General features: G+C 46.3%; 2 protein-coding genes across 2 annotated transcripts; one reads left to right on the top strand and one right to left on the bottom strand.

Moving 5' to 3' along the window:
* The first annotated feature begins 26,349 nt into the window (after window positions 1–26,349).
* On the top strand, window positions 26,350–59,750 carry LOC311112546 (B-cell CLL/lymphoma 9 protein-like). Its single transcript, XM_084155682.1, has 11 exons — window positions 26,350–26,658; window positions 29,119–29,323; window positions 38,656–38,733; window positions 44,905–45,329; window positions 47,416–47,729; window positions 50,115–50,225; window positions 50,918–51,080; window positions 53,122–53,215; window positions 53,531–55,829; window positions 56,734–56,985; window positions 57,256–59,750. The coding sequence occupies exons 4-11, from the start codon at window positions 45,010–45,012 to the stop codon at window positions 58,386–58,388; spliced, it is 4,686 nt and encodes a 1,561-aa protein (XP_084011808.1). The 5' UTR covers window positions 26,350–26,658; window positions 29,119–29,323; window positions 38,656–38,733; window positions 44,905–45,009; the 3' UTR covers window positions 58,389–59,750.
* A 7,817-nt stretch (window positions 59,751–67,567) lies between these two features.
* On the bottom strand, window positions 67,568–70,561 carry LOC311112432 (gap junction alpha-5 protein-like). The gene is made up of 2 exons (XM_084155562.1): window positions 70,489–70,561; window positions 67,568–68,939 (listed from the first exon to the last, which is right to left on the bottom strand). Exon 2 carries the CDS (start codon window positions 68,906–68,908, stop codon window positions 67,700–67,702), a length of 1,209 nt encoding a protein of 402 aa, XP_084011688.1. The 5' UTR covers window positions 68,909–68,939; window positions 70,489–70,561; the 3' UTR covers window positions 67,568–67,699.
* Window positions 70,562–72,089: the final 1,528 nt, after the last annotated feature.

The raw sequence follows: 72,089 nt of genomic DNA, 5'->3' as shown, positions 1-72,089 counted from the left end.
ATAAGGTCTGGGAGCAGCTTGCCTGGAGCATGAAGTCACAGCAGGCTGCCAGGCTTCTGATTACAGCTGGGAAACTGAGTAGGATGACAGAAATAATGCACTGCCTGGAGAGACATCTCAGCCAGAGTACAGAATCAGAACACACACCCACTCAGACACACTCTCTCTCCCCATGTTTCTCCCCTGTCTCTCTCTGTATTTCTATCTCTGTATTATTATTATTATTATTATTATTATTATATATCTAGTTTTTTAGGGGGGAGATGCTGTTTTAGTCCACAAAACATGTCGCCCTGTCACCTAAAGAGGAACCTGATGAACAACATGGGGGGAAACAAGCCACCTTCATGCTTTTTGTGTCCTACCAGACCCGCCGTGAGAAGGTTCTAGATAGTGTATCCCTCTGTCCTTTGACTCTTGCTGAATTTAGATGTCCGGTTTATCAGGTTCCAGGCTCCCATGACTGTTATGATTCCTTATTTACAAGTTAATTACAATTTGCTTTTTGCTTTAGTGCCATCTGTACCTGATAGAGCAGATCTACAGTAGTCTCATGTGCGGAAGTAAGTTGTCTGGCGAGAGAGACATATTGGGAGGGAGATTAGAGCAGACCCAGAAGTTCTGACTGAACACACATTTGAGCGCCCCAAGACAGTCCATTTATTTTGTGCTGTTATAATTTATGCTAGCAGTTCCCCCTCATAGCAAATACCTGGCAAAAGGGAGGCGAAGCTGCTGCTGCTGCTGACAGAGTAGTAAATAACTGAACAGCTTGTTTTGAATAATATATTTTTGAAACAGTAAAATGTACACATTTACCACACTTTTATGAGCATTTAGAACATAATCCATGAATTATATCATATATATTATTGTTTAAATAGATATATAAAAAATTTCAAGCGTTTTATTTTACCAATCAAGGGGGCGCCACCCCTAACGCCCTAATGGGTGGGCCGCCGCTGTGTGTGTGTGTGTGTGTGTGCATGTAACCAAGCATGCATCCCACTGGGCAAAAACTGGTTGAATCAACTTTGTTTCCACGTCATTTCAACCAAAAAATGCAATTTGATGACGTTGAATCAAAGTGGAACATTTGATTGGATTTGTAAAAACTGATCAACGTAAGAGAATTTGGTCTTTTTTTTCACCCTTTTGACATACATTTTTGGTTGATTTCACGTTGAATTCATGTTAATTGACAACTCAACCAAATGTAAATCAAAACTAGATGTTGTACTGACATCTGTGCCCAGAGGGATGTGTGTGTTTTTGCATGTGCATGTGTGCATGTGTGTGTGCATACTTGGGTCTGTGTGTCTGCGCGAGAGAGAGAGAAAGAGAGAGTGAGAGATGTCACCGTGCTCTGGCGCTCTGAGTCTTCAGAGGAAGTGAGGTGGAAGCAGGTAATTAAGGGTAGACCAGGAACAGCGATGCACAGGGACCTTCGGTCACTGCAATTTATTCATCTGACTACCACTCTCCCTCGTCATCCTCTCTCCTCTCACTCCTCTCCTCTTCCTGTCCTCCACCCACTCAATAACACTCCTGTCCTATTGCCATTTCCATACCAACATTGATTTGACTGAACTGGATATTGGTACCAACATCTAGGAAAAAAGGGGTACAATACATGGTATAGTAATAATGTAAAGTAAAGGTAGAATTGAAGTGTAGTATTTAGGGGGCCTGTCTCTTGTTGTGGATGAGCTGACTGGATAGACACACACATTAAAGGGGTGACTGATGAGATGTTGTCACTCTATTAAGCAAGTGTTAATCTGAGTGACAGAAACACAGCACAACACAACACTGCACAGCACAGCACAGCACAGCACAACACTGCACAACACAACACTGCACAACACAGCGCAGCACAGCACAGCACTGCACAACACTGCACAACACAACACTGCACTGCACAACACTGCACTGCACAACACTGCACAACACAACACAGTACAGCACTGCACAACACTGCACAACGCAGCACAACACATCACAGCACTGCACAACACAGCACTGCACAGCACAACACAACACTGCACAGCACAACACAGGGGACAGCAGTGCAATGTATAAGTACATTTAGAAGGAGAGGCACTATTTACAGTTCTCTTGAGAAAGCTATTTCACTTCAATTAGCCGCCGTTGGAATTTATAGCCGAGACTGATGGTATGTAAATGAGAAGGCGCTTGGCAAGGTAGGCGTATTTGGTGTGCTTCTTCTTGCCTGTTTACCATTTCACTCGGCTGGTCATTTCCAGAGGACTGTCTGGCTCAGTGTTCTCTCTCTGCATGGAGGGGAAAATCACATTTAGACTCAAAACCGGAGCGCCACAGATGCTACTTCCCCACCAGTTGTTTTCTTCTCTGTTTTCTCTCTTTTACTTTTTCTCTCTCTCTCTCTCTCTCTCTCTCTCTCTCTCTCTCTCTCTCTCTCCTCTGTATATATCTCTGTTTCTCTCTCTGTCTCTCTCTCTCTCTCTCTCTCTCTCTCTCTCTCTCTCTCTCTCTCTCTACCTCTCTCTCCTGTACATCTCTCTGTTTCTCTCTCTGTCTCTCTTTCTCTCTCTCTCTCCTCTGTGTATCTGTGTTCCTCTCTCTCTCTCTCTCTCTCTCTTTCTCTGTTTCTCTCTGTCTGTCTTTGTCTCTCTCTGTCTCCCTTTCTATGTCTCAGTTCAAATGGCTTTATTTTCTCTCTCTCTCTCTCTCTCTCTCTCTCTCTCTCTCTCTCTCTCTCTCTCTCTCTCTCTCTCTCTCTCTCTCTCTCTCTCTCTCTCTCTCTCTCTCTCTCTCTCTCTCTCTCTGTGTGTCTGTTTGTCTTTCAATTTCAATTTCAATATGAAGGGCTTTATTGACATAGGAAACATATGTGTACATTGCCAAAGCAAGTGAACTAGATTATAAACAAAGTGAAATAAACAATACAATATTAACAGTAAACATTAAACTCACAAAAGTTCCAAAAGAATAAAGACATTTCAAATGTCATATTATGTCTATATACTGCAGTGTTGTAACGATGTGCAAATAGTTAAAATACAAATAAATAAACATAAATATGGGTTATATTTACAATGGTGTTTGTTCTTCACTGTTTGCCCTTTTCTTGTGGCAACAGATCTTGACGCTGTGACTGCACACTGTGGTATTTCACCCAATATATATGGGAGTTTATCAAAATTGGGGTCTGTGTTATCTGAGAGAACTATATGTCTCTAATATGGTCATACATTTGGCAAGAGGTTAGGAAGTGCAGCTCAGTTTCTACCTCATTTTGTGGGCAGTGTGCACATAGCCTGTCTTCTCTTGAGAGCCAGGTCTGCCTACGGTGACTTTTCTCAATAGCAAAGATATGCTCACTGAGTCTGTTCCTTAATTTTGGGTCGGTCACAGTGGTCAGGTATTCTGCCACTGTGTACTTTCTGTATAGGGCCAAACAGCATTCTAGTTTGCTCTGTTTCTTTGTTAATTCTTTCCAATGTGTCAAGTAATTATATTTTTGTTGTCTCATGATTTGGTTGGGTTTAATTGTGTTGCTGTCCTGGGGCTCTGTTGGGTCTGTTTGGGTTTGTGAACAGCGCCCCAGGACCAGCTTGCTTAGGGGACTCTTCTCTAGGTTCATCTCTCTGTAGGTGATGGCTTTGTTATGGAAGGTTTGGGAATCGCTTCCTTTTAGGTGGTTGTAGAATTTAATGGCTCTTTTCTGGATTTTGATAATTAGCAGGTATCGGCCTAATTCAGCTCTGCATGCATTATTTGGTGTTTTACGTTGTACACGGAGGATATTTTTGCAGAATTCTGCATGCAGAGTCTCAATGTCACGGTTTCGGCCGAGGCTGCCTCTCTCCCTTGTTCGGGCAGGCTTCGGCGTTCGTCGTCTCCGGAATTCTAGCTGCCACCGCTATATGTTTCATGTTCGTTTGCTTTTGTCTGTTTGTTTCCACACCTGTTTCTGTTTTGACGTAATTAGTGTCCTATAAGTTTCTCGTTGTGTTTGTCTAGTGTTGTGTGTGATTGTTTCCGTCAGTGTTGTGTTTTGCTCGGTTGAGCGTATTTCTCCACTGTGCTGGAGCTTATTTTGCACCTGTGTGTGCACCGTTACATTTTGTCGCACCTGTTAGTGCGCATTTACCTTTCGCCTTCGTGCGTGTTTTTGCTGTCGGGCTTAGTTGTCCTGTTGCCTGTGTTGGGCCAGTAATACAGCCTTTGGAACATTCAGTCTGCGTCCTGCGTTTCATTCCTACACTACACCTACAACACGCCCTGACAGAATCACACACCTCCAATGGAATCAGCAGGAGCCGAAGCAGCCCAGACGAGACTGGAAGCCCAGGTTCGGGACCAGCAAGAGCAGCTCCTGCAGATGGGGACCGCCCTGCAGGAGGTGATTACCACACTCCGAGGCTGGGGTTCGCCTCCACCGCCGCCCGCCCTGCCAGCACCATCGGCCAGCCCGCCCATTCCAGCGCCGGAACCTCGAGGAGTCCGACTATCTCTCCCGAGGGCCTACGACGGGACCGCGGCTGGGTGTCAGGGATTCCTGCTCCAGGTAGAGCTATACCTGGCCACAGTGCACCCGGCACCTTCAGGGCATGAGAGCGTGTCCGCCCTGATCTCCTGCCTGGCCGGAAAAGCGTTGGAGTGGGCCAACGCGGAGTGGAGGAAGATCGACGCCACGACGATTACGTACACCGAGTTCTCCCGCCGCTTCAGGGCGGTGTTTGACCATCCCCCGGAGGGGAAAGCGGCGGGGGAGCGTCTGGTCTTCCTCCGGCAGGGGAGGAGAAGTGCCCAGGAATTCGCGCTCGAATTCCGTACTCTAGCGGCAGATGCAGGGTGGAATGATCGGGCCCTCATCGATCTATACCGATGTAGCCTACGAGAGGACGTCCGTCGGGAGCTGGCTTGTAGGGACACCAGCCTCACTTTCGACCAGCTGGTTGATATGTCCATCAGGCTGGATACCCTGCTGGCTACCCGCGGACGTCCTGTGGAGGGTCCGTCCATTCCACCCTCCAGCGCCTCCGAGCCGTGTCCTATGGAGCTCGGGGGCGCTGGCGCTAGAGAGAGGAGGAGTCGGCAGGCTAGGGGGTCCATCCACTGCACCAACTGTGGTCGGGGAGGACACACCGCGGCTAGGTGCTGGGGATGGCCTCCTAGGGGAGATGACGACAGGTCCCGCACTGGGGATTCCCTCCAGGTGAGTAGGCGCCCCACTCACCCAGAGCTCACTGTTGCCCATTTTTGTATGCCTGTACGTTTTCCACAGGTAGCACCTCATTCCCAGCATAAGGCGCTGGTAGATTCAGGCGCGGCTGGGAATTTTATTGATAAAAAGTTTTGTTTAGCGTTAGGGATTCCCCTCATTCCTGTTGATGTTCCTTTTCCCGTTCACGCCCTAGATAGTCGTCCGTTGGGTACGGGCTTAATCAGGGAGGTCACGGCGCCACTTAGGATGTGTGCGCAGGGGGATCATCAGGAGATGATTCAGCTGTTCCTGATTGACTCTCCTGCGTATCCGGTGGTGCTGGGCATGCCCTGGTTGAGTACCCATAACCCAGCGATTTCGTGGCAGGAGAGGGCTCTGATGGAGTGGTCTGCTCAGTGTGTGGGTAGATGTTTGGGCGTTTCCGTAGGGGCTACCTCGGTGGAGAGTCCAAACCAGGTGCCCGCATTGCACGTTCCACCTGAGTATGGGGATTTGGCTATTGCGTTTAGTAAGGCGAGGGCGACGCGGTTGCCACCCCATAGGCAGGGGGATTGTGCGATAAACCTCCAGGCAGGAGCTGCGCTCCCACGGAGCCATGTGTATCCTCTGTCTCAGGAGGAGAAGAAAGCTATGGAGATTTACATAGACGAATCGCTGAGACAAGGATACATACGGCCGTCCACTTCCCCCGCGTCCTCGAGTTTCTTTTTCGTGAAGAAAAAGGATGGTGGTTTGCGTCCGTGCATCGATTACCGTGGTCTCAATCAGATTACGGTGAAGTATAGTTATCCACTCCCGCTGATTGCGACCATGACTGAGTCGTTGCATGGGGCGCGTTTCTTCACGAAATTAGATCTCAGGAGCGCGTACAACTTGGTGCGCATCAGGGAGGGTGATGAATGGAAAACAGCCTTTAGTACCACCTCGGGCCATTACGAGTATCTGGTCATGCCATACGGGTTGATGAACGCTCCGTCAGTTTTCCAATCATTTGTGGATGAGATCTTCAGGGACATGCAGGGGCAGGGGGTGGTGGTGTACATTGATGACATTCTCGTGTACTCACCTACCCGTGTCGAGCATGTGGCCCTGGTGCGCAGGGTGTTGCGGAGGCTGGTGGAGCACGACCTGTATGTGAAGGCAGAGAAGTGTCTGTTTTTCCAGGAGTCGGTCTCCTTTTTGGGTTATCAGTTGTCTGCGTCAGGGGTGAAGATGGAGGTAGACCGGGTGTCGGCCGTGCGTAATTGGCAAACACCAACCACTGTGAAGGAGGTGCAGCAGTTTTTGGGGTTTGCAAATTACTACAGGAGGTTTATCCGGGGTTTTGGACAGGTGGCAGCTCCCATCACGTCTCTGTTGAAGGGGGGTCCGGTGCGTCTGCAGTGGTCGGCCGAGGCGGACAGGGCGTTTGGGAGGTTGAAGGACCTGTTTACCTCGGCCCCGGTGCTGGCGCATCCGGATCCCTCTTTGCCGTTCCAAGTAGAGGTGGACGCGTCGGAGGCCGGTTTAGGAGCCGTGCTTTCACAACGGTCTGGGGCGCCACCTAAACTCCGCCCCTGTGCTTTTTATTCTAAGAAGCTCAGTCCGGCGGAGCGGAACTATGACGTAGGGGACAGGGAGCTGTTAGCCGTGGTACAGGCTCTAAAGGTGTGGAGGCACTGGCTTGAGGGGGCTCAACACCCTTTCCTCATTTTGACGGACCACCGTAACCTGGAGTACATCCGGGCGGCGAGGAGGCTGAACCCTCGCCAGGCAAGATGGAGTATGTTCTTGACCAGGTTTACTTTTAAGATCACGTACATCCCTGGGTCACAGAATGGCAAGGCAGATGCGCTGTCTCGGCGGTATGACGCGGAGGAGAGGTCCGTGGAGCCCACTCCCATACTGCCTGAGTCGTGTCTGGTGGCACCGGTAGTGTGGGAGGTCGATGCTGAACTCGAGCGGGCGTTACGCACCGACCCTAGTCCACCACAGTGCCCGGAGGGTCGGAAGTACGTTCCGCTCGAGGTTCGGGATCGATTGATCTATTGGGCTCACACGTCACCCTCCTCTGGACATCCGGGTATCGGCCGGACAGTGCACTGTCTTAGTGCCAAGTACTGGTGGCCCACGTTGGCAAGGGATGTGAGGGTTTATGTTTCCTCCTGCTCGGTGTGCGCCCAGTGTAAGGCGCCTAGACATCTACCTAGGGGTAAGTTGCTACCCCTGCCCGTTCCACAACGGCCATGGTCCCACCTCTCAGTGGACTTTATAACAGACCTTCCCCTCTCCCAAGGGAATACTACCATCCTGGTCGTTGTGGACCGGTTCTCTAAGGCCTGTCGTTTGCTCCCCATGCCGGGTCTTCCTACGGCCCTGCAAACTGCCGAGGCACTGTTTACCCATGTGTTCCGGCACTACGGGGTACCCGAGGACATTGTGGCTGATCGGGGTCCCCAATTCACCTCCAGAGTCTGGAGAGCGTTTATGGAGCTGTTGGGGGTCTCGGTGAGCCTCACCTCGGGTTACCACCCGGAGAGCAATGGGCAGGTGGAACGCGTAAACCAGGATGTGGGTAGGTTTCTCAGAACATACTGCCAGGACCGGCCGGAGGAGTGGTCAAGGTACGTTCCCTGGGCCGAGATGGCCCAGAATTCCCTACGCCATTCCTCCACTAACCTAACTCCATTTCAATGTGTGTTAGGTTACCAGCCGGTTCTGGCACCCTGGCAGCAGAGCCAGATCGAGGCTCCTGCGGTGGATGAGTGGGCGCGGCGCTCGGAGGAGACTTGGAACGCTGCACACGTCCACCTGCAGCGGGCCCTCCGACGTCAGAAGGCGAGCGCTGATCTCCACCGCAGTGAGGCACCGGTGTACGCACCTGGTGATCGAGTCTGGCTCTCTACCAGAAACCTGCCCCTCCGCCTGCCCTGTCGGAAACTGGGTCGGCGGTTTGTAGGGCCATTTAAAGTCCTGAGAAGGTTGAACGAGGTATGTTATAGATTACAGCTACCTGTGGAGTATAAGTGTATTAACCCCTCGTTCCATGTGTCCCTTCTCAGGCCGGTGGTAGCGGGACCACTCCAAGAAGCTGAGATCTTGGAGACTCCTCCGCCCCCGTTGGACATCGAGGGGGCACCGGCGTACTCCGTGAGATCCATCTTGGATTTGAGACGTCGGATGGGGGGTCTCCAGTATCTAGTGGAGTGGGAGGGGTACGGTCCGGAGGAGCGGTGCTGGGTGCCGAGGAGAGACGTGTTGGACCCGTCGCTCCTGACGGAGTTCCATCGGAGGCATCCGACGCGCCCTGCTCCGCGTCCTCCTGGTCGTCCCCGAGGCCGGAGTCGGCGCACGTCTGGAGCCGCGGGTCAAGGGGGGGGTACTGTCACGGTTTCGGCCGAGGCTGCCTCTCTCCCTTGTTCGGGCAGGCTTCGGCGTTCGTCGTCTCCGGAATTCTAGCTGCCACCGCTATATGTTTCATGTTCGTTTGCTTTTGTCTGTTTGTTTCCACACCTGTTTCTGTTTTGACGTAATTAGTGTCCTATACGTTTCTCGTTGTGTTTGTCTAGTGTTGTGTGTGATTGTTTCCGTCAGTGTTGTGTTTTGCTCGGTTGAGCGTATTTCTCCACTGTGCTGGAGCTTATTTTGCACCTGTGTGTGCACCGTTACATTTTGTCGCACCTGTTAGTGCGCATTTACCTTTCGCCTTCGTGCGTGTTTTTGCTGTCGGGCTTAGTTGTCCTGTTGCCTGTGTTGGGCCAGTAATACAGCCTTTGGAACATTCAGTCTGCGTCCTGCGTTTGATTCCTACACTACACCTACAACACGCCCTGACACTCAATTTGTGTTTGTCCCATTTTGTGAATTCTTGGTTGGTGACCAGACCCCAGACCTCACAACCATAAAGGGCAATGGGTTCTATAACTGATTCAAGTATTTTTAGCCAGATCCTAATTGGTATGTCAAATGTTTTGTTCCTTTTGATGGCGTAGAAGGCCCTTCTTGCCTTGTCTCTCAGATCGTTCACAGCTTTGTGGAAGTTACCTGTGGCGCTGATGTTTAGCCCGAGGTATGTTTTGTTTTTGTGTGCTCTAGGGCAACAGTGTCTAGATGGAATTTTTATTTGTGGTCCTGGCAACTGGACCTTTTTTGGAACACCATTATTTTTGTCTTACTCAGATTTTCTCTCAGGGCCCAGGTCTGACAGAATCTGTGCAGAAGATCTAGGTGCTATAGGCCTTCCTTGGTTGGGGACAGAAGCACCATATCATCAGCAAACAGTAGACATTTGACTTCAGGTTCTAGTAGGGTGAGGCCGGGTGCTGCAGACCGTTCTAGTGCCTGTGCCAATTCATCTCTCTGTGTCTCTCTCTCTCTTTCTCCCACCACTGGGTTTGTAATAATTTGGGCTCCTGGATCTAGATAGAGGAGACGCTGCCTGCAGACTGCCTCTAGCTCCCTCCCCCTTCTTTTCTCTGGTGGGAGGGAGAAAGAGGAGGGAGGAGGGGGGTTAGGAATAAAGCCCTGTGGCAGGACAAAGACCTGGTCTGGGGCTCCTTTAAACTGGACTAAAGGGCAGCGTTGAAAGAGGGGTGCCGACCGGCGACTGATGTAAATATATGCTCCTCTCTCGCTCCTCTCGTCCCCCCTGGCCACTCAGCTCAGCTCTCCTCAGCTCTCATTACTCCCAAATTACCGCCACTGAGAGAGATAGAGAGGGGGAGGGAGGGAGATGGGGAGGGGACTAGGAGAAACAGATAAATAGATGAGGGGTGTGTGTGTGAGAGACTTGGTGAGTGAGGGAGAAATTGAAAAAAGTGGGGAGAAAGAGAGAATGGGGTGACCAAGAAACGACTGCAACAAACAGTGAAAGAGAATGGGAGGGAAAAGGAGTGTTGAATGAGAGAGTGAAAAAAGACAGAAAGGGAGTGCAGGAAACAGAGAGAGAGAGAGGGGGGGGAGAGAGAGAAAGAGAGAAAGAAAGAGAGAAAGAAAGAGATCGAGGAAAAAGAGGCTGGTTAGGCCCCCTCCTCACCACGCAAAGAATGCAGGGAGGCTGGTGGAGGAATGTGAAATGGGTCTCAGGGGAGGGGGGCAGGGTATGGATGTAAACAGTGCTGCACCCTGTGTGTGTGTGTTTTCCCTCTGTGTATGTTTATCTGTGTTTGTGTGTGTGTGTTGTGTGCGTACATGTGAGTGTGCAAGCGTGGGTGTGCCTCTGCCTTCATGCATGCGTGTGTGTGTGTATGCTAGAGTGTACGAGTTTGTGTGTGTAGGTGGGGCCTTGTCAGCCACAGTGATCCCTCTCTAATGATAGCTTTAACTAGCTAACAGTCTAAGCTCTCTACTACAGCTCTCTCCTGTATGCTTAGATTCAGATAGGTGTTTCAGTACACTGTAATGTCAGTACTGTAAGGACGCCTCATGAAATTCAAGCACCTCCCCAAGTTGACACTGGTGTGTCATCAACACCATCTCTTCCATTCATTATAGAGAAAGCATTTTGATTTGCCTCAGGATTAGGTGTGAATGAAAGCATTTGGTGGGAATAATGAATTTAGTAGTATTTTTAAAGGATAATATATTTTTTGGCAAAATGGGAATACTTGTCCATGAAGGTGTCCATGAATTGTCCATGAAGGTCATTTGATCCATCGGAAATAAAGCAGACCTCGTAGAATGATTTCAGCTCAGAGTGCCAAACCTAATATGACCAGCCTCATACCAGAATCAGTGTGAACAGGGGCGGCAGGTAGCTTAGTGGTTAAGAGCGTTGTGCCAGTAACCGAAAGGTCGCTGGTTCTAATCCCCGAGCCGACTAGGTGAAAAATATGTCGATGTGCCCTTGAGCAAAGTACTTAACCCTAACTGCTCCTGTAAGTCGCTCTGGATAAGAGCGTCCGCTAAAATGTAAAGATACCAATGCTGCCTTTCTGAAACAGCTCTCTTTTGAAAAATACATTGTACATCTCAATGAATACATGCACACATACAGCACACACACACACAGCCTAGATAACCCAATAGCCTTGACAGTGAGCCTTGAGTCAATGGTGATATGTGTACGTGAGGCGAGGGAGAGAGAGCAGTCATACCTTTAGTTTCTCTCTCAGCCTCCATGGCATTCCTACCGCGGTAGTGGTTTATTTTTAGCCTGCTCTCACAGGACTGCTATGTTATTTTGGGGGAACTGGCAAAACAGTTACTGCAACAGTGTTGGCTCTCCTCCACATAGAGAAGTGTTGCTTTCCTAAAAATATCTGGAATCAGATCGAGGGGAAGGCTGTGGCTGTGGAACCGAAGGTGGCAAAGGCCCAACACCAAGATGGAGGCCGACCTGGAAACAGTCAATCAGTTTGGGTCAATGAGGTTGGCTGGATTGGCTGACTTCCCTTGCAGCCCACAGACATGCAACTGGCTGTTCTTGAGAGGGGAGGATGGGACTATACCATTCCTAGTATTTAGCTACTTGAGCTGTTTTGTTCAGTGAGGACTTAGAGTAAAAAAATATTAAATATTAAGGTATCTAGAGCCTTGTGCTTCGTCAGTTTATGGCAACAGGAAGCTTGCAAGACTTGACCACTGATGCCACCACACACACACACACACACAAATGCACTCACATATGCACACACACACCATGCATGCACACACACACACCTATGTTAACCAGTTACACTGCACTGATAAAGCTCTCCCTGCAAAGGAAGGCCAAATAAAATTAACTTGTTTGCCTCTTGCTGAACAACTGCGCCTGCTCACACCTCACCACCCTGCCGGCTGGCTGGCCCCATAAACAGGGTCAACACGGGACACTCTCACACCAATATCCATTTACAAAGGTCAAATTACCTTTGACCTGCAGGAGCCTGGGTCCGTCTCCTGTCTCCCCCGCCTTGACTCTGTTTATAGAACATTCGCAGAGAAAGAGAGATCCCACTGCCTTCCCTCACTGTCACAACAGACACGGTGGGCACAAGAAGAGGTGCCACCCTGCCAGCATGGCTGTAGTTGACCACGGTGCTGTGTTTGTTGTTGGCATAACCGGGATGTTATAGGAGGACTCTGCTATTGGTGCCAGGGTTGCGGGTTGATCAATACACTTACAATTCAGGAAGTAAATTGAAATTTAAGCAATGCATTTAAATATTCTCACAGAGTAATAGGCCATTTTATATAAAACATTTACTTGCTGAATTGCTTCAATTAAAACATGGAATTGTTGCTTCCCCCCCCGATTGCAGTGTCTTCTCTCTTTGCCTGTCTCTGTGGTCAAGTGTGTGGTTGCTGCTGTTTGTTTTCGGGGCTTGAATGAGGAAGACAAGAGGGTAAAATCCTCCCAAGTCAATAGCTTGCCACATTGCCAAGGTTTTGGAGAAAGATATTTGATTTTTCAATCATGCCTCCAGAAAACAAAGGGGTCCACCCAATGAAATCTCATTGATATTCACAGCCTCCACATGGGAGGAGTTCTGGGCTGGATTGGGTTCAGAAAAATGGTGTGAGTGATTCTCCGAGCCCCTGGTTCTCTGTTATAGGATACCCTTTTCACACTACTGAGCTGAGATTAGCTTTAAGGTATATTTACATTGGAGGGATGACTTTGGAGCAGTCTGACCACACGTCAGAGGCCTTTATTTCCAATTCCCCAGGAGAATCTTGTTGCCCTACCTGCTATCACCTCACCTTTGTGTGTGCTGCAAATGTAAGGCCATTAATAAATTGAATTTATTGGATAAGTAGTAGGACCTAGGCTGGTCCTAGGCTGGTTCTCCAGCCGGAAACAATAATACATACATAGAAAATTATAAAAGATAAAAACACAATAACGCCTGAAGGCTTATTTCCATTGGGGTCCTCTCAGAGAGATGGCAGGTGGGAGTTTACCCTCAATGCAATTACAAACAACAGAATCACCAGTTACAAATCAACAATTGCGTGTATAAATCACCTGTCGGCCATGTTACGCATCCACCATAGTTTCCCGTTGACAAAAGAAAACCTCAGAGCCAGCACTGTAGGGTTCAGGTCGGCTCACTGCATAGCCATACCTCTGGCTACAGAACTGGGCTACAAACTAACACAGAGGATCATATTGGAGCCCTCCATATCTTTTAGTCCTTTATTTTTAGTGTAGTCTTGCAAATAACAAAATGCTGTTGGAAAACCTAGCATTCAGGCTAATCTGATGTGAAAGATCTCATTCCTTATTATACACTGGGTGGGTCGAGCCCTGAATGCCGATTGGCTGAAAGCTGTGGTACCACGGGTATGACAAAAAATGTATTTGTACTGTTCTAATTACGTAGGTAACAAGTTTATAATAGCAATAAGGCACCTTCGGGGTTTGTTGCGTTTTGTCTAAGAACAGCCCTTAGCCGTGGTATATTGGCCATATACCACACCCCCTCAGGCCTTATTGCTTAAACGTAACATGATAAAGCTCACTGATCATATTGATGTATTATTAAAGATAAATGTGTTAGTTATCCACGGAGCAGAGCATTGGTCCACTGGGAAGTTGGTCCGCTGGGCAGTTGATCCGCTGGGCAGTTGATGCCACCAATCACTCTGATTTCCACTCAGCTGTGGATGTAGAATACTAGTCAGACCCTAAGCTCAGGGCAGGGTTGGCTCATCTCAGTATGCATGCAGTTAATAAGTAAGAAAAGGATACTTGTGTCTGACTGAGACCTGTGAATTAGTCATCTGTAACCTGACAGACATGCATCCTTTTTCATTCTTTCATTCTCCTATTTATATACCCTTGTAACTTATAACGTGAAACACAGTGTTATAAGAGAGCCTAAGAATAAACCTGGTAAACTTTTGAACCTTTTATTACAGTACATGGCAGCTAAATTGAATTTTGACCTAATTTTTATATCTGGCAAGTCGTTCAGTCTTGTGATAACGAAGAGTAATTCACTCAAACGTCCACAGTGCTTGCTAGCCAACTGATTTACTTGATTTCCACTCAAACGAGTCTTAACCATGCGCATAACTACCAGCATTGATAGAGAAGCCTGTTCAATGTCAATGATGTAAGTAATGAAAAAGTGGTCTACATGGGCATCCAGTTTATAAAATGAATTAATAAGGAATTTACAGTTGAAACCTTTGGTTCATAATGATACCTACACACACAGACACAGGTGCAGGAACAGCGAAACAGACAGACACACACAAACATTTTGCTCTTCTATCCTCATTGGGACCTAAAATTCATTTCCATTCAAAATCCTATTTTCCCTAACCCTTAATTTTATTTATTTATTTTATTTAACCTACAGTGAGGGAAAAAAGTATTTGATCCCCTGCTGATTTTGTACGCTTGCCCACTGACAAAGAAATGATCAGTCTATAATTTTAATGGTAGGTTTATTTGAACAGTGAGAGACAGAATAACAACAAAAAAATCCAGAAAAAACGCATGTCAATTTTTTAAAAAATTTAATGAGGGAAATAAGTATTTGACCCCCTCTCAATCAGAAAGATTTCTGGCTCCCAGGTGTCTTTTATACAGGTAACGAGCTGAGATTAGGAGCACACTCTTAAAGGGAGTGCTCCTAATCTCAGTTTGTTACCTGTATAAAAGACACCCGTCCACAGAAGCAATCAATCAATCAGATTCCAAACTCTCCACCATGGCCAAGACCAAACAGCTCTCCAAGGATGTCAGGGACAAGATTGTAGACCTACACAAGGCTGGAATGTGCTACAAGACCATCGCCAAGCAGCTTGGTGAGAAGGTGACAACAGTTGGTGCGATTATTCGCAAATGGAAGAAACACAAAATAACTGTCAATCTCCCTTGGCCTGGGGCTCCATGCAAGATCTCACCTCGTGGAGTTGCAATGATCATGAGAATGGTGAGGAATCAGCCCAGAACTACACGGGAGGATCTTGTCAATGATCTCAAGGCAGCTGGGACCATAGTCACCAAGAAAACAATTGGTAACACACTACGCTGTGAAGGACTGAAATCCTGCAGTGCCCGCAAGGTCCCCCTGCTCAAGAAAGCACATATACATGCCCGTCTGAAGTTTGCCAATTAACATCTGAATGATTCAGAGGAGAACTGGGTGTTGTGGTCAGATGAGACCAAAATGGAGCTCTTTGGCATCAACTCAACTCGCCGTGTTTGGTGGAGGAGGAATGCTGCCTATGACCCCAAGAACACCATCCCCACCGTCAAACATGGAGGTGGAAACATTATGCTTTGGGGGTGTTTTTCTGCTAAGGGGACAGGACAACTTCACCGCATCAAAGTGACGATGGACGGGGCCATGTACCGTCAAATCTTGGGTGAGAACCTCCTTCCCTCAGCCAGGGCATTGAAAATGGGTCGTGGATGGGTATTCCAGCATGACAATGACCCAAAACACATGGCCAAGGCAACAAAGGAGTGGCTCAAGAAGAAGCACATTAAGGTCCTGGAGTGGCCTAGCCAGTCTCCAGACCATAATCCCATAGAAAATCTGTGGAGGGAGCTGAAGGTCGAGTTGCCAAACGTCAGCCTCGAAACCTTAATGACTTGGAGAAGATTTGCAAAAAGGAGTGGGACAAAATCCCTCCTGAGATGTGTGCAAACCTGGTGGCCAACTACAAGAAACATCTGACCTCTGTGATTGCCAACCAAGGGTTTTGCCACCAAGTACTAAGTCATGTTTTGCAGAGGGGTCAAATACTTATTTCCCTCATTAAAATGCAAATCAATTTATAACATTTCTGACATGCGTTTTTCTGGATTTTGTTGTTGTTATTCTGTCTCTCAAATAAACCTACCATTAAAATTATAGACTGATCATTTCTTTGTCAGTGGGCAAACGTACAAAATCAGCAGGGGATCAAATACTTTTTTCCCTCACTGTAACTCCTAACCCTAATACTAAACCTAACCCCTAACCCTAATTCTAACCCAATCCCTAAACCTAACCCTAATACTAAACCTAACCACTAACCCCTTACCCTAATTCTAACCCTAACCCTAATAGTAAGCCTAACCCTAAACCTAACCCCTAAGTTTAAAATAGCCTTTGTCCTCATTGGGATGTGGGAAATGTCCCCACAAGGGATAATTTTCCTTGTTTTATTATCCTGTGATTTTAGGACCCCACAAGGATAGAAGAAAGTGAACTGTGCCAATGTATCCTCCAAACACCGGCTTCGAGGGCATTATCCCTTTTTAACAGGTTACCAACATATTCAAATAATGATTTACATATTTTCATTAAAAAAGTTTTTTGGATTAATTTATTCATACTATTTAATCCTTCCACAAGATATAGTCCCCACACAAATCTAGGGTTGCTACCCAAGCCGGCTGGTAGTTCGTTCTATTGGTTCGGTTGCCAGAGACACAACCCAGTCGTTCAGTCTTTTTGTTCTGTATCTATGGACACGACCCAGTTGTTTGTTCTAAATGTTCCATTGCCATACTGGCTAACAACATTCTTATCCCTTGCTTGCTAGTATAGAATAACAGCAAAGTAGCTGCATTTGCATTTGTTTAAGCTGTTTTCTAGTGACATTTATTTGGATACATCCATAACAATGAGATAATGATGCGCGATTTCGCCTGGAACAGAAAATGTGCTCTCTCGTCAGAAAACTTGTTCAGAGGAGTTAGCCAATAACACAGCTAACACAATCACTTCCAACTGAAACTGGAAAGACTAAAAAAAAATTATGCCAGCTGATTCATGATTTCGACTGGCTGAGAAATGCTGCCTGCCCGTCTGTCTCGTCCCAACTCCCAACACGTTCATTACTATGGGACAGTGGAGATCGAATTTGAATATTGAAACAATGTTGCAAATGTCGGGAGACAGACAGCATGGTTTATACAAATCTCTGCTGTTGAAAACTAAATCTTAGTCTAAAAGAAATGTGAGATAATATCTAGATACTTTTTATAGTGGAGATCAAGTTTATAAATTGCCTGGCTGGGCTGATGAGGCAGTGGATTGCCCAGTCAGATGCAACAGAGTAAATAGGCATTTTAACGTCATAGATTTAGCCGGTGCTAACTTGTGGCATAGACACCGACTGGAATGCGGTTTTAACCAATCAGCATTAAGGATTAGACCCTCCCGTTGTACAACTGTTGACAACATCTCCTCTGTCATTGAATGTAGTCCCCTGTAGCTCAGTTGGTAGAGCATGGCGTTTGCAACGCCAGGGTTGTGGGTTCGATTCCCACGGGGGGCCATTATGAAAATGAATGCACTCACTAAAAACTGTAAGTCGCTCTGGTTAAGAGCGTCTGCTAAATGACTAAAATGTAAATGTAAATGTAAATGAGGTGAGGGGATTCATACACTCTCTTTGCACTGACCACACACCCACACACACATATGTGTGCACATGCACACACACACACACCACACACACGTACCAGAGGTACTCAAAGGTGAGTCACAACATTTCATTGCTTACATATGACTTGTTTCCATGGCCACTATTTATCAAGGACATCTATAGAAGGGGCGGCAGGTAGCCTAACGGTTAAGAGCGTTGGGCCAGTAACTGAATCCTCAAGCCGACCAGGTGAGTCTGTCGATGTGCCCTTGAGCAAGGCACTTAACCCTAATTGCTCCTGTAAGTCGCTCTGGATAAGATCGTCTGCTAAATGACTCAAATGTAAATGTAATAGAATATTCTGAAGCTGTTGGTTTCATTGATGGTCTACAGCAGTGAAGACTATGAAAGGCCTTGGATGTTTCCCAAATGGCACCCTAATCCTTATATAGTGCATTACTTTTGACCACAGGCCTATGGGCCCTGGTCAAAAGTACTGCAATACATAGGGAATAGAGTGTCATCTGGGACGCACACCTTGACTCACCAGTGTTCCGGCAGGAGGAGAGAAGAAAGGGCTTTGTATTGTGGTGACAGCAGAGCTCCCAGAGCTAGGGACATTGTAAAACATGCCCACTGGAAAAAAGTGGTGAAAATTAATTAAGGCAAGAGCGCAGTCTCGGCAGAAGTATTTTGTTTTGTTATAAGGTTTGTTCAGAGTCAAAGGATCATATTTCTTCGCAGGGCCGGATATAATCACGGACAATAATAATAAATAATAATATGCCATTTAGCAGACGCTTTTATCCAAAGCGACTTACAGTCATGCGTGCATACATTTTTGTGTATGGGTGGTCCCGGGGATCGAACCCACTACCATGGCGTTACAAGCGCCGTGCTCTACCAGCTGAGCTACAGAGGACAAGAAACCTCACAGACAAATAAGCTCAGAGAAAAAATTATTGGGGAGGGAAAAAACAGTGCGTTACTCACAAATTAATAGGATTCACTTCAATAGGATATCAATATTTAATTAGTTAATTTGCCAGGTTGTTGTTCAACGTATCCACTCTAAACTGAGTGTATGATTTAATTTCTGTATGACAACAATTACATCCGGTTTTCATTGCTGTTTTCAGCTCCCTGATTAGAGGTTATTGAATAAATTATGGGGCACTCAATAGAATGGTTTGCTATCAAATTCCTTGTTGATGACTAGCTCATTGATGTCATTTCACTCGAGAGGTGCATTCATTTAATTGGAGCTTGTTTAGATATCTACCTCCATTGTAGAGGAGAGGAATGAAGAGGAGATGAGAAGGAAGAGGAGCGGGGAGGAGAGAAAAGGGGAGGAGAGGAAATGGGAGGAGAGGAAATGGGAGGAGAGGAAATGGGAGGAGAGAAAATGGGAGGAGGGGAAATGGGAGGAGGGGAAATGGGAGGAGGGGAAATGGGAGGAGAGGAAATGGGAGGAGAGAAAATGGGAGGAGTGGAAATGGGAGGAGAGGAAAGGGGATGGGAGGAAAGGGGAGGAGAGATACAGTGGAGAAAAAATGTATTTAGTCAGCCACCAATTGTGCAAGTTCTCCCACTTAAAAAGATGAGAGAGGCCTGTAATTTTCATCATAGGTACACGTCAACTATGACAGACAAATTGAGAAGAAAAAATTCCAGAAAATCACATTGTAGGATTTTTAATGAATTTATTTGCAAATTATGGTGGAAAATAAGTATTTGGTCACCTACAAACAAGCAAGATTTCTGGCTCTCACAGACCTGTAACTTCTTCTTTAAGAGGCTCCTCTGTCCTCCACTCGTTACCTGTATTAATGGCACCTGTTTTAACTTGTTATCAGTATAAAAGACACCTGTCCACAACCTCAAACAGTCACACTCCAAACTCCACTATGGCCAAGACCAAAGTGCTGTCAAAGGACACCAGAAACAAAATTGTAGACCTGCACCAGGCTGGGAAGACTGAATCTGCAATAGGTAAGCAGCTTGGTTTGAAGAAATCAACTGTGGGAGCAATTATTAGGAAATGGAAGACATACAAGACCACTGATAATCTCCCTCGATCTGGGGCTCCACGCAAGATCTCACCCCGTGGGGTCAAAATGATCACAAGAACGGTGAGCAAAAATCCCAGAACCACACGGGGGGACCTAGTGAATGACCTGCAGAGAGCTGGGACCAAAGTAACAAAGCCGACCATCAGTAACACACTACGCCACCAGGGACTCAAATCCTGCAGTGCAAGATGTGTCCCCCTGCTTAAGCCAGTACATGTCCAGGCCCATCTGAAGTTTGCTAGAGTGCATTTGGATGATCCAGAAGAGGATTGGGAGAATGTCATATGGTCAGATGAAACCAAAATATAACTTTTTGGTAAAAACTCAACTCGTCGTGTTTGGAGGACAAAGAATGCTGAGTTGCATCCAAAGAACACCATACCTACTGTGAAGCATGGGGGTGGAAACATCATGCTTTGGGGCTGTTTTTCTGCAAAGGGACCAGGACGACTGATCCGTGTAAAGGAAAGAATGAATGGGGCCATGTATCGTGAGATTTTGAGTGAAAACCTCCTTCCATCAGCAAGGGCATTGAAGATGAAACGTGGCTGGGTCTTTCAGCATGACAATGATCCCAAACACACTGCCCGGGCAATGAAGGAGTGGCTTCGTAAGAAGCATTTCAAGGTCCTGGAGTGGCCTAGCCAGTCTCCAGATCTCAACCCCATAGAAAATCTTTGGAGGGAGTTGAAAGTCCGTGTTGCCCAGCGACAGCCCCAAAACATCACTGCTCTAGAGGAGATCTGCATGGAGGAATGGGCCAAAATACCAGCAACAGTGTGTGAAAACCTTGTGAAGACTTACAGAAAACGTTTGACCTGTGTCATTGCCAACAAAGGGTATATAACAAAGTATTGAGAAACTTTTGTTATTGACCAAATACTTATTTTCCACCATAATTTGCAAATAAATTCATTAAAAATCCTACAATGTGATTTTCTGGATGTATTTTTCTCATTTTGTCTGTCATAGTTGACGTGTACCTATGATGAAAATTACAGGCCTCTCTCATCTTTTTAAGTGGGAGAACTTGCACAATTGGTGGCTGACTAAATACTTCTCCCCCCCACTGTAACTGGAAAGTGGTGATGAGTTGCAAAAGCAATAAAATTAGTATCTGGAAGACTGCTGTTGGATAAGCCTCCATGAATTTGAAAGGCCTTTTTTTTAATGTTGTGAATGGTTGTTTGTGTCTCACTCACTGAAAAATCTACAGTTGTGCACCACAAGGTCACCTACCTGACTTATAGTATATTAGAACAATAAGTTAACAGTGTCGACCATAGGGTCACTGGTCTGCAAATGCAACCATATTATTGCCGCCATAGTGATGGTCAAGTCATCCCTCACCACTGTTGTTTTCTGGTAGGGCTACCATAAGAAACACACCACTTGTATCTTCCTGGTGATGTCCTGGATGGATACACACGTGGGAGAACTGACATACATGTGCACACTAACAAAGGGTGTGACTGGGACTCGATCCCATTCTATATAGTTGAGCAGCTCTCATAAAAACATACCTCTTTATGGATGAGCAGCACCACTAAATCCCTCTGTTTCTCTATATTGCACTGTTCTAAGCAGCCACATCCAGTATGTTGGTCTCTTTATTAACCCATGGTAATGACATACATTCACTTAGAGTCAGCTTAGACCTGGAACACAAGACAGCAGGATAGAAATAAAGCTCATGCCTCATTGTGAACCAGGATTTGTTTTTGTTTTTCCGTGCTACCAGATGTCACCACTTGCTGGGGTGTTAAACATGAAAAACGTAAAGGGTGCAACTGGTGACCTGGTGGATCCTGATGTTTTTACTCACTGTGTTGCGTAAACATTTAATTATGTGGAGACACAATGGGGCCGTGTTCATTAGGCATTAATCAGAAGAAAACAGACTGAAACAGGGAGGGACTATCTGGACTTGTTCTAATAAGAAACACAAATGTTTTGTTTTCCGTTGCAAAACATTTGCCACGGTGTACCCTACTGAGCATGATCCTGTAACACTGGGGATGTCGGGCACCATATTATATATAAAAGTATGCAAACATTGACAACTGTCTCTGTTTTTGCCCATTTAGTAAATGGTATATGTCTGAAACATGTCTGTCATGTACTCTCTGGGGGTAGAGGAACAGACATTTTATCAGCAGGGGACAATCTTTCATATCACTTCCAAAGAGGAAAAAGGATTGCCTTTTTTTTCTCTCCCCCTTGTTATCTAAGAGACCCAGCACAAGAATCGACTGAGTAAAACGGTAAAAGCAATTGCCATGGAACTTCTAAGGGAATTGTTTCCCCCCAGAACAGAGTATTCACTTATATTGTTGTTGTTTTATCTCTCTCTCACTCTCTCTCTCTTTCTTGCTCTCCCTCCCTCTGTCTCTCTCTCTTTTTCTCTCCCTCTGTTTCTCCCTCTATCTCTCTCTGCTCTTTCTGGGATCTGGGAGTCTGTTGGGTGCATAGTGGTGGTGCTGTGGGTTCATGCAAAGGATTAGATGGCAAACAAACGCTTTTAATCCCTTGAGTCTGCCAGCCCCCCCTCCGCTGCACGCTTAGTATGCAGCAGAACGAACAACAGACAAAAATCTAGTGCTTCCTCTCATCCTTCTAACATTCACTGTCTTTGTCTCCATATCGAATCAAGAAACAGATATCTGCCAATAGGTCTCTCTGATCATTCACTGCTATTTCTAACCAATATAAATAACTATATCTTCTTGTGTAAATAGAACAGATAAACATTTGCCTAGTGTCTATTCTATTGTGTTGATATAAAGAATCTTTATTGCATTTTATCACTCTTGCTCAGCTATTTGAAGGAAGAGTGTTTTAAGAGAGGCAAGCGCTTGTGAAGAATTGCAATTGGTATCTCTGAGATGGCATTCTCTTTCTTTGGTTTTGTGAGTGTGTTGTACCCTACATCTGAGGGGATCCGACTAGTATGGTCAGAGGACACTATAGAGTACAGCCAATAGCATGTCCTCATTAAGGGACACAGGGAAACCCAAATATGAACAAAGATGAAAACTGCTATCCTGAAGTCTGTACTGGCTGCTAGTACAGCCTGGTCTCATAGACTAGATGTAACATAGTAATTGTAAAACTGGGACAATCAAATTAGTATGGTATGTTTTGTTTTGTTTGGTATGGTTACATAGGACAGAAGGTTACTAAAGGCAAAAACAAAAGTAGGGGGGTTGGTCAGGGTGGATGGGTGGGCGTATAACGTGAACGTCTAGCAACCCAAAGGTTGCGCGTTCAAATCTCATCACGGATAACTTTAGCATTTTAGCTAATTAGAAACTTTGCAACTACTCAGTACTTTTTAGCTACTTTGCAACTACCTAGCATGTTAGCTAACCCTTCCCCTAACCCTTTAACCTAATTCCTAATCTTAATGCCTATAGCCTAGCTAACGTTAGCCACCTTGCCACCTAGCTAACATTATCTACTTCAAATTGGAATTCGTAACATATCATACGTTTCACAAATTCATAATATATTGTAAGAATTCCAATTCGTAACATATTGTACAAATTGAAATTCGTAACATAAAATACGAATTGTAATTTGTAACATAAGATACGAAATGGAAGATGGACATCAACAAATGAATACATACCATACGAAACGTAACATATTATACTAATTGGTGTGCCCAAGATTTACTGTTACTATGTTACGTCTACCCATGAGTCCAGGTTGGCTACTACTAGCATCTTAAGATGCCAGAGGTTTAAGTGATCCATCATATGAATCTGTCCAGGTTGATTGTTCATGTCCACAGTCTACTACATTTGATAACGACAGAGACAGACAGACAGATGACAGACATACTTTCACATTCACTTATTGTCATTTAGCACTCTTCCCTAAACCAATATATAACCTATGGGGGAGGGGCAAAGTAGTTGACAGGTAGGCCCATATAAAACAAAACTGTTCAAAGAAGAACAAGTGGATAAGTGCAAGGGTGGTGGAGTAGCCAGGTGCAGTTTGAAGAGATAGGAGGCACTGCCCAACACACCTACACCTTTGATGTTCAAACCTTTGAGCACATCTAAAAAGACGTCAGGCTATAGGAAAGTGTGTGCTTTTTCAATTACTATAGTCTCCTATGCAGGCATGCGGTGCACGGCTCTTTCAACTACAATTCATCTGACAGTCCACATTCAGTATGGCACACAGACTTGACCTAGAATCGGATTAAGAATTTGGGTTAAACAATTTTTCAAAGTGGGGGTAGCAGAGAAAACAAGACAAGAATATACTTTATTAGTCCACGCGAGGTGGAAATGTGTCTTCTGCTTTTATCCAACCCTGATATACACACACATACACACATTCTATTGGAGAGGCTGGAGCAGAGGGCAGCCGCAGTGCATCGCCCAATGAGCAGTTTGGGGGTTAAGTTACTTGCTCAAGGGAACATCGGCAGTAGGTGGAACCTGAGATATTGATGCCAGCAACCCTCCAGTTAGGAGGAGCAATACAGAAATCATAAGTAGGGGAGGATTTGTAGGCTACTGCTCTTCTAGTTTTAAATGCAAATTTTATTGAAATTAGCAAATAAACTATGCCCTTGTCACCCTGATGGCATCGACATGTCACCTATTTGGACAATTATGATAGCTTATGAAGTTTATAGCTTATGCATATGACTACACCTCCACCTGTGTATTAGGCTACTTTGCACTTAAACATAGGTACAATTAAATGGATGGAGGCAATTGCCTGCCCTACTGAACTATAGACTAATGAAAACATTGTGTTTCTCCTACTCCAATAGCTTGGGAAAATATGGAAAGATAGGCCTATTTACCAGTGGTGGAAAAAGTTCCCAATTGTCATACTTGAGTAAAAGTAAAGATACCTTAATAGAAAATGACTCAAGTAAAATTGAAAGTCACCCAGTAAATTACTAGTTGAGTGAAAGTTGGTTTTAAATATACTTAAGTATTAAAAGTAAATGTAATTGCTAAAATATACTTAAGTATCAAAAGTAAAATTACAAATAATTTCAAATTCCATATATTAAGCAAACCAGCCGGCACCATTCTTCTTGTATTTTTTTGGATAGCCAGGGGCACACTCCAACGCTCAGACATCATTTACAAATTAAGCATGTGTGTTTAGAGAGTCCGCCAGATCAGAGGCAGACCAGGGATGTTCTCTTGATAAGTGTGTGTATAGAGTACCACAGTATGAGTCATAATACCTATAAAACCTAGCGGTCAAACAGGGAAATGGTTCCAATCGTTTTTCCACCATTCATTTTTCCCATAGGGGATTTTACAAACACTTAAAATACATTACATTTACATTTTAGTCATTTAGCAGACGCTCTTATCCAGAGCGACTTACAGTTAGTGAATACATATTTTTTTATACTGGCCCCCCGTGGGAATCGAACCCACAACCCTGGCGTTGCAAACACCATGCTCTATCAACTGAGCTACATCCCTGCCGGCCATTCCCTCCCCTACCCTGGACGACGCTGGGCCAATTGTGCGCCGCCCATGAGTCTCCCGGTCGCGGCCGGCTGCGACAGAGCCTGGATTCGAACCAGGATCTCTAGTGGCACAGTTAGCACTGCGATGCAGTGCCTTAGACCACTGCGCCACTCAGGAGACAAAATAAGGTCTGTGCTTCATGTAGGCTTACCCTGGTGTGACATTTTGATAACCGTGTAAATCTCTCTTGGACAAGGTGACTTTTATAAATATATTAACCTGTATTTACTCCCCAAAAATGCTAATTAGCTACTATTGTGGCTATCATAAAGAACAACAAATGCCATGATGATCTGAATGAGACTGCCGAATCGAGGCAAAGGTAAGGATCTCTGGATTAACTATCTAATGTTAACTAACTGTAGTAATTAATAAATTGGCTACATTTATTTAAATGGGGATATCTGTGAACTGTCTTGTGCAAGTTTTAAATTGACACAATACCTGTTAGCAAAGGTGTCAGCTAGATGTGATGTGCAGAAGCTTGCAGGGATTTGTAGTTTTGCATGATGTCTACTTTTATGCTAATTAGCATTTTCTAATCTGAGAGTAAATAGAGCCGAGCATCTTGATAAAAGTCACCTTTTCCGAGAGAGATTTACATGGTTATCAAAACGTTATGCCAGGGTAAGCCTAAACGAAACACAGCCCTTATTTTAAGTGTTTCTAAAATCCCCTATGGGAAAAAATTATGTCGGAAAAACGATTGGAACCATTTCCCTGTTTGACCGCTAGGTTTTATGGGTATTACGACGTCTCCACTGTGGGCCTCTATTGGACAATTGTTCTGTCCTTGCTAAGCATTCAAACTGTAATGAGTACTTTTGGGTGTCAGGAAAAATTTATGGAGTAAAAAGTACATCTTTAGGAATTAAGTGAAGTAAAAGTTGTCACAAATATAAATAGTAAAGTACAGATACCCCCAAAAAACTATTTAAGTGGTGTAAAAACACTTTAAAGTATTTTTACCCCACTGCTATTTACTGTCCAGCCTAATAGGCCAAAATTAAAATTTCCCAATTGCAAAATGCATAGGATATTTTATGGTTATCCTTGTCTTGTAATTGGTTCTTCGATTATTATCTTTACCCTGTCGTTCATAGTAGGCTATTTATCAGATCGACTTCGCTCTCACTTCTCTGAGTTTTGTCTGTGTTCTAAACTGGCTGGGGTTTTCAGCTTGCTTGACAAGCACCCCTCCCCCAAGCTTTGGCGAAACAGGAACAACTCCTTTCAGAGAAAAAAAGCTGCACAAGTTTGGGACGTCTTGGAGAAGCCCTTGTTATCGCTTGGAGCATAATAGCCAGGAGTTTAGATTTATTTATGCAAAATCTGGAAGTATTCTACTGTTCTAGTTTATCGTGGAAAATAACATTTTAACCTCGTATTTAGCGTAGGCCTAAATTCTTTTGAAAATGGCTTACTTTCCTCGAGGATAATTATTGGTGAAAGCCTATTTGTGTATGGAATAATTTGTCCTCACCGAAGAGGGATGGGACTCGTGGAGCTCTGTATACATATGTGATATCGTGTTCAATAATGAAGGATATTGTGTCAGACACAATGGGTAAGAGAGGGTTTCCCTTTGCATCTATCTAACCAATCTAGATAGCATTTTTATCCCATGCCCGTTGTTCAGCTGTATACATACTTGGCCTTACTCCGTTGGGAAGTCAGACCCTTATTCTCTGAAGTTACACCTTTAAACGTTAGACTTAAATTAGCTAATTAAATATATCGCTTCAAAGTTGTCCCTAGTGCTAATTTCACCCCATGACTTTGTGTAGATGGGAATGTGTCCATTGCAACACACATGCTGTTTTCTATTTTCGTAACGAATAGATATGTGGGTGTTACTTACTTTACCAATTACTTGTTTATCCTTTCCCCGCTAATACTATCCAATTCTGACTTTCGGTTTCATATAGAAAACTTAACTTAAATCAGTGCACGTATCCAGGTCTACACGTGGCGAAATCATTGCAAAGCAGTAAGCAACAAATGTATTCTGCAATGTTGATCGTGATTCGCCGATTTGGCCTGAAGCTTTTTGTCCCAATCTGTGATCCACTCCGCCGTTTTCTAGTGGAAGGCTCGAGCTGCCATGGTCTAATAAGCTAAAGCTATCGTTACATTTCGTGCTACAGAAGTGTTACAATGTTGCAGTGGCCCATGGTTTTGAGCCGCTTGTTAAGAGCGTGGAAGGAGATGCACTGTAACTTTCTGGCCAACAAAAACGCTACGAGAGAGGACAGTTATTTTTCCATTCATGGTATTCGACAGAATATGGAATGGGACGTCTGCAACATTCTGAAATTATTGTAGCCCATACCCCTTTGCATATGTAAACACTGGATTGGAGGTACTGGCACATGTTAAATTAGACGTTTAGAATATTCATAATAGGTGTTGTATCAATTCGTTGGAAACTTGCATCACTACCCCGTTGTAGCTTTATACATGGTATTTATGCTGTGTAGTTAGCCATTTGTTTTTTGAGCAAGGACTGTCTGTCTACTTGTTTTGCCCACAGATAATACTGTGTCATGTCCTGTGTCCACCTGGTTGTTGTTCCTGCTTGAATGGTAGGTTAGTTAGATAACCAGAATGTTGGCCTATTCACTCAGCTCGACTGTTTGGGCAGAATCAATATTTGCCGAAAGGTTATTTTGGTGATGTACACTATTCATATAGAATATGTGAATGATGCCATGGCAAATGTTGTTGGTCCAAATAGATCATGAAGCCTTATAACGCTTATTTTGCAAGCATGAAAATAAATTTGCTGCAGTACAGAAGGTTAAATCCTTAGTTGCTACATTCATTTTTGGACATAAATAAATGATATATACCCAGTGATACTTGAGGAATATAACTTATAAATGCCTCATGAGCTTAGTTCAACTGTCTTACCCCATCAGAACCCCAAATGTACATTTTTTTTACTCCAATATTTGTAAACAATAACGTAAATGTAAACAAAGACTGTATAGCCTCAAAACATGGTTAAAACTATAATTGTGATATTATGGTCAGGCTTTCATTCATAGCTCTGTCTATAAATTTGAGTGGTTACATTTCTCCAGGCCCATCCCTCAGCTTTTCACCAAAACAGAGGTTGGGTGACTGCTTTGCTGTTGTTTCAACTGTGGATCCTAGCTTTAAACTGAGAATTAAGGCCTAAAAGGTGATGAATACCAGGCTAGGGTAACGTTATTTCCTAGATGTCCTTTTGGATCAAATGTTATTTCATCCTAGCTGTCCTATAGTGTTGCTGTTGTGGAGGGACATAAACTTGGGAATTTAACCTAATGTCAATACTGATGTGCGTCACAAATGCTGTGGATATGTAGTTAACATGTAGGTTGTCCGCTATCTGTTCCCTTTGCACTGTGGGTAGAATCTGCCATGTGGTTCCATTGTGTTGGTATATTTGATGGTTTCACGCATTGGTTTGGTATATGTGAGCTGTATGATGTACACATCTCAAGTGACACTTTTTTCTATGCATCTTTTCCCTCGTGCATCTTAGTTGTTAAATGTATAATTGCTAAATTGCATGTCCCCTGTTGCAGCCAGAGAAAGAAGAAACACAATCTATCTCAAATCAAACAAACAAAAATCTGCACTGTTCCTCTTCATATTTTAATGATTCCTCTCGAAGTCTTTGCCCTCAATCCTCCAAAAAGTCAGACACTGCTTTTCAACCAGACATTGAATGTATCGATTGTGCCTTTTTAAAGCGGGTTAATGTGAATGAGATGTAAACATCTGTGGTCTGTTAATAATCATTTTCCTCACCCAAAACGTAAGCGTATTTAGGTCTTCTTTAGGGATCTGAGGCCTGTTTAGGAGGATGTAATGTTACGGAACGTTCGGAGAGAAAATGTATTGCATAGAACAGAAATGATTGTCTCTCAGATAGAATAGGGGATTGTGTCAACTGGATTTATTATATTTCAATCTGCAATGTTCTGGGTGTTTTAAAGTCCCTGAATACACCCCTGTTGTCTGTCTCTCTCTCCAGGTTTGTGAATGGGCACTGTGATCTTCTGCTGAGAGGGAGTCCTGGGATTTGAGGCTCTGTGACAGTTGTGACTCTGGGCCGACGCGAAGCCAGTCAGCTTGCTTTGTCTGCCGGACCAAGGTCAAAGGGCACGACAAAGGGAACCCTGGGATATGCTCGCCTCATGAGGAGTAGCCGGGGTCTCTGAGACCTGGGGTCATTTAAGGTAAGGAACAACACACAATCACACGCACACAAACTCTCACACGTGTGTGAGTATGTAGCCGCCATGTTAATTTGTTTGGACTTTACAGGTATGTGATATAATGTGTCAATGTTTTTGTGCTTGTTGGTGTATGTGTCAATTATATTCAAGCATTAGGAAGGTTAGGCACAACACCGTTCATGGACTACAGTACGGTTAATCAAACGGTTTATTATTTTTGTCTATGACAACATATTCACAGAAATCGACTCTTCCCATGACATCTGACTGCTTAAGTTGTGTGATTGTCTTTTTGTGGATGGGATCTAAGAGTCTAAACTGAAAGAACTCAAAGAGCAGTGACAGGTCAATCTTGAAGTGATAGTTCACTCCACAAATGTCAGACTTGTGTGGGTGGGGGGGGCATGCTCTCGTATGCATGGGTTCAGGCCCTGGGCAGAGGACAGTGCACCCTGTTTCTGGAACGATATGCTGTGCAGCTAGGGTTATCTCAGGCCCTGCCTACACCCACACACAGACACAGACAGTGTGTGAAGAACATACATATGGCATAGAAACAGCCCAGCACACCATCCTATAATCACAGACCGTGACCCACACACCCACTAATGGCCTCAGATGTAGGAACACAGAGGCTGACAGACAGGAAATGGTGTGTGTGCGTATGTATTGGAGACTGTGTGGTGTGAGGCGTGCACTGTTTCCATGGCTGGGTAGTTATGTCCTTTAATTGGACCCATAGATTTGTCTTCATCCAGTCAAATGGTCAGGACATACTCCTGGCTCTACATATAGGCTAATGCTTCATTTAGGATTTCAGTATTGTTGGTGATGTACATTAGTGCGACACTATCATGCTGACCAAAACCGTACTGGCTAAAATGTTTCTGTTCACATTGTCCTTCCTAGCACAGTTCCAACAACTTTGGCTTGACTCGGGTGTGTGGAAAAGGGTGTTCTATTCGGGTTGATTGTGATTGGTGACATTCTGTACATACTGTTGATGATGTTAAACTGTTGGGAGAGTCTGATGTGAGCAGTCCGTATGTTTTCATAACAGAGTAGGCCATGTTGGGTCATGTTCATAGGGCACGCAACTGGAAATATTTTTAAACATTTAGCAATTGGACAAACCCCTTTGGTCCCACCCAGTATCAGTCAGTTTTCTACTGTTTAATGCCTAATGAACATGACCCTGGTGAAGTGCAGTCTCTCCCTCTCCACTCATGTGCGGTGTGTGGGTGTTGCTGCCCTTTCCACCAGTGCCCAACTGACCTGGCTGTGACCCGGCTACTCTCCCATAGTGCACTGGGCCATCTGTCACTGCCACAGCTGCCACAGGCTATGGCTCTAATAAATGGGCCTCTTTTTAATCTGGCATGGTTAGTTACCGTTCCTCAAAGCCCCATTGGAGAAATGGAACGTTCTCTTTTTACTTCTCCCTCCACTGCATAATGTGAATTCTTATCGCATATCTCTCTCTGTCATGGTCGCTCTCGCTCTCTCTCTCTCTCTGTGTAATCTGAAATTCTAGGGTTTCGCAGTGGCTCAGGGTTTGCTGGTACTGTCACATAACTCTAAATGAACTATCACAACCAGGAAGATCCTCCATCATTGTTTAAATCTCTAGTTTGGGAACATTTTGGCTTCCCAGTAGATTATAACGGAGATGGACAGAGAGTTGTGGATAAAACGTTAACAGTATGTCGCCACTGCTCAATGAGAATAGCTTATGTAGCTGCCAACACCTCAAACATGTTGACACTTGAAACATTTACGCCGAAATCACCCAAGTATTCCTACCACCGGAGCCAGATGGAAACGCAAGGAAACAACAACACAACTTCGTCTCCCCTCTGTATTCACGCTGCCCTTCGCAGCTGATTCTGACCGGGCCAAAGAAATTACAAGAGCGATAGGTGTTTATAGCCGTGCCCATTCTCAGTGGTTGAGAATAGGGGGTTTCAGCACCTCGTGAAAGTGCTCGTGCCACGTTACGAACTTCCCTCTCGCACCCATTTCAGCAAATGGGTTGTACCTGCTCTATATAAGCAAGCCAAAACCGAAGTTGTCAATGAATTGGCCAATGCACCATGTGTTGTGCTTACTACAGATGGATGGACCTCCAGGGCTACTGAGCTACTTAACAGTGACAGCCCATCACATTACCCCGAAATGGGAGATGAGAAGTACCACGCTACAGACACGCCCCCTTTACTAGAGTCACACAAGTGTGCATCTTTTTCTCTTTGTAAGAAAAACATTATAGCATAGCCCTATACAATGTCTGAGCCATGTTTACATATTGATTTCACACGCATATTGCACTTTATTTTAGTGTTGTTTTTTAAGGAGTAATCGTGTGTTTTCACAATCCGGAATACCAACACTTAAATAAACAAATGAACTACATTAACTGTTGTCATTTTATTTTCCCGCTGTACCGAAACCTCAAAACCGAAATGCTTCCCGAACCAATGGGTTTGGTGAGCCATTACACCCCTACTTTCTGTGATTGGCTTGCGGTACCCCAAGTGAGGGAATGGCTTTCGGTGATTGACTAGTGGCACCCCCTGAAAATGGAAACATTCTCTCTGATTGGTTAGTGGCTGCTGAGTATAGCTCAGTTCCTTCCAGTATTGATTTGAGTGGAGGTGGAATCTTTTCATTTCAGCCCATGGGCTCATGATGTGAGTATGAGGGTTGCCAGGTCTTCTCCTGATACCTTATCCGTCCCTGAGTTGAAAAATGTGGGGTGCGCTGATTTGGAACGCTTTACTGGCGAGTGGGGGAGGGGTGCGTTTGGCATCCTCCACTGAAACAGGAGAACTCTGGGAGTTCTCTCTTCCATTCCCCCCTTTCTCTCCCAAATAATCCCTTCTGCTAACAAGGCACATTTTTCCCTTTCACTCTGTAACCATAATATGGCTGGTTAAGCATTGGCAAGACATTGTAACCTTATGCTATATGAATGCACTGGTGAGGCTTTGCCAAGCACGCTGGGTTCTGGAGTGGCACCCTATTGCCAATGGTTTCTCCCCGATGCCAAGGCCAGGTTGTCACAGTGCCAGCATGCAAAGGAGAGCTGAGGCCTGCCAGGACATTAAATGGGCTGCTTTTTGAACTGTGGTCTCACTGGTAAAGGATTCTGCTCCTGTTCCTGCGGCGTGCTTGTTCTAGCTAAACACAGTGTTATATGGGGGCACAGGCTTTCACCACCCATAGATTAAATGGTCCCGGTGCTAGGATGTTATGATCGGAACATAAGCATTGTTCAGCAGTATTGTAAACACAACGTCTATTCACCACTGTGAGTTCTCCTGTTGTGTGTGTCTCGTGTGTCCATGCTAATACGCATCACTCGTCACCAGCTGATGGTCTGACACCGTGTCGCCCATGCGCCAACCATTTGGCTGCGTGTGTCTGTGCCCACGAACCCATGCCAACAGTGGTGGCAGAGTGAAACAGACTGGCAGTGGAGAAAGCCAGGGGCCATAGAACAGCCTTGTGAGGAATGAACAGGACTGTTTAGACTAAGCTTGGCTTCTCTATGCGGTCTAGAGATTCTCTTTTACCTGTTGCATTTCCTTCACTGAAATGACAGAGCTGAACTTCCTGCACTATGAATACTGAAATGACATAACTGAAATTTCAGCAATGACAACTGACATTTCTGTTCTATGAGCTTGTTTTTACCTGTCAAGGCTTATCCAATCGTTGCAGTTGAAGGGAAGGATACAATGACTTCGTTAAATAATTGTTAAACCTTTGAGAAAGAGACTGGGTTGTGGAGATTGGTGAGTCACAAACTCTGTTCCACTGCCAAGTGGTTCCAAGTGGTCAATGTCGTACTCATGTTTAACCACTTAGCCTAGAATTTACCTGTTCAAATCGTTTCTTACATTTTCCCTATGGCAGTGTGAATTCATGGCTACATAGGCCTATTGAGTGGACAGTGTGATATGAGTGCATGTAAATGAGATTCATGCAGAACCATTGACCAGTTGAATTAAGTACCAATCAGGTGTTATTTGCTATAGATGGGTTGGTTGTTTAGTAACAAAACCGACGACAAAACCGATGTGTGCGCAACTATGGGGCAAAACAGACTGGGTTGGCACAGATTGTTGACAACATGTCAACTATTTTTCGTCTCCAATGTTTATTGAAAATGAATACATTTGCACAATGAGCACTTGTCTCGCAAATATGTTGTTACAGTTGTTGGTTAACTAGCTAGCGAATTTTTGCCATATTAGCATTGACATGAAATCAGTCAAAACAAGACACGTGATGTTGTCAGCTAACCCATCTATAACTACTCGATCACACAGACAGCGTCTTTACCCCAAATGGTACGAGACATCATCATCTGGATATGTGTGCAACAAAAGTTCAACATTCAGCTTCTGCTACCATTTCTGTCAAGCCGTCTATGCAAACAAGCCATCTACACATAGTTTGATGCATACGTTCAATAAATCCAATGTATGCACCACACAGAACGTATTGCAACTGCCTCTGCAACGCAATGCTGCAAGCCAAACGCAGCGTTCTATTGGAAATTCATGTATTTCTGGTGTACCAAAATGCAATGACGCTGTAGGTGTGATCGAGGCGTCAGTCTGACAAAGTGCACAGACGCAGAGTGTGCAGATGCACTGTATCACCTACTGAACTATAAATATAAATAAATAAATAACTATATAATAAGAACTATAAAAGAAAGGCACAAACAGATCTTCTCCCTGTGTGATCACCTAAATAATGGTGTATGTTTCTCATATTGAAATTAATGACTGAGCACAGAAGGCATCCCTACGCTTCCTACAAATAGAATATCAGAGTTCAGAGCCTGATATCAGACGCTTCATCCAATATCAGGTGTGACAGCTGTGACAGGCCAGCCACATCCCACTAATCAGCCATTAGCCAACTCAGCCGCTTCTCTCCGGTCCGTTCCTTCTGCGTATCTCCATCCGTTTAAAAATGGTATTTTAGCCGTGATGGCGAGCTGGGGTGTGCAGACAGTGATGGGGTTTCTGTTACATTTGTTTAATTATTGGAGCGGCTCACAGTGTGAGCGAAGTGGATCCGTTTCATTTCGCCTGTAAGAACAAGCAGACCAGTCTGACTAGGCTTCGCTGACTAGCCTCTGAATGCCACTGCCATAGACAGGGGTGCAAACTCGTCACTTTATGCTGATATTTGCCGTTTTGATCTCAAAATATCGTGTAGAACTGTAAAAAATTGTGTAGGGGGCTCTGACAAAGTGCTCAGACGCAGAGTGTATCACCCATTGAGCTATAAAAGAGGTGCGAACAGATCTTCTCCCTGTGTGATCACTACCTTCTCTCTCGAAATTAATGACAGCACAGAATGCATCCCTACCCTGTCCTACAAATAGAATATCAGAGTTCAGAGCCTGATGTCAGATATGTCATATCAGAATGAGTGCTTCATCCAATATCAGCTGTGAGCAGCCAGCCTCAGCTCCTAACCAGCCATTAGCCAACTCAGCCGCTTCTCTCCGTCCGTTCTTTCTGCGCATCTCCATCAGTTAAATGTTTTTATTTAGCCGTGATGTGCAGATAGTGATGGGGTTTCTGTTACAATGGTTTAAATATTGCAACGGCTCACAGTGCGAGCGAAGTGGATCTGTATCTTTTCATTTCGCCTGTAAGAACAAGCAGGCCATTTATATAACTTTATAAACCATGCCGCTTTAAACTACCCACGGGCCGCAAGTTTTTAGTTTGATAACAAACAACCTTGTTTAGTCATTTTATCTGGCTAGCTAGCTATCTGGCTAGCTAGCTAACAACATGGTACCTTGGCTATGCACAAATTCAGATGGCACAGGAAAAACTGAAAAGGGAGAGATGGCCTACTGAAAGATGCTTCAAAAGTAGGATCCATATGCCTAATCGATGTCATTCTAAATTCAATCTGAATAAATAATCAATCTCTTTTTCTGGTGTTCCTAAAATTCTTGCTTAACTTTTGGGAGCAGTGTGTGTGTGAGAGAGAGAGAGCGAGAAATAGGATGTGTAAGGGAGGGAGTAAGTGAGGTGTGTGTGTGTGTGAGGGAGGGAGAGTGTGTAGGCTATGTGTGTGAAGTTGGCTGACGAGTAGGCTAAAGATGGTTTCATATAGACCTAATGTGAATATCAGGGACAAGTTTTTGTGCAAAACTTATAGAAAACGGGAACAGGTCTCCTAAGGGTGGGGTACTCGTTATCGTGATACTTGGCCTGGTATCACATCGTTAGTAAAATGTTGGTGTTGTGACAACCCCACTCTTAAAATAGGTACATTCTCTTGCCTTTTACACAGATGTGTTTCTGTGCAAAGCTTTTTGGTCACCTTTTTTGGCCCTGACCAGTTTGCAACCCTGAATGACAATGGAGTAGGCAACCGCACAAACAGATCCAGGACCAGGCTAGTTCAAAACTATTTGGCGCGTAATACAGAGTAGGGCCAGGACTACTCATTAGTATCGTGGCAAGGAAACAAAACACAACGTGGTTTTAACTTCTTTAGGAAAACAGCCCTAATGTTGGAAACAAACATGTTGTCATCCAGAGTCACATTTTATTTATTTCCCAAGCTATAGGACACAATATTTTATATACAGCAGGTTTTTAAAGGACCAAAGAGTTTGGTCTGCTACGTGTTTTAATTTATGCCATGGAAAAAATACTGCGATACTTGTATCGTCACAGCCCTATGTCAGAGGGTGTTGCACAGGGTTAGGTTTACCACTGGATTTGTTGGTAAAATGTTTGTTGTGGGTCTGCTTGTCTGTTGAGGGGTATTTGTAGGTTAGGGTTTTAGTTGGTAATAGTTTTAGTGGGATGTGGGCTTTAGTTTGCTAGTAGTTTAATCTGTTTAGTGAGCTGTGTGAGTCTTTGAGACTTATGTTTTTACATTTACATTTACATTATTTAGCAGACGCTCTTATCCAGAGCGACTTACAGGAGCAATTAGGGTTAAGTGCCTTGCTCAAGGGCACATCGACAGATTTTTCACCTAGTTGGCTCGGGGATTAGAACCAGCGACCTTTCGGTTACTGGCACAACGCTCTTAACCACTAAGCCCTGTCTTGTGTAGGGCTTGGACAGCAATCAGTTTAGTGGGTTAGGTTTGAGTATTTCAGTTATGATCTGTGTTTGTGGGTGTTGGGTCTGAGAGAGAGAGGCACATCTGCTGATCATGCTCCTCTCATTAGGTATGAGCGATGCAGTGACACCCCTCCTCTCTACCCCTCTGCTCTGCCGCAGTCAAGCCGTAATGCAACCCCTGTGACTGGGATGCCTGATAGCCCCCGGTACACTATAAACACACACACACTCATAAGCACACTTGCAACGTACACACATGCTCATACACTCAACGTATGTACGTACACACACACACACACACACACATTGATGGGGCTGTGAGTGATGATGGATATGGTGGAATAGTATCACTGAGTGGTGCATCAGCTTTCTGCATTAATGTTTTCTCTTTCCCCATCTGCTCATCAATGATACCATTCTACTGATACAGCTCTCCCTCTCTCTCTCTCTCCTGAGATCAAATCCCAAAGCCCATTCACTCTTCCCATATACACCCTCATTATTTTTCTCTGCCTCGGTTTGAATACTGTTAGAGGGAATACAGACCAACACGAATGTCGGCCGTGCGCAGTAGATCACCTGCTTGGTGTCGACGGACAGTGCTGATTCAACATGTAGGATCGTCTAGAGATGAATAGATAATAACGTCCGATGTTCTGTGGTTCGAGGCGGTGGGACGGCCACCCGTTGCCCACCGCCGACATTCGTGTTGGTCTGTCTTCCCTCTTAGAATGCTTCCTTTCTTCCTCCATTCCTCCCTCTAGGTTGCATAGCTTTCACCAATCTACTCGTGTCAGATCAGTGATTACTTCAAGGAAGGGTGAAAGGAAGGATGCATTTTCAAAGTATTCACACAGAACCTTCTCAATCCTTTCTGAGTCTTCATTTTGATTTACATCAAATTATATTTCTTACATTTCACTTCAAGCACACTAGGAAACGTTTGGCTATGGGTTGGGTATAGCTTTCTGTGATCGTCTTGCTGCTTTGTGGACATTTGTTCAGTCGGCGCTGTTGGTAGATCATCTTAAAACCACGATTGGCTGCAGATATTGTGACCTATTAACGGTGTGATGAGCTGACCCCGGCAGTGTTGGGGCCAATCGGGATGTCTAACCCAGAAGCAGGGACAGCAGACCTGGGTCAAATACTTTCATACTTGATTAAGTGTGCCTGGCTGGTATACTGTTGTTTCATGTTGGTTTCAAGTTAGTTTGTGTCTGGCTGCTACTCCTTGGCATCAAACTGAACCTCCTGGTGGTGGGGGATTGCTTGTTTGGACACAGACAAGGCACACTCACGCCTCAGACACTCACACACGTTGTAGAGACGTACACAAACACTCTTGCACCTCTTCACAGACGTACTGCATGCAAACTCAAGCACGCAGATGTGGCTTACATACACACCGTGTGCAGATTAGAGGAATTAAGTGAGTGTGCTGGCGCTAGGGCTGACCTGCTCCGGATGATCCTCTTTGGCAGTGCTGATGAGATTTTGGCCCTGGCCCCAGCCACTGTAAGCAGATTAGCTCACCCACTGAAAGGTGAACGCTGAACTGCCACACTACTGTTGTCCACACACACACTCTTGTCCACACCAGCGTGTGTGTGGGAGAGAGTGGGGATTACATCATCTGACATGGGCGTTGATCCATCATGACTGAACATCATTGTGTTCTGAACAGGGCATGTGTTACGTCATATGACAACAACTGCAGTGCCACTTTGCTCTTTTCACTCTCCTCATTCCACAGTTTGATATGTGTTACTGTTTATTTCAATCTGTTTAAATGAAATGAGTGCTGCTACGAGCAGGTAGACTATTAGGAAATGTAATTAACAAACCAATTAGAATATCCGGTGGAGGTGTTCTGTTTGCATGTTATGTGGTAAAGAAATTATGATGAAATGGAATTGTTTAAATGACATTTTAATGGTCTTCCCTTTGCGTTTGCTTCATGCTATTCCTATCACCCCCATGTATATTGGTACATGTAAATAGTCCTCATTACTGCTATACTGAACCACTAGCTGTCTTAGCGCTGTTATATACCGCTAAACCGAGTTGCATTGTATCACGAAAAGGGGATCTGCTCAAGTGCCTACCCGTAGCTCTATCTGCTAAGCTTGTGTTTGCGTGCCAGCCATGTTGGACAGTGTGTTGTTGTGATTTGGTGAGTGATGATGTCTCGCTCTTTGTCTCCAGCAGCGTTGGGGATTTGACGTGTGCGGCCCATTGCAATGCAGACATGGCCACGGCTATATCGTGACACAGAGGGACATGGTGAGTGCTACACACACACACACACACACACACACACAAGCTGCTTGACTGCAGGGGGTTGAGAGGGAGGAGGGGGTGAGCATTAGCCTGGTGAAGCAAGAGCTGGGGAATGAAGAGGAGGGTGAACAGCACATGTTGGATGAGAGGACAGGTAGAGGCTGAGAGAAAGTGGTGGGTAGAGAGCAGATTTGTCCCTGAGGCACAGACACTAGAGGCAGTACATTGTACCTTACTCCCTGTAGTTAGCTCAGTCATTCGGTCAGTGGTTCAGATGAACATTTGCTTCGGCCCCTTTCTGTGACATTGGCTCAAAGGCACCTGCAGATTACTGGGTATCTAGATTCGAATGCAAAATAGAGATATCACAAGATATAGTTTTTTCCAAGGCATGCGCTGTGAGTTGGACATCCTTTATGAAAGCAATACAAGGACTTAGTTTGAGGATAGTGATTTCAAAACAACAACTAGTTGCCTGTGCACAGAACAGCAGTTCCCTGGAATGAGTCCCTGACGTCGACCATAATCAATTTCCTAGAAGAAAATTGGCAACAAAGAACTGTATGTTCAGAAGTAAAGCCTCCCTTCTCCTTCTTCCTTAAACCAAATCGGAGTATTTTTTTTAACCCAGAGTATGTAATACTCGCCTGGACTTAAAAGGGATAGTTAGCTTTAAAATAAGTTTTGAGTTTATTTTCGTCTTTATTTATTATTATCTGCTAAACACATGTATGTGACAAATAAAATTTGATTTGATTTTTATAGTTTGTTTGTTGGTTATTTAGCAATGTCCAGAATCTCCTGTCTAGCATTTTTGGAGCATGTTAGCAATGCTAGTGGAAACAGACTGTATCAGTTAGCGGTGCATTATAGCATTAGCTGCTCTTAAAATCCCAAATCACCATTTATTATTTTTGGCTTGGTGAAACATTAAAATATGCTAATTTCTATCTGAAAGGATGTTTCAGACTCTTGAGTAGCCATAACCATCTCTAGCTTTCATGTCTGGCTCATTCTGAATGAAGTGTTTTCAATCTCATCTTAGCCCTGCCAGTTAATGACTGTGAGTAACCTTTACATACACACACACTGAGCCTGGCTAGAGTATCGTAGGAGTGTGTGTCATGTGTCTTGCTCCTTGAGCGCAAACAGTGGTTTTAAAGTTCACAGGGAATGGAGGTGACACCGATTACATTTGTCAAGACTGACAGCAAACGTTAGCCAGTATAACGGATTGGTGTGATGTTAGTTTGTCTTTGGAAGAGGATCATAATGTATGTTACCCTACTTCTGCTAGCAGCCAAACAGTTAATGTCCCTGGCCTCTATTGAAATATGAGTGTGTTTGTAAAGCATTACAGATGTAAAATCAGCTGAAATCCAAGGTTTCCGCCTAGTGTAGACAGACAGACAGACAGACAGGGAGGAGGTTGGATGGACTGACCTGCAGGCAGGCAGAAAACAGACAGACCGAGGCGTTGCAGAATGACTTTGCCTTGTCTGTGTTAAGAAGAAGAAGAACCCACCCAGGATTGTCTTGAATCTGATGAAATGCTTAGAAAACCCATTTTGCTCCGTGTGTAGCGCTCTCCTACTCTTTGATCATAAATTGTGTGTGTACATTTTGTAAGCGTATGTGTGTTTTAGTATGCTGGTGTATGCATGTGTGGGGTTTTGTGTGTGTGTACTCATCCGCTTGCGATAAATGCACACAGGTCTGTGTCTGGTGAGACTCGGCAGTCTTTAATCCTGAGATTTTGGCCAGGCTTCGTTTGCATGTGAGCCTTTGTCCCTGCAGGCAGCCAAGCACAGACCCAACAGAGAGAGAGGGGGAGGGCGAGAGAGAGAGGGGGAGTATAGGCTATATCCTCACTACAGGAGGGAGGGGGAGAGAGTCTCACTGATCAGTAGTGGCTTTGCTTCAAAATGGAATTTACATAATATGGCTGGTAGATGCTGGTGGACACAGAGAGGGTGTGTGTGTGGGCCTACGTGTGTGTAGCCTATGTGTGCGTGTCAGCTGTGCGGTCCAGAGAAATGGGTCCTTCAGCAAATGGAGATCGGTGTTTGTGAAACATCAGAGTGTCATTTGGGATCCATACTTTCCATTTTCCATTAATGCCTGCATATTGCACAACCGCCAGGTTACATGCACTCTATGAGATTTGTTGGTTAGACTAATTCTATCCAGCACCCCCCTTTCAGGATATTTCTGTAGTACGCAGGACGTCTAGGGGGATACTTCACACAATTGCATGATGTTTATCTGGTATTCAGTAGGATAAAAGACAGGCTTTGGTGTCTTCGCAGCGGGTTTATTTGGAGCCCTCTTCAAGGTCAATTTGAGAGCGCTCATCTCCTTGCTGGGAGTATGGAAATGAGTGCTCTTTGAGAGAGGGGATGTTGCAATGCTTTGCACAGCCCTCCAGCAATGCAAAAATAAATAAATGTGAGGGGATGGTTTCTCTCTCTCTGCTGCTGCCTCTTTCTCCCCCTCCCTCTTGTTGACTCTCTCTCTGACTCATTCTCTCGCTCGCTCTCTTTCTTTTTCATTGACTGTCTCTCCCCCCCTCTCTCACTCACACAAACAGTTACACAGAGAAGGCTGTTAGAGTAAACAACAAGCAGTTGCAGTTCATACAGGCGTTTAAGAAGACACATTAGCCATTAGCATGGAGCCCCTGTGGCACCACAGCAAAGCAGACTGCTGGAGAGGGTCTGTTCTGTTGTATCTTTGTGAACGGCTCTCTGTTGTTGCACTGTGCTGACCTGGGCTGATAGTTCGTTTTTAAATTCTTCCAATTAGTTGCTATGATCATGAGACTGAGACGAACCTGGCTAGTTATCGGTTACTCCTCCTCCTCCTCCGCTTACTCCTCCTCCTCCTCTCTCTCTCCTCCTACTTTTCCTCTTTCTCTCTTTCTAATCTTCTTTCTCTTCTACTCTTTCTCCCTCTAAACGTCTATTTCTCCCTCATTTGCCTCTCTCCTCCTTTCCCTCTCCTTCTCATACTCTCTCTCTCACCATCATCAAATAAAGTGTCAGCGATTTTGGCTTGTTTTCTGCTCCATTGCAGAGAGGGGCATTAGCCAAGGTACTGTGACCCGACCTGACCCGACCTAGTAAATGCTGCTGCTGCTGCACCACTCTCTCTGTAGTCAGGGGTTGTTATGTACTCCTGACCTGGCGCTGGACCAGCGGGCCTGCTAAACTGTGTCATCATCCCGTTATTTAGTCCATCCCAGATCTCACAGTACAGTCCAAGGGAGGGAGCAGGAAACGCTGGTGCATTCCGGACTTTTTGGTCGGTTCTGTGAGGGAAGTCTGCGTGTGTGTGTGTGTGTGTGGGGAGGTCGGTCAATGTGTGAGTGAAGCTGGTGGGGGGGGGGGTTTGGTCCCCCTGCCTCTTTCGCCCGCAGGCCTGAAGGCCGTGCTGGAGGCTGCCTAGTCTCCCTCTGCCCCTGGGGTAAACACACACATTCACACGCAGCCTGCATGCCTGCATTCACACATCCCATTCAGTCAGACAGCTTTGATTCACAGCATGCTATGGTGTAGTTTTACTTCTACATGATTTCTGATGGATGTTGAGGTGACCAAATTGGGCTATTCAGTGTTTAGGCATCTTCTTATTGAAGGGATTTCCATTTAGTCTCAAATGAATGTGTAGGATCTAGATCATTTGAAAACCCACTGTGTGTATCTTACCCAGTGTGTTTCCCTGTGTGTGTGTGTGTGTGTGTGGGGATGGGTGCTTGTCTGTGGAGCGGCACGGCGCGCTCAAACACTCCCGAGCTGTTGTTGGGAGTCGTTCAGATTCAGACACCAGTGATGTTGCCATGGCGACAGTGTGGGTGCACGCTCGTTAGTGAAGCGTAATGTCTCTGTCTTTCTCTCCCTGGCGCAGAAGCTCGACTGACTCCAGTGCCTCTGCCGGTGCTTACCACACTCGAGTGGTGGAATGGAAAACGTTTTTTCTCTCTTAGACCCTTCATGGCCTTATACAGACACGGGTCTCTGTGTCTTTTTGAATATCATGAACATACTGTGTTTGGTAGGAGGGCAGAAGCCTTGCCTAAGGAAACTGGCCTGGGTTGTGTTCATTAGGCACGAAATGGACCAATGCTCCAGTGAAGCGGGGAGGTGCTATCTGAACTTGTCCAATAAGATATGTTATGTTTTCCGTTGCAAAATGTTTTGAAACAGTTTGCCCTAATGAACACAACCCTGTTATATAGCTCTTGACATTCGTAATTGATGGACGCACCAAGCCCACGTGTCTGCCGTTTAGAAATGTTTTGTGATGATGTGCCCTAATGAACAGAACCCTGTTTTTGTTGTTTTTCCTCAGTCATCGATGGAAGAGGTAGAGCTGGTCAAGGCTGGCTACTGGTGAGCTCACGCCTCTCTTTCACAACCTCCCAACTGACTCCTCCTCCTCTCTTTCTGGGTTTTGATGACCAATTTTTTTTCTCATGAGTAATGTGGCCCGCTGCATGCCCCGGAGGGCACGGAGGTGTCAGATATAGCAGGACACCTACAAAACCTGACTCACACACTCCGACACCGAGCCCGTTACGTCTGCTGAGACGTGGAAGAGCCCAGCTCCCACTGCTGGGCCGTATTCATTAGTGCACACCATAGCTAAACGTAGCAAGGTATGTCTTGCAACGGAAAACATTTTGCAACGAAAATAAGAGTTTCTTATTGGTTATCTTATAAGTCCAGGTAGTCGCTCCCCGTTTCGGTCCGGTTGATGTCTAGTGAATAGGACCCTGGTTTCTTGAGTCCGATCCCGTCCTCTTGTCTCTACATTTTAGATTTGACATATAATTTAGTTTGCACGTCAAGGTAGGAGGGCTGTTTGAGTAGTGTACCTCATCTTTAACCTTTTTAGTCATCTCAGAAGCAAGAACCAAATATTTTATGCACTGGCAGCCAACTGTCTGTCACACTAGCTTTTTTGGGGGGTTGAGAGTTGAGAAACTCTAGCTCATCTTTGAACGAATTTTGGGTTTTGATTGTGAGTCTAGTGTTGAATTGGGTTTTAGTGGTTGTGGCCAAGCCGAAGTTTCAGCCTTTAGTTTCAGTTGGATGATTCTCTCACTGGTTTCAGTATCCTACCCTTTAGCCAGAGGGGGCTTATGGAACCACTTGCATCATCGGAGTATCTTGGAAGCTATCCTGAATATTTTATGCTATCTTGACAGTGCAGCTTTATGGAGGAGTTTCTCATATACCTACCTGAGGGGAGTGAGCAATACTTAAAAAATAGTTTTATTCGCACATTGACACCCACGCGCATGCACACACACAAACACACACACACACACACACACACACACACACACACACACACACACACTCCTATGCCTTCATTCACGAACCAGAACTAGCATGCTTACCAGTGCACACGGGAGACTAGCTCCTTCTCACATACACATGCCTGTACAGTGGATGCATCCCAAATGGCACCCTATTCCATACATAGTGCACTACTTTTGACCAGAACTCTATGGGCCCTAGTCAAAAGTAGTGCACTATATAGGGGATAGGGTGCCAGTTGGAATGCTGCCAGTAACAAAAGCTGGGATTCTTCATTTCCACGTGCAGGGATGTGGTTGTTGTTGTGGGGGGTAGGGTGTCTGGGTATGCATGTTCTCAGAGGACAGGGAACTGTCTCATGATAGTGATTCAGAGAAAAAGGGCACTGGGGGAGGGAAGGAGGATGACACACCAAACAAGGTTACAGAGGGGAGAAATAGACCTCTACGTCCATCCATACTAGCATACCACTTAGGATGAAGCCATGAGTTAGGATTGCATACTTAGTAGAATGTTAGTGTGGCTATTCGAACAGAGCCTCTGTCTGTGTTTCTCAACCCCTGGTCTAAGATACTGTTGTCCTGTCAGTTGGTGGACCGGTCATCAGTATCCAATGCTATGGTGCGGTGCAAAGTCAAACCAAGTCAGCGGTCATGATTTGGTTAGTTGTCAATGTCACCTGCTAGTTTTGAGTGATGCGAACCATCTAAGATTCGATCATGCCAGGGGTGCCTGATACAACAGTGGCGTTCCAAAACTTTTGTAAGTCACTAACATGCACATGTTGTGAAGTTTCTTAACATTTTCTCCTGTTTTCTTTTTTCCTTCCCTCCACCCCTGTCTTTACCAGTGTGCCCAAGGACTGTGAGAGCTCCTTGAGGAGACTCCAGGCACACACAAACTTACACACACACTCTCTCACACACACACACACCTCACACTTACTGACATCCAGATGATGCTGGAGGTGCAAGAGGAAAGAGCAGCAGCCACAGCAGGAAACTTCAGCCGGAAAGAGCGCGTCAAGAAGGAGCGGGACGAGGCAGGCCCAGACAGTGGCCGAGCCAATAGCAGCACTAACCCCTCCTCTAATAACCACAACCCCGCCCCTAACTCCGCCCTCGCCAGCACAGGCCATAGGAACCCCCGGGCAAAGGCCACACCCTCGGCCAGCCCGCACCTGCACTTGACTCCGCCCTCCGTCTCCCTGGGATCGCCGTCAATGCATTCCAGCAATCCCAAAGTGAGGAACTCCCCGTCGGCTAACACGCAGAGGTGAGCTAGGTCCATGTCTGCTATTATGTCTCTCTCTTGGCTCTTTAAAACAGGGGTACACCTCAACTTTAAGGACAAATTATGCTCCGCTCCGCCCGTGGGCCACAGGTTGTACATTCCTGCTTGACAACCTGTCAGTCCCACTGCATAATGAAAGAGTTTGGATGCCTTCCACGTTGTCTCAAAAGCAATCGGGCTGCGTATCTCTTGCGATTGCTGTATCACCTCAATGTGGTTATTGAGATGTTTAACACTTCTCCAGGCGTTATGAGATCGGATAGTCTCTACAATTAAGACTACCTAGAACGAACCCTTTGTCCTTCTCTGATTAAGACCACCATGTTGGCTGCCATGCCGTCTGACTCTCCATTCTGTGTTGTAGTTATAGTGTGGTATTTATTGAATCCTGTCTAGTAGTCGGATCTAAGTCCTCCGCTCCTAAACCTGCCAAGAGGCCAGGCGAGCTCAGATCTAGCAGATCTGGCATCCTGTGTGAGGTTACATGACGACCAGACTTGGTGAACTACTCTGGCCTGTTAAAGCTTAACCTAGTGCAGCAGGTCCTGGCTGTGCGTGAGCCCTGGAACAGTGACATGAGTGTCTCCACCCTGCAGCTGCCTCTCTGCCAGCCCACCCCGGCCCGGCCTGTGCTGACTCAGGCCCTCTGGGGCTAGTATAAAGGCTGCAGCTGCACTGCCAGAGCCCCGCTGGGGCCCATCTCACAGTAGGCACGCCGGCCATATTGGCTCAACGTTTGGCTTCGGATCCATATTAGCTCCGGTTTTGGCTGCGAGGCCATTTTGGCTGGGTTTTTAGAAGAGTGCTAGGGCTTATGTTTCACTGCTAGCTGGAGAGGGAGAGCTGGAGAGGAAAGCTCCATTTAAATGGAGGATTGACTGAGGCCTGGTAGGGGCCTGTTTGGGGTTTGTTGTTACTCCCATTGAGTGCTGTGACTGCCAGTCAACTATTTTCAATCAGTCGGTGGACTTTTAGCCCAGTGCAGTGGTCATGCTAAACCTTGTACCACCAGCAATGGATTCTGGCAGTGTTCTCGAGCTACATTAGTGTGTGGTCAGACCAACGACTGAAGAGGAAGCGAGACACCCCACTCGCTGTTTTTATTTTCTGGTTCAATGAAAGTCCATGAACTAAGTAGACCATACCCAGCTGCTATTGCATTGGTGTCTATAGAAGACACATCCAGTTAAGTACTGGAACTGACAATTATTTTTCAATGCCTGAGTGAACTATCTTCATTTATCCACCATCTTTGGTCAGAGTACCCCTTCCGCATCAGTTGTGCTTCCCTGTGTTAGGTTCAACATCCCGTTTCTTCTCCGACTTCACCGTGTCGGCTACAGAGCAGCCCCCTGTCCATATGTAACTGGTCTCCATGGCAATGGGGCGAGTTGTGTTCCTGTCTCTAGGTTTCGGCCCAGCACAGGAACTGTGTACTAAGTGCCTACTTTAACAGGGCACCGATTATATATTAACACCCCCCTCCACCTCCCCTGCTGTTCCCAACTCTGTCAACAAAGAAAGGGTGAGGACTGGAGGTGGCCGTGTTTACCCTTTTATTAGTCACTCACCTGTATGCGTCATGCCTCCCCGGCCAGGATCTGGGCTGTGTTCATTAGGGCACGCAACAGAAAATGTTTTAAGAGGTTTTCAACGGAAAATGAAAAGAAGCGTTTCTTATTGGACAAGTCCAGGGAGTCCCTCCCTGTTTCAGTCCATTTTTGAACGTATTGGTGCCTAATGAACATGATCCAGCTGCTGATTTAAGAGTGGCGCTTTCTCAGGGCGGGGAGCTGCCATGTGCCTCTCTCAGCCTCTGGGAACTAGTCTCAGCTGTAGTACTTGCCTGTCTGTTCTCGCTGGAACGTTTATGTAAGAGAATATTAATGGCTCTTCTGTGATTTCTCATGTGTTGTTGATCATGACGGCAGTTGGTGGTTTGATGTACAGAATGGGTGTATTATTTTCTACTGTTTAAGCGCATGCGATACGACTTTCTTTTGGCTTTCCTGTATTTTTATTGTTTGATGTTCCCCCACTAACCCTGGTTGTCTCTTCTCTCCATCAGCAGTCCCAAACAGAAGCAGGAGGCCATGGTGCGCTCCCCACCCGTCATGTCTCCCTCCAGCGCCGCCCAGATGGATTCAAAACTGCCCAATCAGGGAAAACCGGGGGGCGCTGGCAGCCAATCGCAGCCCTCGCCCTGTGACCCCAAGACTCTAGGCCCTAAGGGGCCTGTAGGGAGCCTGGGACTAAAAAACGGACAAGGCCTGAATGCAGGCAACGGGGCCAAGGGCAAAATGAAGAGGGAAAGAAGCACTTCGGTGGAGTCGTTTGAGCAGCGTGACACAGGGACGCCCAACAACGAGGGGGATCAGAAAGGTAAGGCCGAGCCCTCCCCTACAACTAGTGATGGAGCCATCAACAGGTTTAGTCTGTCAACCTAAAAGAAGGCTTTTGATGTGGAAGACAGAGTTAAGATATGCACATGCAACTCTTAATGTCAAGTAGGTCATTTTCTCCAGAATCTCAAGGCAGAATATGGCCCCTAGTGAAAATGACTGTTCATACCAAATAGTGAGAAGCTCCTGTTGAAAAGCAGTGTTGTTTTTTCACCTTCAACATCACATTGCTGTTGCACCTTCTTCTTAACGGTCCGCTGGGACATCAACTAGTCAGAGGGGTGAACTCATACCGGCAAAATACAAGGACTAGGTCTAGGATGTTGAAGTGTGCATTATTAACTCATGATATTGAGTTGTCTGAGTGGGCTTGTGTCAGTGGGTGTGTATTTATGCTCTGTCTGTGTGGGCTTTACTCTCTGTGATTTGTGACGGATGTAGAGTCGTGTCCTTATAAGATGGCTCCCAGGCTTATCTGGCATGTCACGATGGCCCCCAGGACACACTATTCTTGGTGGCTGTCTTCCTAGTAAGAGAGAGCGTGTGTATGTATGTGTATATGTGTGTGTGTTCCTCCTCGGGGCTGGCTGTGGTGCTGCATTAAGACATCCACACCCCCGTTTATCTCCTGGTGGAAACAACTCTGTGTGGGCTGGAGCCTTGGAAGAAACCATCTCACTGTGTTAGAGGGGGTGTCCAGTCGTTTTCCCCTTAGTATTTCCCTTTCACTGAGACCTCTGGTGGTTACTACTGAGATTGCTGTTACTGAGCGGGATCTAATTCTACTTTCATATATGAAATCATATAAATGTGAACTGTATTTTTCTTTGATAATGAGCCTACCACAACTAGATATTTATAGATGAATGAAAATGACAACCCTTATATTTTACTATCATTTGTAGAAGGGTCCTCAGCTGTGTTCCAGTTTTAGTGTGGCAAGTAAATGGTGAATGGGTGTAGTGTATATTAATAAAATACACTCCCAGAATACCCCTCCGGACACATCAGTTTGATTGCTTAGTGTTAATGTAGATTGTTAGGTAATTGTTGGTTTAATTGACATGCTTTAGGTGTGTGCCAGTGGCCATTTTGTTTGTGGCATGTGCGTCTGTTGATGTAGCATGTGGATCATTCTGCGCAGGGAGCTTCCACTCCATCATGTCAATCTCCAGCTAACACACACACACCACATGCGTGCACGCACACACACCATCCCACCTCATAAAGTTTTCAGGATCTATGCCTCGGGGCCTGCAGTGCACTGCTCACAGCTGCTTGCCTGGAGGGGCCCACAGGTTTGGGGCTGGTGGTGTGGACAGAAGGTTCTACAGTTCTGAAAGCGAGTGGTTTAGTTTGTCGACAGTGCACACTCATAGTGATGTGTGAGACTGACTTCATTTTAAAGTATACATACATTGGCAGACAGGGTGCTGAAGTAGGGATGCAGATTAAGCCTAGTCCTGGACTAAAAGTACTTGAAATAGAGATTTATTGGATCAGGCTTCTTCTGGGTCAGGGAAACCGGCCTTTAAAGTTTAAGATGCTATCGTAAATTAGTGACTGTGTGTGACACGTTTTTGCATGTTTAGTTGTCTACATGTGAGACTTTGGGGTAAGGTACAGGGTCATATTTGGTAGGCACGAAATGGAAGAAAACACTAAAAAATGGAGTGAAATGGGGTTGTACTATTTGAACGCTCGTTTTTGTTTTCCGTTGCACTACGTTTTGCCTCATGAACACGACCCAGGCCACCCCTCAGTGTCCCGCTGTGCTCCCTGTGGTTGTTGTCTGTTTAAAAGACACCAGGCTAAATAATTTACATTTCCACCTCCCCCCCCCTCTCGCTCTCTCTCTCAGAGATCAATCAGGACCGCCCACTTTACTCCGCATGCCTCACAGGCAGCTTGTCTCCTTCTACTCATTGGCCCGCTGAGAGCATTGATCTGAACTAGTGAATAGGCAACACGTTATTTGGTCGTAAAGTGTTAATGCTGTCGCCTAGCCTGGCCCCAGGTCTGTTTGTGCTCTACAGCCAACTCATATCATCATTGTCCATAGGATTTGGCAAGACAGCACAACCAGTTCTGGAACCAGGCTATGAATGCTGCATCACATTATTGTAAATCCGCAAACACCAGCTAGGCCTAAATGTGTTGATCAATTACAAAATGCATACGTGTAAAGCAAAAAATAAAAAAAACTTAAAGGATTGGTGATTTAGGTTTGATATCTGATCTGAATCTAAAGAAATACACCTTCACTTGTGCATGGCAAAATCAGTAAATTGTATTGAGTACAGCTTTATAGCTGTGCTTGATTGACACTAGTCTGACTTAGCTCCTTCATCTCTCTCTGGTGTAGAGTTGGGCAGCCGAGCCAAGAGGCTGTGTGTAGCAGAGCGGCGGCAGCCCTACAGTGGAGCGGACTGGTGCTCTGGGGGCGAGAGTGACGAGGAAGACCCAGGGTTCTTTAGTAAGTACTGTAGCTGCCTGGTCAACTGGTTCCAGATCTGTTTGTACAGTCTTACCAACTCCTATGGTCACTGCCACAAACGGTACTCTGGCAGTGTTTACATAGGCAGCCCAATTCAGATCTTTTTTCCACTAATTGATAATTTGACCAATCAGATCAGCTCAAAAGACCAATTAGTGGAAAAAATATCAGAATTGGGCTAACTGTGTTAACGCAGGCAAACAGATCTGGGACCAGACCAGTGAACTGGGCTTGGGAAGGAACAGAAGTGTGATTTGCTATGAGGGCTCCCCATGGCCCTCCTAAATAGCGCTGAGAAGATTACGCAGGCCAAATGGTCTGGGGCCATATGTGTCAAGCGTCTTAGGGTAGGAAGCAGTTTTGCGTTTTAGATCACAGTGAATAAGATTACATGGACAAGAACTGATCCTAGATCAGCAATCCTACTCTGAGATGCTTAATACTGTATATCTCATCTGAATAGTTCCAGGTTGTATTTATTGCAGTGAACAGATTAAATCAGATCTTACAACGCCCCCGGAGAGGTGTTTTAACGTTTTAGGAACCACGTATAGCGATATTTTGAGATGTACAATGGAGACAACCTGGAACGCCACCATTGGTTATGAACATCATGGTCTGGTCCATAGTGTTCTCTCATTCTCACCTCTACTCTCTGTTTCTCTCTCCAGACTGTAATTCGACAGAGATGAAGCCTCTGGACTCCAACAACTCGCTCAGCTCGGCCACGTCGACACACAATGCCGTTGGAGGGCAGAGCATGGAGCTGGGCGGCAGCGGTCCCAAGCCCGGGTCAAAGGTCGTGTACGTCTTCACCACAGAGATGGCCAACAAGTAAGCTAGCTCTGGCTGTTTGTTTGTATGGTTGATTGGTCATTGTTCATGATCTGTACATTTAAAGTATACCACACACTGAATTCTCTCTCTAGATATAACAGTGGCAGAAACTCCCTCAGGCCAATGCTTCTTTGACCAATCCGATGCTTTTATATCTGACAAGGAGGGTGCAAGTTCACACTTCTGGAGAAGGGTCGAGACTAGTGAATGCATTCAAAAATGAAGTGAAGTCACCTGATGGAAACCCTAGTGTGGGGTGTGTTGGCCCCTTCCCTCCCGACGCTTCGGAGAGCTCTAGCCAGTTCCCGGGTCTCTGACCGGTACACTACCATCTCCTCCTCACACCCACTTTACACTCCACACACCCTTGTCTGCCCTGAGTAGCCTAGCCAGCCCCCTGGTCAGTGTGTTCTGTCTGTCACTGACAGACTAGCTGTGAGTGATGACAGAGGGTCACCCAAACTCCGGGCTGTCCCCTAGTGGGGTGGTCCCATTTGATTGACAGGGGATGACAACAATGTCTCTCTCTCTCTCTCTCTCCCCCCCCCCTCTTGTCTGCCCTGAGTAGCCCAGCCAGCTCCCTGCTCAGTGTGTTCTGCCTGTCTCGACCTCTGAATGCTCGGCTATGAAAGCCCACTGACATTTACTCCCGAGGTGCTGACCTGTAGCACCCGCTATAACCACTGATTATTATTTGACCCTGCTGGTCATCTTTGAACGTTTGAACGTCTTGAAGAACGATCTGGCTTTAATGACCATGTAGTCTTATATTCTCCACCTGGCACAGCCAGAAGGGGACGAAAATGGCCACCCCTCAGATCCTGGTTCCTCTCTAGGTTTCTTCCTAAGTTCCTGCATTTCTAGGGAGTTTTTCCTAGCCACTGTGCTTTTACATCTGCATTGCTTGCTCTTTGGGGTTTTAGGCTGGGTTTCTGTATAAGCACTTTGTGACATCTGCTGATGTAAAAAGGGCTTTATAAATACATTTGATAGATTGATGAGGAGAGATGACGAGGCCATTCCAGCCCTGCCACTCCTGTCCCTAACCATGGAGCTCTCATCACCTGTTTAGTTCACCTGTGTAGTTCAACTGGCTATTACTGCGTATAGTTGCTTGAACTCCCTCCCAGAGCACATTGGCTGTGTTTACACAGGCATCCCAATTCTGATGTTTGCCCAATTATTGGCAAAAGAGCTGATCTGATTAGTCAAAAGACAATTAGTGATAAAAAATTGGCCTAGACATCTCCTAACCTCATGCTTTGTAGGATTGGATCCTTGAGCTGCAGTGAATGAAGGACTCCTTCTTCTTCGTTGGGGTTTTATGGTGGTGTGCATACCAGTATTGGGTGCATTGCCGCCGCCTACCTGGCTGGAATGTGATGAGACTAATGGAGGTGTTCCAGATTCTGCACTCTAGTCTACATGAATGGAAGAAGTAATTGGAGAGAGTAATTGAGGCTGCTGTGGCCTATTCGCAGACGGGTGATTATGGTTTTTGATCGTCTTGAGTCCTTTGTGGTTATTGCTGATTTGAAACCAGTCGGTGGATAGAGTATATAGATGCCTTCCCTTTCCCCGTCTGTGATTTTGATAAGTGAACCAAGGAGTATGCCAAGTAGATTTAAAGGCCCATGATATCAACATGCAGTAAATTAGTTAATAGACCAATAAGAGTTCCAACCCTCTGTGCCAATAACAGCTCATTTCAGTTTTCCACTCCCAACTAAGACCACTCCCAGACAGTCCTAGCTAAATTCTTGCTTGAGAAATTGCCCTTTGCAATTTTGGTTTATTTTTGACTATTTTAATTGAAAACAATCACAGTAAGGTACCTAATTGTTACCCAGAAATACATTTTAAAAAAACGTCTGCATTGGACCTTTTAATGTCTGCTGTGGTTATTGTTCACAATTGAGCCAATATGGCTTCAATGATTCATTTATTAATCTGATTTGGAAATGGGACTCTTCCACCTGTAGCATGTTTGAAATGCGCACACACACCCCTACTCATAAGTGTGCCCCTCTGTCTGCAGGGCGGCTGATGCGGTCTTCACAGGCCACTCGGACAACATCATTGCCTTCCACATGAACAACATCTCCAAGGGCAACAAGCCCCATCTACCTGTGGTAAGACTAACCCACTTCAATACAAACTACTTTTAACTAGCTTAATATTTCTCATAACATTTGGGGAATCATCAAAACCTATCAGACCATTTGCATTGTGCCCCATGTTGGTCTGGTAATATAATGTTAAAACTTTAAGCATGGTTCGGATAATGTTATGATATTGGTCCAACTCAAAATAATTATGTATTTTCTAAAGCTATATTAATTATTCAACCGGGCATGCTTTGAGTGTCTGTTAATGTGTAAGAGTCAGTGAACGGGAACTTTTGGTAACCCCACCAACCCCTCTCTCGCTCTCACCCTGTGTTGTAGAATAATCAGATGGGACCCCCTCGGGGTGACTCCAAGCAGCCGGGCGGAGCCCCCCAGCAGCAGTCATCTCACCCTTCCGACCAGAACCACCAGCAGGCCTCCAAAGCACCTCCACCAGGCCAGCAGCAGCCAGCAGAAGCCCAGCCTCAGGGGGCCAAGCCTGGGAGCTTCCCCCAGGACGGGGCCTCCTCTGGGGGCATGGACTCTAAGAGCGGAAGCCCCCAGGACGGCACGCCCCACGACCCTAACAGCAACCCTGGAGGGACACCCGGCCACCAGACCCCCTCCGGGGCATCCCAACAGGGCTTCCCCTCTCTGGACCTTCCCAATGGGGCCGACGCTAAACTCACGGCCCAGCAGCAGCAGCTGGCCCACGAGCTGATGTCCAGCATGGGGGACAACTCCGAGGGCCTGTCCCAGGAGCAGCTGGAGCACCGCGAGCGCTCCCTGCAGACGCTCCGGGACATCCAGCGCATGCTCTTCCCCGACGACAAGGAGTTCTCCCTCAAAGACATGGTAGCCATGGGGCAAGGCAACCCGGGCGGGCCCCCCGGGTCCAACCCCGGCATGATGGAGGGGGGGCCCAAGAAGCCAGGGGAGCAGGGCCCCCTCCAGGCCATGATGGCCCAGTCCCAGAGCCTGGGGAAGCCTGGAGGCCCCGGGGGGCCCCGGCCGGACGGCCCTCCGTTTGGGCCCGGAGGCCTCAGAGACATGCCCTTCTCCCCAGACGATCTGGGGCCCCCGCCTCCTGGGCCACATATGAACTCTCACGGAGGGCCCGGCGGTGAGCACGGGGATCACACAGGGATGAACCCGGAGCAGATGGCATGGCTGAAGCTGCAGCAGGAGTTCTACGAGGAGAAGAAAAGAAAGCAGGAGCAGATGCAGCACCGGGGGCCCATGGGTGACATGATGATGCACCAACAAGGCCCCCGGGGCCCCATGATGCGCGGGCCCCCGCCTCCCTACCAGATGAACTCGGCTGGGGAGATGTGGGGCCCCGAGCACTTCCCAGAGCAGATGAGCATGGGCCCCCGGGGCCCCATGCACCCCCACATGCAGAGGATGCCCGGCGGCTTCCCTCCCGGCATGATGAACCCGGGTATGGAGGGCGGCCCAAACCCCAGGGGGCCCCGGACCGGCATGAACTGGCCCGACGACATGGGACCCAACATGGGCGACGGCAGGGGTTTTCCGCCCGGACAGGGGCCGTTTGTAGGGCCAGGGGGTCGGGTGGAGAGGTTCCCCAACCCACAGGCGGTGCAGGAGGCCATGTTCCAGCAGGGCATGGGGGGTGACAAGCAGGGCATGGGGCTGCCCCCGGGCATGATCATGGAGATGAACAGGATGATGGGGGGTAATGGCCCCCGGGGGCCAATGGACGGCCCCGGCAATGGCCCTAACGGAGGAGGCATGATGTTTCCCAGAATGCCTGGCGACGTTGGCCCCATGAGCCCATCCTCCAGGATGGAGTTTGTCAAGGGCTTGGGCCGGGACATGGGCCATGAGTTCAGCATGGGCCCTGGGAACATGAACATGGGGCCCAACCCCCAGATGATGCAGGCTAAGATGAGGGGGGAACCTCCCATGAACATGAGCCCCGAGGAGATGATGAAGATGAGAGGAGGCTCCATGCCAGAGAATATGGGCCCTCAGAAGATAATGCAGGGGCCTCCCTTTCCTGACCAGGGGCACCACCCAGGGGACTTCAACATGGGCCCCAACCGGCACTTCCCAGGCATGGGGCCTCATGGGCCAGGGCCTGGGAACCCTAGGGGCCCCAGAGGCGAACCCCCCTTCGGCCCTGACCAGCGAGGACCCAACCATGGCGGCAACGGTCGCCTCAGCCACATGCCCCCCAACCCGGGCCCGCCCCCCAACCAGAGGAACATGGGGGGCCGCAAGGGTCCCCAGGACATCCAGGGTGGCCAGGCTAACTCACCCAATATCAACCCCCTCAAGTCCCCTACGCTGAGGCAAGTCCAGTCCCCCATGCTGGGCTCGCCCTCTGGGAACCTCAAGTCCCCCCAGACGCCCTCCCAGCTGGCCGGCATGCTCCAGGGGCCTTCGGCGGCGGCAGTGGCTGCAGCTGCGGCGGCCGCCTCCATCAAGTCTCCCCCCATGATGGGTTCAGCCGGAGCCTCCCCCGTCCACATGAAGTCGCCCTCGCTCCCGGCCCCCTCCCCAGGGTGGACGTCGTCCCCTAAGCCCCCCATGCAGAGCCCGGGCATCCCCCAGAACAACAAGCAGCCGCCGCTCAGCATGACCTCACCCAACATGATGGGCAACGTGGAGCAAGGTGAGTCCCAGAATGTTCTCCTCTGTTAGCCTTCCATCAATTCAGTTCAGTAGATTGTGCTTAATGGACTGAATCTTGACTTGACTTAACTCAGACTCAGGCAATGGGAAATGTTTTATGAAAGCTTGACTTGAATTAGGATTCAGCCCTACGTGTTCTCTGCATAAGAAGATACAGTGGATATTTATGTAACTAATCTCTCTTCTCTCTCCCCTTCTCCTCCTCCTCTCCCTCTCTTCTCTCTCTCCTCCTCCTCTCCCTCTCTTCTCTCTCCCCTTCTCCTCTTCCTCTCTTCTCTCTCCCCTTCTCCTCTTCCTCTCTTCTCTCTCCCCTTCTCCTCTTCCTCTCTTCTCTCTCCCCTTCTCCTCCTCCTCCTCTCACTTTCTTCTCTCTCCCCTTCTCCTCCTCCTCTCTCCCCTTCTCCTCCTCCTCCTCTCCCTCTCTTCTCTCTCCCCTCCTCCTCCTCCTCTCCCTCTCTTCTCTCTCCCCTTCTCCTCCTCCTCCTCTCCCTCTCTTCTCTCTCCCCTTCTCCTCTTCCTCTCTTCTCTCTCCCCTTCTCCTCCTCCTCCTCTCCCTCTCTTCTCTCTCCCCTCCTCCTCTCCCTCTCTTCTCTCTCCCCTTCTCCTCCTCCTCTCCCTCTCTTCTCTCTCCCCTTCTCCTCTTCCTCTCTTCTCTCTCCCCTTCTCCTCCTCCTCCTCTCCCTCTCTTCTCTCTCCCCTCCTCCTCCTCCTCTCCCTCTCTTCTCTCTCCCCTTCTCCTCCTCCTATCCCTCTCTTCTCTCTCCCCTTCTCCTCCTCCTCTCCCTCTCTTCTCTCTCCCCTTCTCCTCCTCCTCTCCCCTTCTCCTCCTCATCCTCCCTCTCTTCTCTCTCCCCTTCTCCTCTTCCTCTCCCTCTCCCCTTCAGGAGGGAATGGCCCCCCCACAGCTCCCCCTTCCAGTAGTGCTTCCAGTCTTCCATCTGGCAGCCCCTACGCCCTGCCCCCTGAGCCCACGATATCCCAGAACCCCCTGTCCATCATGATGTCACGGATGTCCAAGTTCGCCATGCCCACTTCCACGCCCCTCTACCACGACGCCATCAAGACAGTGGCGAGCTCGGACGACGACTCGCCACCCGCCCGCTCTCCGAACCTGCCGCCCATGAACAACATGTCTGGTAAGAGCTCTGACATGCAGTTATATTTTGCACACACACAGCTTTACCTGAGAGGTAGCAGTTTAGACCAGGCCATTTTCCATTAAAACACATTACAAATCATAAATACTTATACATTTGCAATTGTCTTCTACCCACACCCCTGGAGCCTAAAACTTTCACTATACCAAGGCATAAGTGTATGCCAACCATTTTATTTGTTTTTGTTCTTTGTTTTATGGTTTGAATGTAGTGATCTCACCCTGCCTGTCTCTCTGCTGCCTCCTATAGGTATGGGAATGAACCACCACCCGGGCCACAACCGCATGATGGCTCCCACGTCACAAGGCCCCATGCCCGCTCTTAGCCCCATGGGCATGAACACTATGGGCTCCCAGCCGCTCTCCCACGGCATGCCTAACCAGATGCCCTCGCCCAACCCCATGGGGGGACCCCACCAGGGGCCCATGGGGCCGGGCATGATGGGGCCCCACGGCATGATGATGCCCGGCGGGCAGGACCCAGGGATGGGCAACCCTCAGATGATACCTCAGGGCCGAATGGGCTTCCCCCACCGAGGCCAGGGATTCCCCCCCGGTCACTCCCCTCCTCACCAGGTCCCCTTCCCCCACAACAGCCCTGGGCCCCAGGGTGGTTTCCCCCACGGCATGGGCTTCCAGGTGGAGGGGGGCCCCATGGGCAGAATGGGCAACATGGGCCCCGGCAGGGATCCGGGCGGCATGTGTAAACCCAACACCCCAGGAGGAGGACAGGACTTCAACATGTTCAACAATGATAACGACCTCCACGAGGTCATGAGAACGGGAGCCACCGGAATGCCGGAGTTTGACCTCTCCCGGATTATCCCATCGGAAAAGCCCAGCCAGACTCTGTCCTACTTCCCCCGCGGTGGCGACGGCCCGGGGGGGAAGCCACCTCACCCCTCCGGCCCCCAGGGCTTCCCTCCCCAGATGCAGGGGATGATGGTGGAGGGTAACCCCAGGATGGGGATGCCCATGCAGGGGATGGGGGGTCCGCCGGGCCCCGGCCACATGGGGGGGCCCCAAGACATGCCAATGGGGAACCCTGGCCACAATCCCATGCGGCAGCCACACCCGGGCCACCCCGGCTTCATGCCCCAGGGCATGATGGGACCCCAGCACCGGATGCTGTCGCCGGGGCAGCAGCCGGGCATGATGGGAGGACCTGGGCCGGGGATGATGCAGGTTAAAGAGAGGGGGGGCCCCATGTACAATCACCCGGGCCCTGTGGGCTCGCCCAACATGATGATGTCACTCCACGGCATGGGTGGCCCCCAGCAGACTATGATGATGCCGCCTCAGATGAGGCCTCGGGGCATGGCAGGGGACATGGGCATGGGCTTCAACCCTGGTCCCGGAAACCCCGGGAACCTCATGTTCTGAGCTGCTACAGCCATGTATAAACTAAAGACCTGACTCGGAACCCACACGAGTCTAGAACCTGGAGTCTTGAACCTGAAGTCTAGAACCTGCGCAAACAAAGGAATACAAATGAGACTTGTGCTCTCTTAGGCAGTTGTTGTGTCGACTGGGGACGCATACATTCACACTGGCACATACTCACACACACATCACACACATCCCGAGACACTTTTGGGCTGATTTAGCAGTCTGCCGGGTGTGGTGGTGCAACTGCAGCGTGTTCCATGGAGGGGAAGGCAGATGTACACCATTTCAGAGGGGACTGACCTTTCTCTGTTGTTTGGGAAAACGTAGAATGTACGGGACGAGTCTAAGCTCCAGGGTTCTACGGACGGATAGGAAATGGGCCTCTTCATAAAAACTAAAAGGATGACCCGGTACCAGAGGTCCGTAGCTGTACTGTTGTTATAAGAACAGCCAAACAACTCAATGTAAAGAACAATAAAGGATTCAAAACACAACGAACTGAATGAAAAGACAAGCAGGTAACAGGTTTTTTTTTGTGTCTCGAGTTGCACCATTTTTGGCTGTATGTTTACAGCTCATCTCATCACTACCCTCCAGAGATTCAATGCTCTTTGTATTTGTGTACTGTATTTGTGTTGTTAAAGGGATTTTACTAGTGACTTCTAGTTTGTTTTCCCATCTTCATTTGTAAAGGGGGGGGGGGGGTAGCCAAACGTCGCTGCAACTCCCACTCCGAAATGCTGTTTACCATGTAGAGGGGGTGAAAGTATTTTAAAAACTGCGTTTTCCTTTGTTACTCTGTATAATATGCCAAACGATGACCTCATACAGATAATAGTATTATTAAAAAAGCACAAACATGATTTAACTGTAAAGAAAGTGTTTTCTTTTCTCTTTTTTATTGTAAAAAAAAAACACTCTGTAGGAGGGGTGATTCTCGGGCATATGCAGTGAGGTGCTGATGAGGCCTGGTTTAGATTTGGATATGCGGTTGTGGGTAGGGGGGTGGGGGTGATGTCTGTCACACCTCAAACCCCTCTCTGCCCTGACGGACAGACGGACACGGCAGCAAGCAAAACCTCTGATCTCACCCTTCCAGGCTAGGAGTACATAGAGGAGAGTAAAGAAGAAGCAGCCCTAACCATGTCTGGATTACTTGGAGGGGTGGTGACCATGGAATTTTGCAGAAAAATTGTTTACAAAAATGCCACACAAAAAACTAAACAGAAAAAGAGGTAATAGGTTGTCTCTGTGTCCCTGCCTCTCCTGTGTTAACGCATTGTCATGTTGTGACTCCATTGAATTTGGTACAGGGCTGTGGTGTTGGAAGACAAATAAAATATATTGTTTGGTATACAGGTGGGCTGTGTTGTGTTTCGGTTTCAAAGGGCTTTTTCCTCACACACAGGGACACTGAATCCCAGCAAGGCTCTTGTGTAGTAGCTAGCTAGCCCCCATGACTCATCTAAGGTATCCATTCTTTAAAATGTACAACTTTTGGAATGTCTGTGTGGTTGTGTTTGTGGGAACTTATCATTAATAATTTACTAGGTGTCTCACATTCATATGTTTTGGTCATATAGCCTGTTGGTGCCCTTCACATCACAGTGTTTTAACAAACCTACATTATAGAATAGTGAAGTCTGAAATATTCAATACATAACATCAATTTCCTCCAGAACTTTTAATGGTAAAGAATGGTGTCAGGAATAAGTTGTTCCTGCATATTCATTCAACAGTGTAGTTTGAAGTACAAATATTGGATCAGTGCCAGTGCTAACCAAATCTGTCCCTATGTCTGTGATGTGTCGTATAATATTTTCCCCTAGCACACCAGAATTCCCTTGACACAAGTTAAGCACACCTTTGGAGGAGTAATCTACATATGACTAATGTTATTTTCCATCAAAACAATATGGAAAAATCCTTTGTGTCAGTTGCAAAGGATCTCACACTGTATAGGGCAATATGGCCACCTAGTGGAGAAACACTGGTCAGTGGTGCTTACATCCCATTTTTACAGAGTCCTAATGTGGTACTCTACTCCAGTGGTTCTCAAACTTCTTGGGTTACTCTACCACCAATCACATTTTATTCTGCCCGGAGTACTTCAGAAGTACCCCCTCGTGCATTTCACCAGTAAGCCTATGGTCTTATGAGACTCTTCAAGTACTCACTGTGGATAGGCCAAGTACCCCCAGGGGTGCCTGGTTGAGAACTACTGCTCTACTTACTAGAGCCTAGTGCATTGTTAAACCTTTTTTGTTGTTATTGAAGATCGGAACTGGCAGCAACATCCGACAGAATGGTGTTGGCCAATAGCACATGGGTTAAAATTATTTTACTCCTGTGTAGTGCTGAAATAATGCTTCAAGTGTATCAGGCCAAAATGATAACTATATAGGATCAGGGCTCGTATTCCTTAAAGCATCTCAGAGTAGTACTGAGTAGTACTCAGAGTACTGAGCTAGGATCAGGTCCCCTCCTCTTATTCATTGACTTAAAAGGCTAAACTGATCCTAGATCAGCACTCCTACTCTGAGACACTGAATTCAAACAAAGGTATTGACTATCTATTTCCAATGAATGTCCATACTTTCCAATTGTATGTAAATTAACCGCCAGGGAATTCTCTTTGGCTCCCATCCAGGCCATGCCCTGCGAAATGCTGGGAATCATTCCCCAGCCTATTATCAAAAAGTTTGTAAACGCTGGGAATCATTTCCCAAGGTTTCCTCTGGCTCCGAATGTCCACCAAGACACTATAATTACCCAGCATTCCAGAGAGCAGCCTGGTCCGTTAGCCTGGCCAAGGGGGCTTCGCCCTCAGGGCTAATTTTAGAGAGGGTAAGTTTGTCCTGCAGCTGTGAAGCCTGCCTTTCCTGCCTCTGGTTTATACGCACAGATTAAATATGGCTATAACGAGGGGTTCTAAAAGATCAGGACGAATGGAAACTGATACGGAAAATCAACAAATTATTGACCCTGTTGCTCGATAAGAAGCCAGTTTAAAAAAACGTCAAACCCAATATAGATGAGGTGTGTTCATAGGTTAGAAAATATGTCAAATACAGTGCATGACACATATGGGAAGTATATATTGAGTTTGTGCTCGTTTTACATTTTGTCATAATTAGTGTGAAGAGTTTGTGGTCTTTACAGTACACACAGTCAATATACAATGTAGTGCAGATAGAACAGTGAACATATTGTCATCAGTGTGAAAAATAGAATCGCTCTACTTAAAATATTAGTAGTTAAATATATCGTTTGTAAATTCCTATCATATGTGTCACGGGTAAATGTGTTTTTAACAGCAGACTATATAAATATAATTTTACATACAAAATAAACAAAACATTTTAAAGACAGATTTTCACATTGCTTTTTGCTAAAGTGCTAAGTTTACAAATATGTGATTGCAATGACACCACCCCAATACAATATAATTTACGTTAAACAAAGATGCATTGAAAATTAGCTAGACATTTTTTTTCTTAATTCTCATTTAGATTTAGTTTAGCATTTAAAAAAGTAAATCTGATAGACTTTGTAAAACACTACACAAAAAGATTCAGTAAATCAGTGCAAAACTATTTCAGTTTTCGACCACATACTTTGCCAGCTAAAAATGCTAGGTCCTATTTTATTTATACAGTACCAGTCAAAAGTCTGGACACAACTACTCATTCAAGGGTTCTTCTTTATTTTTACTATTTTCTACATTATAGAATAATAGTGAAGACATAACTATGAAATAACACATATGGAATCATGTAGTAACCAAAAAAGTGTTAAACAAATCAAAATATATTTTATATTTGAGATTCTTCAAAGTAGCCACCCTTTGCCCTGATGACAGCTTTGTACACTCTTGGCATTCTCTCAACCAGCTTCATGAGGTAGTCACCTGGAATGCATTTCAATTAATAGGTGTGCCTTCTTAAAAGTGGGAGGGGGGGGGGGGGGGGTGTACAGAAGATAGCCCTATTTGGTAAAAGACCAAGTCCATATTATGGCAAGAACAGCTCGAATAAGCAAAGAGAAATGACAGTCCAGCATTACTTTAAGACAAGACTTAAAGAACTTTGAAAGTTTCTTCAAGTGCAGTCGCAAAAACCATCAAGCGCTATGATTAAACTGGCTTTCATGAGGACCGCAACAGGAATGGAAGACCCAGAGTTACCTCTGCTGCAGAGGAATAGTTCATTAGAGTTACCAGCCTCAGAAATTGCAGCCCAAATAAATGCTTCACAGAGTTCAAGTCACAGACACATCTCAACATTAACTGTTCAGAGGGGACTGTGAATCAGGCCTTCATGGTCGAAGTGCTGCAAAGAAACCACTACTAAAGGACACCAATAAGAAGAAGAGACCTGCTTGGGCCAAGAAACATGAGCAATTGACATTAGACCGGTGGATAATTTGTCCTTTGGTCTGGAGTCCAAATGGGAGATTTTTTGTTCCAACCGCCGTGGCTTTGTGAGACGCAGTGTGGGTGAACGGATGATCTTCGCATGTGTATTTCCCACTGTAAAGCATGGAGGAGGTGTCACGCCCTGGCTCTGGGGACTCTTTAATGTTGAGCCAGGGTGTGTAGTGTCTGTGTTGTGTTTTCTATGTTCTTGTTCTAGTTCATGTGTTTCTATGTTGGCCGGGGTGGTTCCCAATCAGAGGCAGCTGTGGCTTGTTGTCTCTGATTGGGAACCATACTTAGGCAGCCTGTTTTGCACTTGTCATTTGTGGGATCTTGTTCCGTTTAAGGTTTGTTTTGGTGTTTAACCTTGGACTTCACGTATCGTTTTGGTTTGTTGTTTTGTTCGTGTGTACTAGTAAATAAAGAATGTACGCATATCACGCTGCACCTTGGTCCGTTGTGTATGACGATCGTGACAGGAGGAGATGTGGGGGTGCTTTGCTGGTGACACTGTCTGTGATTTATTTAGAATTCAAGGCACACTTAATCAGCATGGCTACCACAGCATTCTGCAACGATACGCCATCCCATCTGGTTTGGGCTTAGTGGGACTATCATTTGTTTTTCAACAGGACAATGACCCAACACACCTCCAGGCTGTGTAAGGGCTATTTTACCAAGAAGGAGAGTGATGGAGTGCTGCATCAGAACACCTAGCCTCCACAACCCCCCGACCTCAACCCAATTGAGATGGTTTGGGATGAGTTGGACGGCAGAGTGAAGGAAAAGCAGCCAACAAGTGCTCAGCATATGTGGGAACTCCTTCAAGACTGCTGAAAAAGCATTCCAGGTGAAGCTGGTTGAGAGAATGCCAAGAGTGTGCAAAGCTGTCTTCAAGGTAAAGGTTGGCTATTTGAAGAATATCAAATATATTTTGATTTGTTTAACACTTTTTTTGTTACTACATTATTTCATATGTGTTATTTCATAGTTTTGATGTCTTCACTATTATTCTACAATGTAGAAAATAGTAAAAATAAAGAAAAACCCTTGAATGAGTAGGTGTGTCCAAACTTTTGACTGGTACTGTATATCAGTCCTTCTGTTTGATAATCCTGGAAGGGAATGACTTTCCCAAAATTAAGATAATTCCCCTCTGGTTTACTTTCCTCAGTCTGCTAACTCACGACCTGACAGTGATAAACTAAAACTGTCTTTCCTTGACAATAGACAGACACTCGTTTGGCAAGATCACGTTCAAGGTCTGGGCCCGGGTTTCCCGATAGCGATGGAATTTAGACTTACGAATGTTTTAACCATGGAGCTTTCCTACAACGGCCGAAGATGTAACATGCGTTTCCCAAAACACCACGCAGAGAGAACGGTTGCTAAGTGCGTCGTTGGAGCATTGTGTCAATCAATACTGATAGGATCGAAAGAAAGGGAGCGCTGCTCTCGGATCAGCTTTCTCCATTCAAATCGTTCCTCAACATTATAATTACTTCACAATACTGACAACGGATCAGCTCCTAGAGAGATATTCTCACCTATGGCTGCAAATATCTAGGAGGCTTATTATAAATAATGCTTACCCAATGAAAATGCACTAAATCACCGATATATTTACTTTATAAGGACTGAATGCTAGGTTAAGGCTACCAAGCTTGCTAGGACAGAACAGATCAGATCAATTAGCACTGAGGTGTCAAAGCCCTTGAGCCCAACAATGGCAGGAGAGTTTCACAGCCTCCCCCACCCAAATGCAGAGGCCTTTGAAACCCCCCTCCATCTGTGCAGAGGTCATTACAATACAGTACCCCCTGGATTCATCTCTATTTTGAACTGATATGCAGCCAGGACACTTCAATTGTAAATTACCTCAATAAGAAACAATATTGTTGATTTGATCACATCAGAAGATATCCTCCTCGCAATCTCCAAAATACAACAGCCACAGGACAACTTTGTTCGGACGTCGCAAAGGACCATTCGCCGAAACTGAAGAGATGTAGCTAGCCAACAACCTCCTTTTCCACGCGGAAAAAAAACGGTGGACAGAGACTTGCTAACTACGTTAGCTAGCTAGCTGGGATTTTCTACAAGGACTCTGCCTCCCAAAAAAAGCTTCTCCCAAGTGGGTGTGACACCTACTGCCATTGCCTGCTGCACTGCTGCTTGGATTCCACCTGGTGATCTGTTCACCGTCTGCCCTGGCCTGTCTCCCCCTGTCTGGTACAGGTACCCCCGCCATACTCCCCCCTCTCTCCCGAGCTTTCGCTCGTCTCCAGCACACACGCACTGTTGGTGTGAGTGACTCTGAACTTACAATGGCTAGCCCCAAGTCGTTATATTTTTTTATTGTGCTTTATGTAATTTGCCTCATGACTCCTGCATGCTTTGTTAACTTTGAACTTGCTTGTTTACCCAACCATGGGACAGACTATGTTTGTTCCCACACTCGGGACTCTGACTCTCTATTGGTTACACAGACTCTATTCTATTCAGAATCCTATTCTAACAACCTCTCGCCAGCTTTGTATTCACGTTACATGATGAAATTGCTGTACAATAGGATCTTGTTGCCATCTAATGCACATTCAAATGTCATAAATCAACACTGCAGAGCTCTCCCTGTCCTCTGCCGTGCCCTGACTGTATTACTGCTGATGAGATCTGGAAATGTGCACGTACACCCTGGCCCATCTACTTTTGCTAGCCCCAATTCTGATTGTAAGCATTAAACTTTCAAATAGCTCTTTGTTGACTGCTGCTGGGTGTTATCGTCCACCATCAGCACAGGCCAGTGCCCTAAATGCCCAAACTCTCTCCTGGCACCTTACAATAAATCTGAATCTGTCCTGCTAGGTGACCTAAACTGGGACACGCTTATACCACTTGACCAAGTCCTAAAGCAATGGGACTCCCTAAATCTTTCTCAGATTATTACCAATCCGACAAGGTATGACTCCAAACACCCAGAAAAGGCTACGCTCCTTGATGTTTTCCTCACAAATAATCCTGATAGGTATTAGTCTGGTGTTTTCTGTAATGACCTTAGTGATCACTGTGTTCATAATGGCTGCTCAGTGAAATGACCTGTCCTGATTTGTCATAGACACTTGCTAAAAAACTTTAATGAGCAAGCCTTCTTTCATGACCTGGCCTCTGTAAATTGGTATAGAATCAGCTTGATCCCCTCTGTCGAAGACGCTTGGACCTTCTTTTTTGATATTTTCAGTGGTGTTGTTAACAAACGCCACCATAAAGAAAATGAGAATTAAAAACAGGTTCATCCCCTGGTTTGACCGTGATCTGACAGTTACTCCACCTCAAGAATTCCATTTGGCGAAAGGCTCGGCACACGCATACTCATGCTGACTGGCTCTCGTTCAGGCAAATGAGAAATAAGTGCACTCAGGCTATCCGGAAGGCCTTTTGCCTTTTGGTAGGCCGTCATTGTAAATAAGAATTGAATTTGTTCTTAACTGACTTGCCTAGTTAAATAAAGGTTAAATAAAATATAAAATATAAAGCAGTCACAGAGATGGATAAACCATGTGATTCTATGTTTAGCGTAGATCTTCTGTGTATAAATTGACGCGGGAGGGCAAAAAAAGCATAGAACGACGCTGTTAGCTGTTCTAGGAGTGGTCTGAGGCAGGCGTTAGATTACAAGCCTTTTTTCACGTGCAACGTTAATAATGATGGTTTTGGGAAACAGGTCGGAGATTTAACGATGCTCCTACGAAGGTTCTAACTATGAACTTAGCCTTAAGATGCTTTTGTGAAACCGGGCCCAGGTCAGTCAGGGTATCTGGACTATGCACTATGAACTATGTTCTCCCCTCACCCTGGGAAGCTTGTGATGTCTGCTTTCAGCAATGAGGGTTCCACATCAACAAAGCCATGATCAGCATAGGTTGTCATTTGTCTGTCTCTCTTTAACCATGCATAGTACTAAATCTGAAGCATAAGGCATTGTTACCCTAATTCCATGGGTTATCCTTGTAGGTCCTATTGGATCTCTGGTGGGAGGTGATGACATCATCACGATTCACATGGTGTGTCTGGGTATTTGTATTGTATGTCAATGAAAGTCTGCATGCCTCTGTAAATGTAGTGTATGTGTTCGTGTGTGCGTTCGTGCATGCGTGAGAGAGAGCAAGCCTACACACGCATAGCATTCGTCTAAGTGTGTGTTTGTGGGTCACTGACAGACAGCCGTCCTTCACATATCTCTCTCTCTCTGAGTGACAGACTGGCTGTCATCTGTTCCACTTAGCAGCCAGTCAGTGTCACAGAGCTGATAGTGTGGCAGTGACCCACTCATTCTCAGGTCTGGCACAAGGCCCCCCTGTCTCTCAGTGAGAGACTCCGAGACAGCAGTCAGAGTCAATGTCTCTGTCCCGAATGTCACCTTATTCCCCTACATAGTGCACTACTTTTGACCAAAGCTAAATGGCCCTGGTTAAAAGTAGTGCACTATATAGGCATTAGGGTGCCATTTAGGATGCAACCAGACAGATGTCTCAGACAGTCACATTAGTGGATTAGTCCTGGGGGCTAAAAATGAAGGCACTAACCCCTCTACAGCTGTGTTGTGCCCGTGGATCCATTTCTCAAAACCATGACTGAGACCCATACTAATGATATCTAAGTGCCAATGTGTATGTCAATTGTTCCTCAAGCATCCGTATTTCAGGACTTTTGATTAGCTTGAATATTCAGTTTCACAACTTTTGACACTTTGTGACTTCGTTGACTTGTGCCATGCAGTGTTCAAATTAGTCCCCCACAACAGATGAGCCATAGTCATCCCAGTCTTGTGTGTGTGTGTGTGTGTGTGTTTGAAACGATCCAGGGACAGTGTGTGTGTTGGGAATTGGGGCTATACTGCCAAGTCATCGGGTCGCACACGGCTACTGGAGCCGCTGGTCTTGCTCAGACGCCTCTTTTCCTTCAGGAAGCCATTTTGGAAGCCATTATGGAGCAGCAAAGGGGGCGGGTTGCAGGCGTTGGGCATGTCGGCGTGCCCCTCATAGGTCATGTGCAGGAAGTCTTCCGTCCCCAGGTCGTCGTGGACAACACGGTGGCGCTCGGTGGCCATGTTGACCGAGTTCTGCTGGTGGGCCAGCCGGTTGTTGAAGGGGGGGCAGCTAGGATGGGGGTGGGAGTGCATGGGGTGGGTGTGAGGGGAAGAGCTCACACACTGGCTGAAGTCTGGGGGCGGGGTGCAGGGCATGGACGGACGGGGTGGGCTGTCAGGTTCAGCGGCGATGACCGTTGCACTTGAGGGCGTGCGTCCTTGTAGTAGCTGTTGCTGCTGTTGTTGTTGCTGTTGTCGTTTACTCCTCAGAAACCTCTGACACTGCTTAAAGGCCAGGTGGTAGAGCTCCACAGCGCTGAGAAACAGTGACACGCCCGACACGGCCAGCATGAACACGATGAACACATTCTTCTCCGTGGGCCGCGAGACATAACAGTTAACCGGGTGGGGACAGGGCCGGCTGTGGCACACGTACAGGGCATTGAGGAAGACCCCGTAGAGGAGGTACTGCACCACGATGAAGACCACCTCCATTAGCGTCCGGATCAGGATGCTCAACACGTAAGTCCGCAGCAGCGCCCCGCGCAGACGCACCCTCCCCATGCCGCTGCCCTCCTTCCCGCACTCTCCCCCCTTCTCTCCCCCGTGCTCCAGATAATGCTTCTCCTCTACGCCGTCCTCTCCTCCTTCCTCCCTGTCACCTCCCCCCTGGTCCTCCTGCTCCTTGCGCCGGCGTTTCTCCTCCATGCGCACCGTGTGCATGGCGTGGCCCATGTAGATGAGCGACGGCGTGGACACGAAGACAATCTGCAGCACCCAGTAGCGGATGTGGGCGATGGGGAAGGCGGTGTCGTAACAAACGTTCTCGCAGCCGGGCTGCTCCGTGTCGCAGGTGAAGTCCTCCTGCTCGTCGCCCCATGAAGACTCGGCGGCCGTGCCCAAGACCAGAATACGGAAGATGAAGAGGATGGTGAGCCATACCTTGCCCACAGACGTCGAGTGTTCTTGCACCTCTTCCAAGAAGTTGCCCAGGAGACTCCAGTCGGCCATCACCCGTCACACGCCACACCTCTGGAACGGCCTGGGAGAGAGTAGAGCAGACAGGGAACAGTCAGTCACCATCTATGACTACCATCTAGCCTGGTCCCAGATCTGTTTGCGTTGTCTTTCCAACTCTGATGGTCACTGGTATGCCGTTGACCATAGGAGTTGGCAAGACATTACAAACAGATCTGGGACCAGGCTAACTACGATCTACTGCACTTATAAATCAATGAATTACATTTCTTCATTGAATGAAAGTGCTGTTGTTGTTCTGTGTGATATTTTATTTGTGTTTCTTTTTTCAGGACTTTTGATTATTCGGTTTCATTGCTTGTCACACTTTGTGACTTAATTCACTTGTGCCATGCAGTGTTGACTTGTGTTTATATTTTACTGGTTTCCAAGTATCTCTTCATTACACCAAAGTATTATGTGCTATGCTGAGCTGTACTGTACTGAGCAATGCTGTGCTGAATTGTACTGAGTGATGCTGTGCTTTACGGTTCTATGCTGTTTTGTACCAGGCGTGTTTGGGGCTGTGGACTGGGTATATTAATAGACTTTTCTCCCTGTGTGACCATAGTGGGCTCAGTAAACTGGCCTGGTTTGGGCCAAGTATGTTCCCACAGCCCTGCCTGCCTGGCCCAGCAATCTGGGAAATCGGATGTCAGTTTTAAGGAAGTCTAAAGTCAACAAAAACACAGAAACAAACATGTCACAGGGCTTATCTTTGCATTACTTAGCCTGGGAAAGAGTGAGACATACTGATTTATATTTCCTTTGGCCAGAGATTGGTGGTGCATATTTCTTGACACATTGAAATCAAACTAAGTCCATAAGGAGGTGGTGACTGGTAAGATGTGAGAAATTAATAAAGAGCTAAGAACTAATAAATCAATGCTTCTGTTGATGGAAATTAATCAGTCTCAGAACTGAGTGAAGAAATTCCCACAAAAGCATTTTCCAATAACAGATGTCATATGGTCATATGACAATATAAATAACTTGATATTATTCATCATGTTTATTTTAGTATAGGAAAGTCTTCTTCTTCTTGGTAGTTGTCTAGGTCTAACTTACAGACACCTGAGCTTTACCATTTCATCACCCCATGAACTCTACTATCAGCTCTTCTCTCTGCGCATATATATCTGCACTCGAACTAGCAGCATTACCTGTCACGATACAAAAGCCTTGGCCCTTGCAGAGCAAGGGAAACAGCTACTTATATGTTTTAGAGTGATGTCACTGATTGTACACTACTAGCGCACACAGCTCACTAGCTGGCGATTCCACATCGGCTCCATGAGCACAGACAGTACAGTAGTGTGTTCTCCAGACTCCCCCCACTCACACTCATACAAAGGATAAGCAAAGCAGTGTCTATTGAACAATGTTTCATAATACTTAGTTTCATACAGTAGGCACACAGTGAAAACCTTTATTAAACTAAATAGCATATGTAAAAAGACAGCTTTACAAACTTGATGTTTGACAAACTATTCAGTACGATAATTACCATTGTACAGACTAAGTGGTTCAAGTTAAGGTTGCGTTCACTGCTAAGAAGTCCTTTTCAGTCTTACCAGCAGAGACAATAAACCCTCCTTGGACTAAAATCCATCTGGCACTGAAGGTTGTATTTTTCTTCAGACTGTATAGATCCTCAGTCTTTCTCTCTACTGTTACTTTGTAGCATTTCCCTTCTCTTTCTCCCTCACTTCTCCTGAAGGGCAGGACCAGTGGAAAGTAAGGAGCTGCAGGATCAGTGATCAGTGAGGGTGTTCGTTAGACAGTGTGTGTGTGTGTAAGTGCATGAGTGTGTGTTCGCATGTGTGTCTGAGTAAGAGGGAAAGTGGGCCAATAGGGTTTCCCTTCTTTATCTATAGCAGACCAGTAAATTGTGTGTGAGGACGCTTTAAATTACAGTGGCCACATGAGTGACCTCAGCAAGTTATGGGAACTACGTCTGAGTGGAAAATGTTTTTTTAAAGACATAATATAAATAATACTTCTTTCTAGTAGGAAGAATGGGTTTTTACTGCTGATGCACATCTATTTAGTCAATCGGTTTGAGAACAGTCATTTAGACTGACTCACTTCCCATAGAAACTCACCTCCCTTTACATTTCTGTCTGAGGGGTCTTGGTCGCCATCCTGTCTCCCCCCAGACAGTCGAGGAAGCAATGTCAAACAATATGATTTCCTACTGCCAAGGCACTTAAAAGGAAATCGCCCGTACTCAAGAAATTGAGTCTCAAAAAAGCTAATCTCTGCGCTTTGAGAAAAAACACCAACCCTTCAATCGTTTTTTTCTCACACCAAGCAGGCCAAGCAGTCCTGCTGTCAGTGTTTAAAGGTAAAACAGAAATAAAAATGACCCGCAGACCAGCTCATAAATCATAATGGGTTCCCTCAGTGCTTGTTGGCACTTTGCAGGCCTCGTCTTACTTAGATCAGCACCAGGATAATGTACCTGACTGGGGTCTTGGCAGCTGGGGGTACATTAGGGAGGAAGAAGGTGCTCCCACTGCTCCTTCTGTTGTTTACCTCAGGAAGGAGAACAATGGCGCTCGCTTTACGGTGCTTGGTGCTTGTCTGGAGTCCATAGAAATAGAAAAACTAGAATGGATGAAGCCCCTCAGACCACTGCAATTTCACACTCATGGCTACACAGAACATTGACTTAAATGGGAATGTCCCTTATGGTAATTATATTTCTGTGCTGGTGACACAGAGGGCAGCTGTTGAATGAAGAGAGAAGGGGGAAATACCTTAAACACTCTGGGATACCTGATAGGAGAGGACAGGGTGGTTCTTTCTGTTCTGTGATATAAGGAAAGCACAGCACACAATCCTTTATTCTACTTTTTGTCTTGTGTCTGTGTTAACCAAATAATGATAGTCCCAAAGCTCATTGACTCCCTTATGATTCTTCATGGTATGGTCCCTCTAGGTCAGTCACAGCAAAATAGATTAATTTGACTCACTCTTTCCTAGCAGACTTGACTCTTAGCCCCCGGACTAATTTGGGGAGACAGTCCACTGGGGCCTTTGCCTTCCCACACTGCTCATAAATAAGTTATTATTACCATACCCTATCTTCATACAGACCAGTTGGTCACATCTTAAAACTATTACCATCAGGGATAGTTCACATTTGAAAGTCGAAAATAAGACACAACTT

Source organism: Coregonus lavaretus, assembly GCF_964263955.1.
Source record: "Coregonus lavaretus genome assembly, chromosome: 38".
NCBI lineage: Eukaryota > Metazoa > Chordata > Actinopteri > Salmoniformes > Salmonidae > Coregonus > Coregonus lavaretus.
The sequence above is the reverse complement of the archived record's forward strand: the minus strand, read 5'-3'. Positions and strand labels throughout refer to the sequence as shown.

Coding starts and splice junctions, on each gene's coding strand:
- LOC311112546 (XM_084155682.1), top strand. CDS start 45,010: ATGATGCTGGAGGTGCAAGAGGAAAGAGCAGCAGCCACAGCAGGAAAC. Junction 45,330..47,415: donor CCGTCGGCTAACACGCAGAG/GTGAGCTAGGTC, acceptor TCTCTCCATCAG/CAGTCCCAAACAGAAGCAGG. Junction 50,226..50,917: donor GGAAGACCCAGGGTTCTTTA/GTAAGTACTGTA, acceptor TTCTCTCTCCAG/ACTGTAATTCGACAGAGATG.
- LOC311112432 (XM_084155562.1), bottom strand. CDS start 68,908: ATGGCCGACTGGAGTCTCCTGGGCAACTTCTTGGAAGAGGTGCAAGAA.